The sequence below is a fragment of the Numenius arquata genome, chromosome 9, assembly GCF_964106895.1.
Source record: "Numenius arquata chromosome 9, bNumArq3.hap1.1, whole genome shotgun sequence".
In the NCBI taxonomy this organism is placed as follows: Eukaryota; Metazoa; Chordata; class Aves; order Charadriiformes; family Scolopacidae; genus Numenius; species Numenius arquata.
In genome coordinates, this window is record NC_133584.1 from 6,512,946 (window position 1) to 6,585,034 (window position 72,089).

General features: G+C 38.8%; 1 protein-coding gene across 3 annotated transcripts; it reads left to right on the top strand.

The window, feature by feature from the left end:
- The first annotated feature begins 966 nt into the window (after positions 1-966).
- Positions 967-36,230, top strand: BCHE (butyrylcholinesterase). Of its 3 annotated transcripts, XM_074153617.1 has the most exons (5): positions 967-979; positions 2,893-2,940; positions 5,858-7,379; positions 28,852-29,018; positions 35,920-36,230. In XM_074153617.1, the coding sequence occupies exons 1-5, from the start codon at positions 967-969 to the stop codon at positions 36,045-36,047; spliced, it is 1,878 nt and encodes a 625-aa protein (XP_074009718.1). In that variant the 3' UTR covers positions 36,048-36,230. The 3 variants fall into 3 exon arrangements, with proteins under 3 accessions (XP_074009718.1, XP_074009720.1, XP_074009719.1); XM_074153619.1 differs by lacking the exons at positions 967-979; positions 2,893-2,940 and adding an exon at positions 2,601-2,737; XM_074153618.1 differs by lacking the exon at positions 967-979 and having other exon boundaries at positions 2,879-2,897.
- Positions 36,231-72,089: the final 35,859 nt, after the last annotated feature.

Here is a 72,089-nt window from a genome sequence, read left to right on the forward strand (position 1 = left end):
ACCTTGCCTTAAATAAAAATTTACATAACCTCAAAAAACCCTAGCATTATAGATAGGTAGATAGATGGATAGACATATTTAAAAGTACCAGGATATGTACATACATATATATATACACATATATGTATGTATGTGTAACAGCCTTTATATGTATACACGCACATGTATATATATGGTGTTCTATCTGCTGGTTTGTACCTCCTTTCCTTTCAAGCTCCCGAAGGAAAACTGAGAAAATGACCACTCTACGCAGAATTACTAAAGGCATTAAATGTATTTAATCTCTAATTTTCACTCAGGTATTTTTAGTAAGCTAATAACTAAAATAAGTGTTTCCTCTCACAGCACACAGTTGTGAAACTTTAATTTATATGTTAATTTTTTAATTAAAGGAAAAAATTCTAGCAGAGGGCTTAGTTTTCTTAAAAAGTACAGCATAAGAGTCTAACATTAGACTAAAGTATAATAGTCGAGAAGTATAACAATCTAAACAGTCTGTCCTAATGCTCTCTTTCCCTGAAGACATCCAGGTAACCCCAAGGCTGAACTCAGTGTTTCCTACCGCCCGAGAAACAGCCTGAGACAGTTGATTCACTTATCCCAGGGTCACCTTGTCAGAGTCCATAGCAATGCTCCACATTTTGCATTTAGTAACTGTGCCTGCCTCAGAGCAGGAGGCTGTTCCAGGTGCCTTGGGCACTGTAAAGGGGGGCAGAGAGGGGCGAGGAGTGGGGAAGGGAGAGTGGTGGAGATAGCAGATGTAGGACAACATGGCCAGTGCCAGACAATATATGAATCCAGAAACAGCATTTTTAGTGTTTGAGTCTAGTGCTGTTTCTCTGCTGCTCAAGGCAGCGATGAGGGTTGAGAATACAATGGTTTGTCATAAGCATCAGAAATGCCTTATTAAAAAGTGGCCTCTAACAAGATTTGGGGCTTATGATTCATTCCTCTGATGTCACGAAAATGAAGCAAATGTGTGTCAACTGGACACGTTTCTAAATGGGTTGAAGAGGCGTTAGAAAAAAATCAGTGAATGCACATGTCAGAGAACATTGAAAACTGCCTAAATTTAAAGAGCACGATTTAACGTTTCCTGTAGGAAACAGCACTTGAAAAGTTTTGATCAGCAAGAGTTGCCACTACAGTAGATTCCAAATTAATCCTATTTTGTTATTAAATATTTCTATTAACATTACTGAGATTACAATCTCGGCTAAGAATTCTGAATTCTGAACTAGCAACTTTATTGGACACTTACATGCTGAAAGCTTAGGGATTTATAACCTGGTTTAGGTTTAGACTGGGACATATTCTCTCCAATGGGCATGTCCCTGCAATGTACCTATTGAATGTCTGATCCTAAAGGTAGACTGTAAAATTACTGGGAGAAACTAAATGACCATGCTTTCTTGAGCTTTTCTGTATTAAAACACTATTTCACATGCTAGCTTTTAAAAATCATTTGTAGTCTCCATGTTAAGGTCTATAAACTTCGTACTTAACTTTTTATTTCTGCTTTATTCCTGTTCTATGCATTGCCAAATATTGCTTTTGTGTAATTGAAACAGAACTGTAGTTTGATTATTAAACAGAGGGAAAGTAATTTTCAGCTCTAACGGGGGAAGCAAAGGCTCTTGGTAGAAGAAAAGCTACAATTGTGGGAAAGTTGCTTTTTTCAGAGTGGAGCTGGAGAGCAGATGCTGCTGGGGGCCAGCAGCCCCACCACCTTCTGGTTTCATGTGGTGGCTCAGGGATGTGGGTTTGACAAGACGATTTGTAAAGTGGGTGTATGTAATTTATTTATCTTCTCCAGCCCTTCTGTATTCTGCTTTCATTGGTACCCAAAAATATTTGCAATTTACATATCCCCCTTTTTTGTGGGACATGTCCCCAGCTGTGCTGCAACCCTGACAACTCTGACCTGCGGTTTGGACTGGCTTTGCACCTGTGGTGCTGCATTCTGGTGGAAACAATGATTAAGAGGTTCAGGCAAAAGGAGGGTGTCAGATGTACTAAGCAGCATGGGTGATATCCTATTTGAAGCCTAAGAAGAGAGAGAAAACAGCGTGTGACACCACATGGGTACCATTTTTAACCCGAACATCAGAAGAGGACAACGCAGATTTCTGCCGTAGCCTACAGATGGCCATGAGTCAAGTGACACAACTGATGCTTGCCAGTTGTTGACACGTCTGTGCAGAGGACACTCCTTTTTTATCTGCCACAGTTGCTTAAAACCAAAAATAACTACTTATCTTACAGTGAAAAGAAAAGTTTGAGATACTTTAAAATGGTGCTAATCTTTAGCTGTACAATGGCAAAAAAGCACAGGTGAGATCAGTGCTCTAAGGAAGAGGAAGGGAAGAGAGGCAGGATTTTATTATATTTATAATTCTGTTTATCTTTCTTGATTTGCCCCGTGCTAAGAACAAATCACTGCGTCTTCCCTTTCCCGTGGAAACTCATGCCTGATTTTCTCCAAACCAGGTTTCTCTCTGTAGGATTTCTACAACTATAGCATTAGCCTCTGAACAGATGTCAGAGTAAGGAACGGCTGCCTGCAGATCAAGTTGCTGCTGCCAACTCTCGCGAGCTTTGTGTCAGAAACAGTTGATTATAATGTCAGTACTGTCCAATTTACGGGCTTAAAGCAGCAGCTGCATACTGCATTTTCCCTGAAGTATTCAAAGATCCTGACTCTTAAAAACTTTGTAGTTCTTGTAATAGAAGTGGGGTAAGTGATTCTCTATTTACACGTCTCTGTCTGCCAGGATAATTTACAGTTCAGCTTGATTTGCACGGGGATTGTGATCTTTTAAAATGTTACGCTCTGCCCATTTGTTGCTCTCTTGGGAAAACTCACTCTGCTCTGCAAATGGAACGAGTAAGCAGGCATGTGTATCAGACCTTGGTATTATTCAAGGGATCCTGAGCTAAGTAAATTAAGCTGAGCTAGAAATCACTTATTAATTCAACCATCTTTTCTATTTAAATAGTGATTATATAGTCTTGTGTATAGATTTTATGGCTGAGTGAAGATTTGCAAAGAGAGGAAACAGTCATTGAAATAAATTGTGTTCCCTTGCTGAATAAAAATACAAAAGTATAGTCTGTTTAACTTTTGCTGGAGGAAACTACTAGAGAAGCAGCCTTTTAAAGTATGCAAATACATTATATGATATATCTCTTCTTCGTTAAGGTTGATGAGCTAAAGCAATCTTCTGACCCTTTTACTCTCATAGTAATAATCAAGTAATGTTTGTTTTGCTCAGTGGGCTTTACGTTGTTGGTTTTGGTTTAATGCAGCACTAAAAACCTTATTAAATGTAATATTTGCCATACATCCAAGGTGTGATAATAATCCTCTGTCACTTGCTACTTTTTTAATATTAGCAGAGTAACTTGAGACTAGACAAGTCCTCTCATTCAGTAGTGCAAAACTTCTGTGTTTTTCAGGCTTGATCTATTTCAAACTTTGTCTTTAAAATGCCACCTGTTCTTTTGCAAACCTAATTTAAAAGGTACAGAATTTAATTCTATGTCAGTTTTTTTCTTCTTAAAATTCTTGTCTAAAACTTCTTAGGGTCAAAAGTTATGCCTCTGTGTTTTGCAATGCTACAGTATTTCCCTCCCATCCCATTTCTTTTTAATTAACAGTAAAGTGCAGAGGGGAATTAATTTTAATTACTATTTAGATATTAAAAGCTTTAGGAACTTTAGCATCTCTTGCTTTTCTTAGTGTCACTTTCTTCTCTTCATAATGATGATGTTTGAATTCTCTTATTATTTCCAGCTTGTTGTTGTGGTTCGGTCCTGGGTCATCTGTTAGGAGTGAATATGTGAAAAAAGAGAGTGTCAGTGAAACAACAGACTTCTAGAAATTACTTACTCCCATCTCACAATGCTGTGCATTGAGCACACACCCAACTAGTTCCTTACTGATACCATTTCTCACAGCCACCCCAGTTGTCTTGGTTGACTGTGAGATAGGGTGAAAGAGTTTAGCCCTAAGCTAATCTCTTTTCTCACCCAGCTCTTAAAAGATTTTATTACAGGAATGAATGGAAAAAAAAAAAAAAATTACTGGCATATAGAAAGGTGAACTAAATACCAGTAAATAATGTGAGCCTCCTCTGTGGGTACTGCGGGCTGCTGGAGCGAGCCTCTGCTTACCCAAACTCCTTGGGAGCTGATGGACCACGTGTTGCCCAGATTGACTACTCACATCTCTAAAATTTAGCATACATGGGACTGTTTGCAGGTTTCTATAAGTCAAGCTGAAGGCTAGATGGAGTGTTAGATCAGCTCTGAAGTCTATTGCTCCCATTCACCACCTTATCTTTTTTTCTTTTAATAAAAAGGCAAGAGCCTAAATGTTTATGTTTTTGAAAATTTATCTATCTGTTTAGATGAATGCTAAAAAAATTGTCTGTGAAGATTCTTCCCTGCTCCTTTGATGGTATCTCAAAGTTAGGAACCTCTTTGCGCAAAATCTTCTGTTTTCTTCCCCTGCATTTTCTTAGTTGGTTTCCAAGAATACGCAAACAAGCAGGAGGAGCTCAGATTAGGCCACAGCTGTACTTTCCACAGAAATTAGCCTCATTCCTTTTAAGGACACAAGTGCTTCTCATTAACAAAGAATGGCCTGTTTGAAGTGGCAGGACAGAGTACACTATGTACGACAGGGCAACAAGCAAAAAATAGAATGAAGCTTTGTTGAGCGTTTTCAAATATGTTAGCCATAGAGATGGGTTTATGCAAATAGTCTTTTTCTGACTTTTCACTTTCAAGGGGAAGATACTGGTGTTTTTATAGCATTTGAAAAGGTTGGAGTAAATAGGACTATTAGTATGCTTAAATGTAGTACATAATCAGCATCTATACTCTTAGCTTTAAGATAATATTAATGATCACTTTGAAAAGTTCTCAAGAAGCAAAGACCAGGCCATACTTAAATTATTAGGCACCACCTACATATATTAAAAAATCCTTGGCTTTTTAGCATTTTAATGTTCATTCTAAGTAGTAGAAGTATGACTATTTGTCATGGTTGTAAACTTGGTTAAGTTGCTGTAGAGAAAAAAGGTCTTGAAAGAAATGTTTCATTTAGGTCTTGGCGTACCTCTGTATGCAGTCACCCACAAGGAGCTGAGAACTGACAGTCAGTTCCAGGGCACTTCATGTACTTCACTTGTTAAAACACCTTCAGATCTTATCAGCCAGTGCTTTGAGTTTATAGCAATGCCATCTCAATGGTTTGCTTCAGCCTAGGCATCTGCTGTGACACAATCATATAGTTCAAAACTTACGTGGATCTGGAAATCCTTAGATTAAAACTTGGCTTCAAGCTCCTTTTCGGTGTTCACAGGATGAATGTTTATGTGTGGAAAAATCCATGCCTAGTGATGTTTGTTGTCACTTTTTATTGATTTGAGAACACGAGTTACCAAAGTAACCTCTAACAGAATAATGGCTTGTCGGGCATGGCATTTTCCGTCACAGATCATAAAATGTCCAGCGGAAATACAAGTGGTTAAGTCATCTGATAACTGAAATAGTCAGTCTGCTTACATGACTTTACTTTCTCTGGTCTGGCTTCTTCAGTTCTGTGTTTTTAAGGAACAGAATCTTTTTGAAGAACTTTACCAAATACCAAATGTGAAACACAGTCTGTGCAATGCAACTAACTAACTAACAGGAACTTATGGTTAAAGACTGTGGAGATTTGTGCAGCAGCACTGTCTTATTTTCAGTGCCCTTTGTATGACCTACACCCTTTTTGAATACACTGCTTCGGCTCTGGTACTAATACATTGGAATACCAATTCTGAATTTCTTTTTTCCTGTGTTTCAGGCATCATGATTTGGACAAACGGTACACATCTCTATACCAGATTTTTTATGTGGCTTCTTCTCCTGTATATATTCATCAGGAAGGTAGTGCCTGAAGATAACATCATTACAACCAAGAAAGGCAAAGTCAGAGGGACGAATCTGCAGGTACTGGGGGGAACTGTGACAGCCTTCCTTGGAATACCTTATGGACAGCCACCCATTGGTAGACTGAGATTTCAAAAACCAGAACCTCGTGAGAAGTGGTCAGATGTTTGGGATGCCACAAAACATGCAAACTCTTGTTACCAGCTTTTAGATACAACTTACCCAGGATTTCCTGGATCAGAGATGTGGAATCCAAAAACTAGCCTAAGTGAAGACTGCTTATACCTTAATGTATGGGTTCCTTCTCCCAAACCCAAGAATGCAACTGTCATGGTGTGGATATATGGTGGTGGCTTTGAGACTGGGTCGACTTCCCTACCGGTCTATGATGGCAAGTTTCTGGCCAGGGTAGAAAGAGTCATTGTTGTTTCCATGAACTACAGGACTGGTGCATTAGGATTTTTGGCTTTGCCAGGAAACCAGGAAGCTCCTGGCAATGCAGGTTTGTTTGATCAAAGATTGGCACTTCAGTGGGTCCAGGAGAACATAGCAGCATTTGGAGGCAATCCAAAAAGTGTGACTATATTTGGAGAGAGCGCTGGCTCAGCTTCTGTCAGCTACCATATCCTTTCTCCTAAAAGCCATCCTTTATTCACAAGAGCCATCATGCAAAGTGGATCTGCAAATGCCCCTTGGGCTGCAATAACAGCATCTGAAGCCAGAAACAGAACAGTGGCTTTAGCTAAACAACTCCAGTGTCCCACCAGTAATGAGACAGAGCTAATTCTCTGCCTTCAAGACAAGGACCCACAGGATATACTGGAGAATGAAATTTTTGTTGTAACATATGACTCTCTCTTACAAGTATATTTTTGTCCAACTGTGGATGGTGATTTTCTCTCAGACATGCCAGAAACGTTGATTCAGAATGGCTTTTTCAAACAAACACAGATCTTAGTTGGTGTTAATAAAGACGAAGGATCAGGATTTCTAGCATACGGTGTCCCCGGCTTCAGCAAGGATAGCGATGGCTTGATCAATAAAACAGAATTTGAAACAGCTTTAACTCTGTCTTTCCCAGAAGCAAGCCAACTTGCCATAGAATCGATCATTTTTCAGTACACAGATTGGGAAAATGAGCATAAACCAGAACATTACCGTGATGCCATGGATGATGTTATTGGTGACTACAATATAATATGTCCTGCAATGGAATTCATCAAAAAATTTGCACAACAAGGACTCAACGCTTACTTTTATTTCTTTGAACATCGATCCTCAAAGCTCCCTTGGCCAGAATGGATGGGAGTGATGCACGGTTATGAGATAGAGTTTGTGTTTGGGTTGCCCCTAGAAAGAAGAGTGAATTACACCAAAGCTGAAGAAACCTTAAGCCGGTCCATGTTGAGATACTGGGCAAGTTTTGCGAAAACTGGGTAAGTTTACTGTGGAAATTTGTTTGATTGGGCAGATGCTTGTTGTTTCACAGGTGAAAAAAGCTTAACTGTTTTGGTGGTGATTTGAAGCCTGATGAGAATGATGAGGAAGGATTAATATGTTCAGCTATCCAGAATTCCTATTGTAGTTCTGATAAAAACACCATCTTAGTAAAATAAACTGTTGATGTGTAGGTCATTTATTGAATAAGCTTAAGAAAACAATGTGTATCCATCCATAAAAGCAAATGCAAAACATTTGGGTTTTTGCCATGGCAGCAGTTGTTACAAAGGAAGGTAATGGTTTCAAGTTTTAGAAACAAGTATTTCAAATTCTGGGAAAGACTTCCAACAGTAGAAGTAGGAGCAAAAAGCCCTATTTCCTTTAAGATGTAATTTGCTCAGAACATGCAGGTGTGAAATATGGAGGTATATTACATTCACATGATGAAGTGATTGGAATTGCAGGATGTTCTTTTCAGAAAGCCTATCTTCCCATGTGTACTGTAAGTATAATCCTGGGTTTCACTGAAGCTGACGACAAATCACTTGCTATTTCCATTAGATTCATCTTTAAGTGAAATATATCCTAGCCTGTATAAGAAGCAAATAAGCATATTTCATTTGGATGTTTGAAATGGTTTAAATACAACCCCTCATTCAGTCTATTTAGCTGGAGTCCAAGAGAAGTGAGACAGCCCTTGCTCTGCACGGCAGGGCTGTGGGGCTCTCAATGCAATATTCAGTTTGGAATGAAACCATTTCAGTGTGGTAAGAAAAACAGCCGCTACCACAGTCATGCACGATTAGTTTCAAGGCTGCAAGCCTGATAGGACGGGGAGGTATCTTGTCTTCTCAGTATCTTGGTGTGTCCTCTCTCATGAGAAAATTATATATATAAAAATCTGTCCCTGTGAAAACATCCAATCAAACACTTAATTCACACTTTAAAAATGTTTCATTAACTTAAATTTTAAAATCTCTGGATTAATTTAACTTCCATGGTGGATGTTTCTTTTGGTTTGTGAGGGATATATAGATTTGTAAAGATGGAAATCAACTTTGGAAAAAGAATCTAATTATTTTTCCTAATAGATTAGAAATCAGAGGAGACCACTGTGCTCATTTAGTTCATATAACCTTGTACATAGCACAAAACACAGGTAGGACTTAAACATTTCCAGTGATGAAAAATCGAGAACAAATGTTGATAGGTTGTCCTAAAGCTTAATTCCACTTAAAATGGTTACAGTTATAAAAGAAAGTTTTGTGTCTGGTCGGAATTTGCCTATTCTACTTCTACATTTTCCAGGTGCTATATTTTGTTTGACAATTTGTAAGCTTTATATTATGATTTTTTTTTCCATATAGAGATAATTCTAGGCTTTATTCAAATAACCCTTAATCTTTTTTTTTTGTTGTTGTTAAATAAAACAGGTTATAGTCTTGAGGCTTTCACTATAATGCATTTTTTCAAGTCTTTAAATCATAATTGTGTATCTTCTCTAACACTGTGATTCATCAATACCTTCTTGGAACTTTCCATGTTGGAATTAAACACTGTCATCCCCAAAGAGTCCTACTTACAGCTGTCATCCATCCCCTTTTGTTCAACCTGTTATTCCCCTGTTTACTAAGGAAAGTACCATTTGCCTTGACCGTGGTGTTATGCTACGCACTGCTGTGCGTGGTGACTCTGCCATCCGCCCCGATCCCGTGGTTCCCCCTTCTGCAGTGGTTCTGCTCTTGGTGGCCGGCACTAGCCTGCCGGCAGCCCAGCTGCTTGCCCAAGCCCTGTGTGGTCCCTTCATGTTACACTCCAATGTCAACTAACAGCCTATTTTAATGTGCATCCTTTTTTTGGTTGGATTTTCTTATCAATAGGTGTGATTGATTGTTTGCCTTGATACGTAGGAATATTAGTTACACTAACAAGTTCTATCCCCTTTCTATGTTAGAGCCTGAAATATAATATTTTTTATCACAAATGATAAGCATATTAAAACTCAGAAAATGACTATACAGATAGCTATACTCATCGATGCATAATGTTTTAATACAGGTTTTATTCTCGTAAAATTTAATCTAAAATTTAATCTATGAGCTCTTCTTCTTTACTTGGAGCCTGGTGACACAACTCCATATGAATTTGGTGTGAAAGACCCTAGCTTAGAGAAAAGCATTCAGCAGGGGTGTACATTCTGGAATTGAGCTGTGCAGCTGATTTATCAATGCCAAAAATGCATCTGATGATTGATAGATTCCCAAGATGAAGTCTGCACAATGAGGTCAGGTAAAGCTTGGAAACAATTCCTGCATCATGAAGACATGCAATGACAACGTTGCTTTGAAGCCAGTGTCATTAGGCCCTTAGTGGAGAGCAAACTGAATGAAGGCTCCTTATTATATACTGCAGCTTTCCAACCTGCCCTACAGGAGTTTGCAATCAGCATCTTATATCAGAGATAGCAGATCTTTCCATTAAACAGAACTGTTTCTTAGTAGGAAAAGAGAAATTCAGGTCTGTATTAGATTTTGCAGAACAATATTTACATTTCTGTGAACTATTGGTTTCCACTAGATTATGTATACATTTAAATTTTATGTCTATATGTATATAATTTTTATATATATATTAAAAAAATGTCAATAACCTGCTGTGCAAAATAGAGTACACTGTCCCTGTCACTGTAGCTCGCTAAAATTAGACAACGTAAGGTAGATTCAGGTTTAAGTTTATAGAAGACAGTCCTGTCATCTAGTCTGACTGTCATTTGCACTATAATTAGATTAGCCTACAGATTGAATTTCAAGTGGTTTCCACAGCAAACAGCAAATAATCCCTCTTTCTGCTTCCATCACAAGTAGCAAAACCATCACTATTAGGGTAAACAATACAATCATGCAATTTATGTAACAGTAAAAGATCAGGCCAGTATTAACCCATTACGTGACACTTTCCTTGTCACCCTAAGCCTCTGTAACAAATTACTCATAGTGTACAATGAGTGGGGAAATAATAAAAATTGTTAATAATTCCAAAAGTAATTGGTGAACCTTGTTTTCCTGGCTCCCTTCAGCACACAGTAAACATTTATAAAGAACCGGGGAAGCCCCGTTTGACATAATGTTTATAGCAAACTCTGGCATGATCAAAGGGCAAACATCCGAGGGGAAAATTACTTTACCATTGATGTCTCCAGCAGATGAGGAGAAAAATCAAGCAAAAAGATGAAAATCAGAAATATTGTACAGCACAATTTTTAGTGAGGGCGTTTGACCTAATATTCTAATGCACGGATGTAAAAAAGCACAAGGGAGGGAAGAGCAGCCTGAGCAGCCTGCAGAGGAAAGGAGATAAGGTAGAGTCAACAAAAGCGGAATCGGTTTTCTCCTGGTGCTTTCTGGTTGGGAGGGACCAAGAGGTGGCCCAGCTCAGCACCTGTGGAGCTGTTTCTCACAGGGGATCTCCAAGCCCATACTTTGACCCGAATGATCTCTGTTTTTCATTCTCACATGAGCACTGGGAATAAAAATGGCGATGAAAAGTCAAAGGTATGCCCTGTAGGAACATTTTTTTTTCTTAGAAATACCTAATGTCACGTAAGAACAAAAGAAAAGATGTTAGGGAGAAAAAGAGAAGTGACTCCTTCAAAGGATCCCAAACGCATATGGCAAATTCTTGATTTCTACATTTCTCAGTAAACAAAAGGAGATTGTCAGCCCACCTAAGGGTTTCCCACTCGACCACCACCTGCATTAATAACTGATGCAATTTTCCAAGTCTCTAGCCACATCTTACTTATCATCCTTGCTAAAAATAAATATCAGTGATAACTGACCATTTTTGCTGGAAAATTAACAGGGATAAGATTTTCTATTTTTGAATATGAATGTGGAATGTAGATGATTCAGAGGAGGAGGGAACAGACATTTCACCTGTGAGGTTTGACGTTAGATGCTGGCATTATACACCAATATCTCCCTTCAGTACCCAAGGGAACAGTGTCATTTTTAGGAATTTGACATATATTTATGTGGTCTGTAACATTTGTGAAGACCCTGATGAAATAGTCTTCTCTGACAATGAGCCACTGCTGCTCAATCATGAGATTCCCTGCAGATTCATTATCCAGAACAGGATTCAGCAGCTTGGGAACCCATGGGAACTATGGATGCCATAACTACCTCTGTTACTGCACGTAGGGACAGGCTGCTCATCACTGTCTGCAGTATTTACCCATATAAATAATGTTACTTCGTATCACATAGTCTGAGAAGAATGGGGAAAAAAAAAAAAACAAAACTGCAAATTACCTTGTGGGTCTGACTCTTCAAGGAGTTATCATGGAGCGTCATGAAGAAAGGACAGACTGAGAGGCCCGTAAGATTCCTGGTAGTGATGTTTAGGATCAACCCTTTGGATTATTTCTAGCTAATGCTAACCCTGACCACAGGACACAGGCAAGCACCAACCACGGAGCTGTGGCTAAGCAGACTGGCAATGTGGGTATCTTACCTTCTAGTTATACATTCACAGCATCTCTTCCCCACAGAAATACGCTTACTATTTATTTGAAGAGCAGATCTAAGTAATCACTGGTACAAATTATCCAGTAGACTCTTGCAAGGATGTGCTACAGGTGGACAAATATACCATGCTCTGATCCAAAGTGCTTAGAAGAGCATCAATCCAATGATCATTCTTTTCTTCTGTGAGACATGCAACCAGTTCCTGCCCTTCCTGGCATGGCTGAAGTGCCTCTGCTTTCCAGTCCTGGACATTCCCAGTATCCCCAGCATGCTGGTGTCTGAAGTCTACTGGCAGCCAAACACTTGTATCTTCCAATGACTTTTTCACTTTAAAATTGGATCCAGTGTACTGAGGGAGAACATGCATAGGTAGGATCGTCCTGACTGAACAGTGTGAAGTCGATCTTGAGGTGGACACTGATGCCTGTTAAGGTGCAGAGAAAGGTAACTATTGCTAAACTACCAATAAATGCCTGGGACTGGAAGACAAAAGTTTCCAGGTGTGGTAATTCATTTTCCATCACTGGAACACTTCTGCTGTTTCATTATCACTACAATTTTTAATGACTAACTTTTGGTATCAAGTTAGGTTGACCAAGCATCCCAGCTGGTCCTATTAGCATAATTTCATAAAATACTTATTTTTTAAAGTGTATTTGAGCCTTGAAAGACCAACATTGTCATAATACCCTCAAAAATCTGTGTTCTACCAGTGAGCAAAGAAAGAGGGTTATTACTGGTGCTATCTGAATAAATCAGGTATAATAAAATATTTGGGTTATAGGAAAGAACAGATTCCAAAATTGATGTTCTTGATTTACACTTTGATTTAAAATGCCTCCATTTACCTTGAGCTAGGGTCTCCTTAGCTAATTCTTGTATTTAAGAACATTGGCAGCTGAGTATAAACTGGTAGCCTTAAAATCATTTGATAAAATTCCAGACATCATCAGACAGGCAAAGACATGTGATAAAATTGTATTCAGCAGGAAACCATAGTGTAATATCATATGGAAAGGGCTGGATCAGGCTCAGTATGATTATGTTTGTGTATAAGTAAAGTTCATTTTAACAACATTAAGTTAGTGTTCAGTGGTTTTCTCCTGAATGTTTTCCAGCAGACTTTATTTAAGTGATGTCCATGGTGAAAGAATTTAAATTTATCTTTTTAAACACTTTTAAAATTCATTTCTCTTCCACACTTTGGTTATTCTTCAGAAAGCTTTTGAAAGTAAGCAAGGGACACTAACAGGTACTATCAATCATTGGCACCAGAATGCTCTGCTAACTCTAGTAAGAGGAAGTTTTATTTATCATGAAAAAATATATGGCATCCCAAATCAGTGGTTGCTAGGTTATGTCTTTTGCATTACTTTATTCATTAGATTTGGTAACTGCACTTTTTAGACATGAGTGAAGTAAAGTGACAAGGAGATAGACAAATCAGATGAGATGAAAACTCAAATAAGAATGCAGTGGAACATGCAAAGATAATATTTTTAAGGCTTTGTGAAAAATATTTTGGATAAAAAGAAACTGGCAAAACTTGTCTCACTGCCAGTTTTACAACTGCTGAAACAAATCTTTGCAGCTTTTTCTATAAAGTGAAGCCTTTGAAATATTTCCTCCTATGTTTTAGGGGAATTTGTGAGGCTTTGATTGTCCCACTAAAGCTCTGAAGCACTTTGCCTGGTTATTATTGCCTTTCCCTGATGTTCCACTGGTAGACATATAATAAATTTCAGTGCTTTTCTTACCAACTTATCACAACATGTTTATAGAGAGTAGTTTCAGAACAGTGAGAACAAAAACAACAGCCTCATATAGAGTCCAGACAGCAGATTGAACTGGGGACCTATATACTCTATGTATGGAATGGAACGAATATACTAGGGAAAAATAGAAAATAAAAAACTCCAACCACTTTTAATTTTCTAATACTTCAGAAACTAGGAAGTTTTACGTACCATTCGGCCATTTCATGATAAGAAATTTACTGTGAGTTATATTTCTTTCTGAGGTTAGCCCACGTTCCCAGAGACAGAGGCAGGTTCGATCTCCTCAGCTGAGACCTGGTGGTGGTCCTCACAGGGTCTTCAAACACACTGGAGCTGTAGCTCAGCGGGACCAAGGGGAGGCTTTCCCTGAGGCTGCTGCTTCTGGCATCTCACGTTTGTCTAGAATAAGTCATTTGTCATCTTAACTGGTGATTTGACGAGATCAGGTCAAGAATCCAGAACAGAAGATTTCTGGGTGTGAGATAAAAACCGAAGGAGTACAAATGAGGCACAAGGGAGGTTTCTAAAAATACAAAAAGATATATGGAAAGGAACATCTTCCCTTCCCATGTTAGGGAAAAGTAAAGCTTTCATTTTGACCCAAAAGCCAAAAGGGCACATACATTCTCACACTCACTCTTTCACTGGAATCACCTCTAAGCCATGAAAAAAAAAAAAAAAAAAAGTGGAAATCATAGTGATGAACAACAACAACAAAAAAGTCAAATTTTAGGAAATATAAACCTATTTCTCCACCTTCACTTTCAGGTTTGGGGTTCTTCAAAGTGACTCATCATCTTCCCAGGGTCCATACATATTGTGATATTCAGAAGCAGTAATGGAAACATTTTTTTAGCAATCTATTTGGAAATAGTGTATCATGGAAAAAATCAGTAACTAGAGACTCACATTTGGCAGTCATCTCTCTCTTTCTGGCTTGCAAGCTGACAAGCTGCCATTGAATTTCAAAACTGAAACCAGGAGTATTTGATTCCATCATCTTTTGAAAATAGGTCTGGAATACAAATTGTTTAGATTGTCTTAATAGTATTACAAATATTGCAGAATTACAAGAAGATGTCTTGTTACTTTCCATGTGTAGCAAATGCAATTCCGTCTGTATGGATTTTGTTCGCTACAACACGAGTCAGACTATTATTTTCAAACATGAGATGAGAACATCTATTAAGGAAATGTCCAAATATTGTAGGAGCAATTGAATGAGACATAAAATTAAAAGCCAAATCTATAATGCAAAGGTTTGCCTTGAAAATAAGGCTGACAGGGCTCTATAGAAAAGGGTAAGCTCTAATACGACTGCTAAAGGCTGTGGGATCAAAACTTGCAGTGATAATGCACAGCCCTGGGACCGGGCAAGGTGAACTCCCTGTGTCTGCAGTCGGAGGCAGAGACACACAAACATGCACGCACAGGCACAAGAAAAGGAATCATAAAGTGGATTTCTTTGAGGAGGGTTTTTGTAGAGCTATGCTGCCTTTGGCTGACCTTGTAGGAGAAGAGAGGAAAATGTCTTGAATGCGGCTTTTCCTGTTCTCACAAGAGAGATAGGTAGAAGAGCCTGTATTGCTGTACCCAGGACCTGGCAGAGAGCCTACACGGGTATGTTTTGGGGACAGGAATGCAGAGATAGAACTGTTTCAAGATTTGAAATAAAATAATGGTATGATTGCTACCTCAAATTTGGGAGTGGGAATAAGAAGCCTGGATGGAACTAATGTAGTGTTTGATGGAAAGTTCACAATCAAGGAAGATGGGAAAACAAGAGAGGGAAAAGCTAACTGATGCAAGAGGCTAGATGAACAAGAAAAATGAAAAAGATAGAATAAAAATAAATGGAAAGATAAGAGAAGAAAGTGTTCAAGAGGCTTGCTAACCATTTTTTGGGGGTGTGTGAAAGGATTTGTGAACAGTGAAATAAAGGAAATCTATGCATGAACTTATTATGTGTAAGGCAAGTTCACTTATAACAGCAATACACTTCAGAGATAATCTAGGATTAGGGATTACTTTCCCTATATCATAACTTTTGCAGGCATGTAAAAACATGTTTGCAAAAGTCACTGTGAAATTCTAATTAGTGTTGACCCACAGTTAATCCTCTTTTTAGGGGCACTCCTCTTCCATGCTGCTTTTCTGCAGCTTAGTCCTTGTTTCATCATCAAAAGACAGAAATTGAAGTTTAAAAGGTCTGCAAACCCCATTTTTCCAGGTGGTTCTGGAACACTAATCTGAAGTTTTACAGAGAAATTTCACATGAAGAATGGAAACCTTTCAGTACACATTTTAATTTACTCCCTAACGCAAGAGATTGGCTTGTTTCAGGGAAGTGGCAAAGGGGAGAAAAGAGGAAATGAGGAGCAGCAGAGGTTACCTAACACCATATTTTTGAAGGTAGCTCAATATGGTGTTTAATTTTTTTTCAATCAGCTGCAAGAGAAGCCAGTTGTGGGTAAATGTAGTCACAGGATTGGTGAGATTCTGTCCCCACAAATCTAGAAGTTGCATGAGTAGAAATCAGGGATTTCATGCTTACAGTTAGTGATGTTACACAATTACATGCTGGTGCAGATATAAAATTAAAAGCTGCCATCCTCTGCTTTCCCAGACATCTCTGGCCACCATCTACATTCTCTACCTTTCCTTGAGGGAATATAAGGCAACTTCCTAATTTCATATAGTACAAACTCTAAAGACTGATGCCTCAAATTTACACCGGAGAGATCCTTTTTCTACTGAGGCTGCTGTTCAAATACTGTGATTTTTGTTTTAACTAATGAAGTTCTAAATACCTGCCTCTCATGAGTGTTATTCACCATGGTGTTCTCAAGGAGTAGACTCCAAGTGAATTTTCTATATCTGGAAATGCTTAGAGGTTTAAACAGTTGTTTTCCCCTAGTTGTTAAGTAGTCTGCATAACATAATTTCCACAAAAGTCCACTCAATTTTGAAAGAGGACTTTGAATAAGCTCAGATATTCTCCCCTCTTTAGCTATTATTTCTTCTTGAGAGCATACCTTTCATGATTCTCAGTTGAAATGATTATATTTGGAGATCTCCCTCTTGGTGGCAGGATGTAGTTCAAATCAAATTCAAAGGATGTTATAACACTGGGACATAATTTGAATCTGTTTATCGTAGAAAGATACGTGATCACTGCTTGTAGGTATCAAACCTACAATGAATTTATAACAGAGATAAAATAACTTAATCGTATATTTTTAAGTACCTTATTTGGGAGTTTATGAACACTGTAGCTTCCCATTTACATTTTCTGTCATGAAGTATCATTGGTTGTCTTTCAGATGAAGCAATAACACATACACATGCTACTGAAAGCTACCTAATGGTTTCATCTATAGGACTGCTCATTTTGGCCTAGATTGCAGGGTAGTTGAAGTTTGTGACTCATGCTCTTCCTACCATTCACAGAAATAAAACCATGGCAGTAGTGGAAAATATCAAGAAAATGCTACTGTGATGAAGCCCATCAGGACACAATGGATCTAGATGATTTTATTTGGTGCAGGTTTATATGGAGCATCTGTCTTGAAAAGAAGGCATGATTAGGGCAATTACAATTGAAAACAAATCTCAAATACTATATCCTAGTATACTATCTACTACACAGTCTGTGTTGAAAGTTTGGTCTCTAGAGATAAGGAATGCATTGAATCCATTTATCTAACAATTTCTGAGTGTCTGGGAAGAACTCTATTAATGGGAGAGAAGGCAAGAGATGGAAAGAGCAATCATATACATATGAGTACAGTATTTACTCTTTCTCACAACCAACTAGGCTGACAAATTTTACCAAAGCCACTGGGAATTTAAAACACAGTATTAATAGTTCTATGGCAATAAAAACATTTTTCTCTCCATTTACACTCTCTCTTTAGGCTTGTCCCACAGAGCAATTCTGGTTAAGATACTACGTAAATTTATGTTTTTCCAGGTTATGAGAAAAGGGGGGTTGTAGAGGAGATAAGCTAGGTTCAGAGGATGAGTAAAAGAGGAAATGCCTTGCGCTGTCCTGACTATGTATTCTTTTACTCTACATCCTACGGAAGTTAATTCCTCCTCAAGGTCTCAGTAGGGTTCAGCACCTTCTTCCATTTCCAAATAACCCTCTCAACCTCTACAAGTAAGACTTAAAACTTCAGTTTCATCTGATTTCTTGCTGCATTCAAGAGTGTAAAAAAATAACAGCTTTGAAAAGTGGTCCCTGAAAGCTAAAATTGGTACCGTATGAAAGGACATAAGGATCTTACAAAATACTTTATAGGAACATTAAAAAAAAAAAAAAAGGCAAAGAAATTCCTTTAGAATAAAAAAGGACTAAGCCATAGTATTGCCTGTCTCATGGCTATTCAAAAGTGACTTAAATATGAACTGTGAATATTCACACCAGAACCTGGACTCCTGGAGAAGGTGTGAAATCATAATTGTGATTTCTGCCTAGGAAGAAAGAAGCTTCTTTTGTAAACAGCTACAGGTATTTCTCCACCTGGGATCTGATCCAAAGCTTTTTTGAAGTCAACCAATCTTTTCCATTTGTTTGAATTTGGATCAGCCCCCTAACTAGTAAGTTGATTCACCTCAAAGAGTGCTGGACTGGTCTTTAAACACCATGCAAAGTAACACGTCAGCTGCGAGGCATGTTAAGGAGAAGGAATAAAATAAGCTTGAAAATTCTTTACCGCTTTATCCAAATAAATAATCTAAATGTGTAAATGACTACAACTCCATGTTGTAGGTATGCTAGAATCATAGAATGGTTAGAGTTGGAAGGCATCTTAAAGATCATCAAGTTCCAACCCCCCTGCCATGGACAGGGACATCTCCCACTAGAGCAGGTTACTCAAAGCCCCATCCAGCCTGGCCTTAAACACTTCCAGGGATGGGGCAGCCACAACTTCCCTGGGCAACCTGTTCCAGTGCCTCACCACCCTCACAGGAAAGAATTTCCTCTTAATATCTAGTCTAAATCTCCCCTCTTACAATGTAAAACCATTACCCCTTGTCCTGTCACTACACTTCCTGACAAAGAGTCCCTCTCCAGCTCTTCTGTGGGCTCCCTTCAGATATTGGAAGGCTGCTATAAGGTCTCCCTGGAGCCCTCTCTTCTCCAGGCTGAACAACCCCAGCTCCCTCAGCCTGTCTTCATAGGGGAGGTGCTCCATCCCTCTGATCATCTTTGTGGCCCTCCGCTGGACCCATTCCAACAGGTCCATGTCCTTTCTATGTCGAGGACTCCAGAGCTGGACACAGTATTCCAGGTGAGGTCTCACAAGCGCAGAGTAGAGGGGTAGAATCACCTCCCGCGACCTGCTGGTCACACTTCTTTTGATGCAGCCCAGGATGCAGTTGGCTTTCTGGGCTGCCAGTGCGCACTGCCGGCTCATGTTGAGCTTCTCATCCATGAGCACTCCCACCCAGGTCCTTCTCCTCAGGGCTGCTCTCCAGCCATTCTCTGCCCAACCTGTATTTGTGCCTGGGATTGCCACGTCCCAGGTGCAGGACTCTGCACTTGGCTTGGTTGAACTTCATGCGATTTGCACGAGCCCACCTCTCAAGCCTGTCCAGGTCCCTCTGGATGGCATCCCTTCCCTCCAGCGAGTCGACTGTGCCACCGAGCTTGGTGTCGTCGGCAAACTTGCTGAGGGTGCACTCTATCCCACTGTCCATGTCTCTGACAGAGATGTTAAATAGCACTGGTCCTAGTACCGACCCCTGAGGAGCACCACTCGTCACCGGCTGCCACTTGGACATTGAGCTGTTGACCACAACCCTTTGAGTGCGGCCATCCAGCCGTTTCCTTATTCACCGAGTGGTCCATCCGCCAAATCCATGAGTTTCCAATTTTGAGGCCAGAATGTCATGTGTCAAATGCTTTGCATAAGTCCAGGTAGATAATGTCTGTTGCTCTGCCTCTGTCCACCAAGTCTGTGGCAGTATCATAAAAGACCACCTAATTTGTCAGGCACGATTTGCCCTTGGTGACGCCATGTTGGCTGTCTCCAATCACCTCTTTATTTTCCATGTGCCTTAGCAGAGATTCCAGGAGGATCTGCTCCATGATCTTGCCAGGCACAGAGGTGAGACTGACTGGCCTATAGTTACATTAGACACTTCTCACATTCAGCTTTGTGAGACTGTGAGCATCAAAATGAGTGATAAGTATTTCTTAAAACAAGACAAGATAAAACATATTTTTGGTAGTTTAAAATTATCTCCACACAAATGCCAAAATTTCACCCATCTCCCTGAACTCAATTTAACTTCAAATCTTTCATCTTCTTGAAGTCATACCGTTAGGTTGAAGATCATTTGCTGGTTCTGGGTTAGATTGTTAGGGTTTTTTTGGTTGGTTGGTTGGGGTTTTGTTTGGTTTTTTTGTTGGTTTTTTTTTCCTTTCCTCTTGCCAATCACTCTTTTTTTACCATGGCAGCCTCCAGCATCACAGGGTCTTTCAATTTTCACAGCTTGCTTTCTTTTCTTTGAAAAATATATCTTTGAAAAACTGCTCCATGATGAGAAAGCTGTGAGATTCAGCATGGTCTCACTCTCTTCTTTATACTCTCTTCAAAACTGTGCAGAACATGCATGTATTTGGGATGTTCCATATAAGACACCGAGGGATCTGCGAGTGTCAGGGTTTTAGGACTGTAGTATAGACTTGCTGAGAGGACAGGAGATGCAGGACTGATAGTCCTCACTCAGAGGGACCCTGAGGATATTGGGACAACATTGTTCTCATTTAAATCAATGTAGATCTTCATTACTGATTAGAGCTAAATTTGAAAAAGGTCTGGTAATGTTCAACTTTACAAGTTGCTTGGAAAAGGACATTTAACTTGCTTTCAAGTTTTTAGTGCTACTGACTCTTAGACAGAACAGTGGGACTACTGTTCCATCCTTGTATGATAATCACATCTCATTATATGCCACAAAGATAGTGGAGTTTGGGGCAAGGGTTGCTGAAATAGCACTAAGATTTGCTGCAACATTTTCGCTGTGGAGGAGACCTACGTGCAGGAGTGCCAGCGTAGGCCCAGGAGATTGGAGATACACAGGCACGGTCTGAAGGGCTCATTAGCTTTGGCTCGGCTGACCTGGCTCGTTATTACTCCTGATACCAGAGCAGACTCCAATCCAGGAGCCAGGGATTTGAGGCACTGAGCTCCTAAATGCATTGGAGGCATACCCAAAGAGCTAAGGCAGAACATCCTGGATCTAAATTTCTCAAATACTATATTATTTATAGCCAATACCTTAAGACCTACCTTATCAATTCTTTATAAATAGCAAGAATTCACAAATAAACACCACGACATGCACATGCAAGAATAACTTCAGCTTGATGGGTGCTTCATGAGGCTGCTTTGAGCAGAACACAATAAGTCCAAAAAAGAAGCTACAGCTTGTTGCTTCATTTCCTGAAACTGATATTGGTTGCAAGAGTGCATACCATGATAATTTATAGTTTAAGAGATTTAAACACACAACTGCTGTCACCAAGCTGGAATCTGGAAGGAATATCCTGAGCTTTATTTAGGCTGTGAAGGTGTAAGAAAGCCTAGCTGCAAAGGTCCTTCTCTGGTTTCTGTCAGTTAAAAAGTATGCCAGTTGGATCCTATGGGTTTCTTCAAGGATCAGCAGAAGAAATAATATTTACCTACGATATAACTTGCAAAGCAGCTTCCTTTTGCTGTGGCTCAGGGGCATTTTGTAGTCACTAGGTTATGAACTCATGCATGTCATCTGTGAGTGAGAACTGAGCACAACAGAATATAATGAACTTTCCATAAATAGCTGCTTAAGAAAAGTAATTTGAAGGATTCATATCTGCAACCTCTCTCAGACTTGTAGTACTCAGTCATTACAATGGGCGTTTGAATAAGGCTTAAACATTGCAGAATCAGGACCAACAATTTTTGCATCTTATTAAGGAACAAGTAAATGACAAAGGTTTAATTACTACAATTTTTCAGAAACTTGTTATTATTTTCTCACAAGAATTAAATTCTAATAAATAAAACAATTTCTTTTAAAATGACCAATATTAATTTTTTATTCTAAGTTCCCCAGTTGTTCATAGTACCACAGGAGCACAGGCCTGGTACCCTTGAGAACGCTGATGCCACGAGGCTGCAAGGAAGCATGGTGTATGAAGCAGATAATCATGGATGCTTTCCAGTATTCCCAGTATTGCACAGGCTGAAAATACCCTTGTCTGAATTGTCACCTTTCAGCATGATAGTTTTTAGAGCTTCTTTATTATAAATGGCACCACTCACCCTATTCAGCTAATAGATTAGATAGCTGCTGTCTTTCCCATTAGTCTAAGAGGATAAAGCCTTAAGAGAATATTTTAAAATAAAATATTGTGTGGCAGTGCATTTGTAGAGAGGGTCCATCAGTTCAATAGATAGGATGACTAGTGATTAGCTGATATAAAGGAATATTCTGAAGAGCTGTCTCAAATAAAAACTAGCAAGGTAACTTGTTCTGCAGTATCATGTAAAAAGACCACTAACAGTAGCAAGTCACATCAAAAGTAACATATATATTTGTGAAGTAATAGCACACCAGCTTTCCAATTCACTTACTTAGGGGTAGCACTTCCCCTTGCTTGTTATTCCAAATTGGACAATTCATAAACTTTGATAAGGGACAGAAAAATGCCCCTATCATCTTATCTTTGCATTTGCAGTTTCTAATAACAAAAAGTCTCAAAGTACACAATTTAATGTAAAATATTTTGGCATTATGTAAAGATTTTATCCAGGGAGTCCATCAAATCATTTTAGTAGGGTATAAACAATTAGCTGACTTGGGAAAATGTTCTGGATAGCTGTCCGAATTAAAAAATAATCTAAGAATAAATTTATTATACTGAATCATACATAGGTGGACTCAATTGCATCAGATACAATCTATATATTCACACAGTGAGAGCCTTTCAGATTTATGCAGGCCTCAGTCTCTGAATGGAAAGCTTATACAGTAATTAGAGATTCTGAGGATGTTTTTAGACTTAAATTTTTTTTTATTTATTTATTTTTTTAATAGGTGTTCCAGATATTCCTTAATCCTTTCTCTTGTTAAGTTTTCTAAGGAAAGTTTCCAGAACAGGTTCATTTTCTTTGTTCCAATAGCTAGAACTGCTCCTCAGGTGAAGGACTTTGAGTCTTCAACCTCACAGCCCTCTCCAGTGCCTACTTACCAGTGAGTCATCTGAAACTAATAGCCTGGTATGAAGATACCGGCATTAAGCCAAATTGTTTGAGGGTCTGAGAAGATTCAGCCAGTAGTTAACAATAAAATCTGCTCTTCTTTTTTAATAGGACTGGGCTGGAAATTATCTGTTAAACTCCCAGTTGTACCATCTAACCAAAGCCTTACACAAACATGTGCTGTCGCTACACCACCATCCCCCTGAGGACTGTGCCACTGCCCAAAATTAATAGTAACCTGGCAGTTGTTGTGTTGTGCTGAGAAAATGAACATAGGTATAAATATCATACATCGTGGCCTTTAGAAGTTATGTGAGACATCTGGATACTTTTGCCTGACTAATGCCACAAACTCTTCCCACCCCTCTGCAGTGAGCCGCGCTCCAGAGAGTTGGAGCACCACAGGCCTGCCTGGTGCCCCTCATCAGCTCTCTCGCTAATTAGGAGCGCCCTTCTGTCCAAGTGGAAAAGAGGGAAAACAACAAAGTGTTTTCTTCCAGACTGGGGGAGAAAAAGAAAAAAAAAAAAAAGGTTTCATCCATTTGGATTAGATAAATAAATATATTTTGGTAATGTTATTTAGTGCTAGTATGATTAACGGTGTTCTACATGACACAACCACTAATAAAGCAATTTTTAAAAAAATTGTCTCCATTTTACAAGATACAAACCTTGTGGTCTTTCCTCAAAGTGTAGGATATCCCCATTGTGATTCCTCTGAAGTCAAAGGAATCACTCATTGGTTGAGGCATCAGCAGGAGGGTCTCAGGCTCTGGCCATACTGCAGAAAGCATCACAAAAGGCTGACAGAGCCCATCCCTTGGAGGAGCAAAGGGTTGGAGGTCAGAGCTTTGACGGGGACTCATCACATGATGATATTCTCCAGGAGCCCTTACCATCCGATAATTTTTTTTTTAAATCTACCTGTAGCTTCATTAAAGCAAGCAGGCATATGTACTTGTGGTGCAGTGACCACTTAGTCTGTGGTATCGGTTGTGAGTTTGGCATCTTTGTAAACAACATAACTCTGCTTCCAACCCCTGACTCACCAAGATCAACCGCTGATCCTATAGCCCCATTGATGTCTTCTCATCCAAGGTTCAGAAAAAATGGAAAAAAGGATTTCTCTGCCCTGTGCTGTCTTACTTCCTCTCACCTGGCAGAGAAAACGTACATAGGAGACAACACAACCAAAATTTACAGTGCCACAGAAAAAGCAGTTCATTATGTATTTCTACAAGCACAAAGACATTATTAATTGCATTCATTCCTATCAGGTTTTATACCCATGCTGGGTTGTACCAGCTGTGCTGCTGGTAGCCTTCACATGGCTGCTCTGAAGCCACCTGGGGTACAACCACACCAGCTTCAGCATCTCCCTTCGTTTGCAGTATAGACATGTGCAGAACCATCCCTCACCCCCAGAGCTACCCATGGGGTGAAACATCTAACAGTATGCCTCTTATTTGATGCTGAGCAGACTATTTACATAATTCTTGAAGGCTTTGTAACGCACCTGTAGAAAATGTGTAAGAGACATGGTTATTGTTGCTGTTGCATTTGCTCTAAGGCCGTTCCTCCTGCCTGCTCTCTTGTGCCCATGGCAACACACTGTAAAACGCCATCCCATGAAAAACAGCTGATTGCCGGTACTGCCCGATAGCTCCAAGGAATCATGAAAGCTAATAAAAAATGATTCACATTCACTTTCTCCTCCCTTTAAACCAGCTGTTTAAAAGAAAAGGGGGCCAAATTGAAAATGAGCATCAGCGGTTACAACCCGGGTGAAGTCAGTAAAGTCGCACCAGGGAGGAACAGGTCTTTGTCTGATTTCAATTCATGCTGCTGGGGGGGAAGCAGAGGGTGCAGCGGCATTATCATAACTTTTCATTAATCTCAGTGGGCAACCCATTCCGCTAACGAGACCCATGCCAGCAGAATGCCAGCCTGGTGTTAACCTGCAGAAGGCACTGAGGAGGAAATTAGCTTACCAAGTGTCTGGTGGGGTTGCTGTTACCCTGGTGAGAGCAGGAGGGAGGCAGGCTGGGCACAGAGAGGCCACCTTCCCGCGGCTACACACAACGGGGAGAACAGGAAATCCTCTACGGGGTGAGCTGTAGGCAAAGGATCTTGCTGGGTTATCCACAGAGCTGGTCGGAGGGAAGCCAGCGGCAACCGAAAAGACAATTAAGAGCAATAACACACTGCTCAGGTGAAATTAGTGCATGCTTCCTCTCAGGGAGCAATATCTCTGTGAACAGCTTCAGCCAGGTAGAACAAATATTTGTCTGTCTAGAGGAAGGGGTTACCGGGGACTGGAGGTAAAATTGCATTTCAGCCTGTGAATCTCTTAGTGAGTTTGGGCTGGTATAATTCATCTGAGTTAGACAGCTAAAATGATGTGGGTTTTGTTTTTCTTTTCCTCTAGAGAAACACACAACGTGTTAACCTGATCCATTTACAAATAGAGCAGCTAAATAGGAACACAGTGAAAGCTTGGGACAATCTAAGCCAGCATGTGGTACAGTTAGTGTTTACAACACTCATTAGGAAGGTAAATGATGCCTAAAACTGTTTTTGAGAGACTTAGAGAAAATTTTTCTTCGTGGATTATATCAAAATATAACTTAACATTACAAAAGAACTTCTCTGTTAAATGGTGATACCACAGCAGAATGAAAACTATTTGCAGTTCACTCACAAAAATGAAGTGAATATTTTACAGGTACTTTATATCATGAATGATTAAAAAAGTTAGATGATGAATTACACTTTTTTGGTGCAGGTGTATGATAAACCATCTGTAGAAGTAATGCTATGTGAATATTAATAAGTACACAGTGAACTAGTATTTTATTTCAGGCTATATTGATCATATTAATGAGAATGGTAATGTATGTATGTTTATTATGATTAACAGAACTGTGTTCAGGTTCTTGCATTTTCCATCTGAACCAAATTAACTTTTCCTTTCTAAAGTTGTTAAAGATGAACATTAAATATACAGAAATGATCAGTGAATAAGCTCCTCTAATACCCTCTTCACTCCTATGTCAAACCTAGTATACTTACTATAAATGTAACAGCAAGTTACAGGCAACTTCCACTGAGCCCAGGATTAAAAAAAAAAAAGACTCATGAACTTCAATGAGAGCACATATGTATAAAGGTAGAACAAGAGTGACTTTACTAGACGTTGAGCTGACAAAGATACTCTGTTTTTTGAGTTAATGAGAAAATAAATCTGGCTGCCTTAAAGACATATCTTAACAAAATAATTAACTATAAATGAGCTTCTGTACCACTAACAGAGTAGAGAGAGTCCAGCCTATAACTTCAGGGCATATGCAAGGGAAAAAAAATAGCTAAAATAATAAAACAAATTCTATTTACATAAAAATTTAAACACAGGTGGTTTGGTGTTTTGGGATTTTTTCTCTCTTGCTTTTCTTCTCTAGGAGCAATTCAAATAATTGTATTCCTTAATTGCCGTAAGACTTGCTCCTGCAAGCATTAAAAACTGTGTAGAGAAGTAGCTAGCTTCTTTCTAAAATATTCAGTGAAGAAGCTCACGTTCTCTCCAAACAATGAAGAAGGTCTTCCCTGACTAGATCGTATAGATAAGGACAAAGGTCTAAGAAAAGTGATTAGTCTTTGACAAGGTAGATGCATAAGACAGAGGTCCATTCTGAAGATGCGTGGCCCAATCCCTTTCAGGACATACCTTCAGGCTCCATTGACAGCACTGAGGTGGGCAAACCTGGAACCTACTGAAGAAGATGAAAGGGCAGAGGTTTGAGGAATTGATAAAGATGATAGGATGGAAGTTCCCAAATTTTGAGCTTTGTTGTGCAGTGTATTGGATTCCTTTCTGCTCAGTAAGGATATTCTCACAATGCTTTCAATTTTCCACATGAATATTATTAAACTTTGAGTTTAGTGCAAAGAATAGGGAATTTTACAGCTTATCCTGGGCACTGCAATTCTCATCATGAAGTTATTAGCAAGAAGGAATGAATAGTAATTGTGATAGAACAAGGAGGTTATAAGAACATAACTTGTTCTTACCAGATCAAAATTATACTCCTGTGATCTCTCTGTTTTGCTGTAACTGGGAGCTACTTTTTGACTTGGGAAATTTTCAATAATGGAGCTAAGAAGGAAATTGCTGGACATTTCTTTGAACAGTAAGCTTCCTAGAAATGCAGAGAGAATGCCATAATCAGCAGGTTAACTTATTTCAAAATGCTGTGTTCATCTGACAGTTCTTTCAATCTTTTTTTAGTAAAATACATCTGTAGCCATTGTGTAATCCCCCCACCTGTAAATTATAATGTGAAATGTCATGATTTATTTCATAGCATAAAAGCTGTTAAATGAATACTGACAGCACCATTAGCGTTCTGATCTTGAACTGAAGTACAAGTCAGCTCTGCTTAAGTCATCATTCTCATGAGCCACAAATAAATGTGCAGTTAAAAGGGGTGCCATAGGTTAATCAGAGCTGAATTAGTAAAGAAAAATTAGTAAAGAAGTGAGCAATTCAGGAAATGACATGCTGAATCTCTAACATCCTTTCTGTAAGCAGCCAAGGCCAAAGACTCTAGAATACCAACACATGGGGCAAAAAACTTGATTCATTCTGAATGAACTAAGAGATACTGATATTATTTCAGCAGCTGAATCTTATGCTCTGACTGCTCCCGCCTACACCCGGTACCTTGATCCCACTCTTGGCAAGCAGAACTCAAGTGGGCTCCACACGCCCTGGACTCCTCTCTGGCCGCTGCCTTCTGGGACGAGTCCTGGTGAAAAGTAAAGTAGAGATAACCAAATTAACTTAGCTAATAATGTTCTTAATTTACCCCACCAAAAATCATCAAATACTGTTGTTCTGCCCTAAACCCAAGATTCCTTGATATCAACTTCTAGAAAAGGAGTCCTTCTGCTTGCACTGCAACAAAATGTTTAATTTTTATTTTAACTTCTTCTGAGCTAACATAGATTCACACTTAAAACGGTCACAAATCATCTGTTTTTCCTGAAGATCATATTCCATCTCATTTATTCCCTATGCAATGCTCCCCATTTTGTTCTTTTTCTACACATTTAAACCAATTATTTTTTCTCTAGTCATATAGATACTACCTATTGTCCTTTTTGAAGGGGAAAACTGGGTGTCTGTCCCTAGAACCTTATGAATTCTGTTGTATTACAAATATTTACCGCAACTATTTTAACACTAACAGCTGTGATCCTTTAACATGCAGAGCCTGTTTTATAAAGGGCCAAGCACTCTGTACCTCTTCCCAGTTTCCAAAAAGATTTGAGATTGCTTATGTTTGGCATGCCACTGATGGGACTTAGCATACTTCAAGAAGGAACTCTTCCTTCTTAATGAGGAATGATTGTTTTCTCTCCCAGTATAGCTCTCATCCAAAGTTAAGACATTATTTGTACCTTTACTTGCATTGTTATCTGAGCTATTTAGTCCAGTCTATTTGTCTGTCTGAAGGGATCAGCAACATTCAAAATAAAACATTAACTAAACCTCCCAAGCTGGTTGGTTTGTTCTTAAATCATTCATAATAATTTACAGCTTCTGTGAGAGTCTCCAAATTCAACAAGTATAGTTTCTCTATGGTCTTTTATTAATTTTTTCCCTTAGGTGAACCCAGAACACCCCAAAAAAGGAATATAAATACTTCAATTTTTTTAAAATAAAGTTAAATCAAGTTTACCTTCTTTTTCTCCCCCACTGTGTTACTTACAGAAGTATACTTCAGTAGTTTCAAACTAACATACTTAAGCTGATGTAACTGTTAAATAAAAAAAGAAATAATACTCTACCGATGTACTGAGGTAATTCCTCATTCCAAATGAAGTGTTTCTTTTCTCATTTAGAACTCCAAATGGGACGCTGATTAATGGAACAAGATGGCCAGTCTTCACCAGTACTGAACAAAAATATTTGACATTAAATACTGACACTTCAGAGATACTGACAAAATTACGTGCTCAGCAATGTCGATTCTGGAATATATTTTTTCCCAAAGTCCTGGAAATGACAGGTAAAAATGCATTTATAGATGCCTTTATTTAAACATTAATTTAGGATCATTTACTTGATGTTAACATGAGACTTGATTTTAAATCTTTACATTCCAATTTGTAACTGAATTTCCACGAGATGTTCAGGTGTTGGACAACAGCATCCATGCTGTGGTGAGGGTGTACCTTGAAACATACCCTGTGCTTCTAACCATGGGCTCACCATCTTGTAACACCCTCTTATGCGCTAGGACAAAGCCTGGAGACAGGCCAAAGCTCAGGACTTGCGCACCATAAAACTTCTCTGCCCCAAAGTGGAGAGGCAGCCACAAGGTGAGATATTTGCAAATCTCTTGTTCTCAAGCTACCCCCGTGTGAGGGTCAACACTGTCTGGGTCTGGGTTCCTTGGGGTACTGGCGAGAGCAGGGAAGACATTACTGAAATGGAAGCTTGCACTGGGATTTCTGGAAGCTTTAGAAGTTCTGTATAAATTTCACGTACCTAAAGTACATTGTAGGGTGTTATATTGGGATTATATTATCTGTTATTTATGGGATTGTATTGCTACACAGCTAATCCACAGAGGATATGAAATGTATTACTAGTGCTGCAAGGGGATTCTGTTCTACATCTCACATGAGAGAGCCTTGTGTTTTATTTCTAGAGTGTCAGCCATTGACAACAACCAAGAGACTTCAAGACTTGCCTATGCAAAATAGAACTGGTTTGTGCCTGACTGTGTATACAATGAGTTTATGAAATCTCACTACCCAGAAAAATGTAACAGGCTCTTTGAAACTTTAAACTCAGTTGAACACAAAGGACTCAGATTTTCTTTAGAAGCCCCATGCCACTTTTTTTGCAAAGCCCACCAAACAGACCAAGCCTCTGTGCTTCTGGACTTCGAAAGGAATTGATTTTATAAATTGATTTTGCAGTTTTGGAACTGCATTCTGAAGTTTGACTGGAGAGAAAAAAAAAAAAAAAAAAAAGAAAAAAGTCTCATTTCAAAAATAGGATACACTTTTAAAATGTTAATTAGTAATTTACAGGCTTTCTGTAGATTCATTTTGAATGTTAGTCTTAAAAATATGTAAACTTTCATGGGGCACAGATGATTCTTTCTGAAATAATTTATTCCTTCCTCATTTGCACCTATAACTATTATGGCTCAACTTTTATCCCCTCTCAATTCAATAGATGTTTTTCAATTAAATCAAGAGAAGCAAAATCAGTAGGTAAAATGAATAATTTATAAAGCATACTCTGTGATTTAAAAAAAAAAAATAAAAATCACAGTATACCAAATTATGGATGGATTTAAAGGAGGTTTCTCAAATTCTGATGAGCCCTTTATGCTGAGCCAGGAGAACTGAACTGGTTTACGTATTTTTTTAACCTGTCTGTGAACCCCTGTTGAGTAATGTGCATCTTACAAATGGACTGTGCGTAACCAAATGTTCTGTGGTGGAGCAGAAGAGAGCACATCACCAGATATAGTTCAACACATCTTGGCAGGGCAGAGGAGTTGCTTTGCATGGTCCTGTGGTGTGAGGGATGACGAAGCAATGCTTTTGATCTGCCAGGAGACATAAATACATCACTTTGCCATATTCTGTAATTTACAACATAAATTTACATAATTTAATTAAAAGAAATTCCTGAGCATATTCTTAGTAAAAAGGAAAGAATCATCGCGCCTGGATCCTAACATAGGAACGAGACAAGAATATTGTCAAGAAGAACTGCTGCTTTGTCATGTATCTACATCTAGCAGTCCTTGAAATATTGTAACAGAAATATGATGCTTTTGTATTTAAGTTCCATATACAATCTTATACAATTACGAAGAAACCTTTAAGAGTCTGCTTACAAACATGATATAATACCTTATATTATAATTCTTTTCACTGAAATTATATTTTGCATTTTCTATCTCCTTTTATGCCCAAAGGACAGTGCATGCCATAAATACGTGTATTTCCTCATTTTGTGAGGGTCTATCTTTTCTATTACTTCTTCAGTTGAAATATTCTTAGAAAAAGAAGGTTACTTTAACATGATATAAGATGACAAAGAACAAGTAAGGAAATTTTATGTTATCATTATTGTAAGTTATAGTTCAAGTAGGGTTCAGATAGACAAAGTGGAATTGTATCAGGTAGAGCCTGAAGAGAACAATCAAAGCAACTTATGTTGCAGAAATTGCAAGGGGATTTCTCATTGTGCCAAGAGGTCAGAATTTGACATGGATGTGCTTGGTAACGAACCACTTGTTTAGTTACTGATCCACTCCCAGCATGAGCCTTGCTACCCCCTTGAGGACTTCTCGGCAGGTAATGGCCAGCTCCAGATGTGTTCAGCATCTGAGCAAGCCTGTTCCCCTGGCAGGCTGGGTAAGACAAGTTTCTTGAGGCAGTTAAATATACGAGAGAGGAAAATATTTAGTCCCTGACATCTTTAAGGTTAGCTATTTCCCATTCTCCTCAAGCAGCCAAATCAGGTATGTTCCAGAAAAATTGTCATGGATATGGATTGAGAAAACTGATAAGAGAAAAATAAGCCTCACACACCAACACAACAGTAACAGCCACATATAAGATACTGGCCTTTATGCCTCTAGAGTACTTCCTATGATTTTGGAACATTTCTCAATGTCTTCTCCTTCAATTTCAATATCTAAAAGTATAATCAAAGACATGAGTCAAAATGTGTAGTTTTGTGTCCAGCTTGATAATAATCACTAGTCAGGCAAACTGGACCTAGACATGCCTTACATGGGCCCTTAATTCCAACTAGACACAATTTCTACCCAGATTTCAGCCCTATTGCAAATGCACTGAGAATACCCTCCATTCCCACTCACCCCAAGACAATGCTGGGAGCATTCAGCATTTAATGTTTCATTCGAGTGTGTGACCACTGGGACAATCACCGCATTTTCTTCTGATGACCGTTTCTAAAAGAAACCCACTGGAGGGATAGTAAACAGTAAGTGACTCTTAAGTGGTTTTTAGAGCAATCATATGTTAATTATAAAAGCATATATGTTAGACTCTACCTCCTTAACACAAATGTTTATGCATCTAGAGCTCAAACTATTTATATAAGCCTGTTTCTTTTTGATTATAGAAACCTCCAGGCAGCCAAGCTTTCCATTTATTGCTCCATTACTATTTTGGTATGCCTAATACATATAATGCATATTTTTCTATTTTATTTGATGTTACTGCATTTTATATCATCTATAGAGAAATCCAACATCAAAGTAGGTAATGTAAATACATTATATTTTAAAACAACCCTAAAAAGATTTTGAATGTGGAGGCAGAGAAAAGTTCAACTTCTTGACCAGTGAATAACAAAAATAATTGTATTTGCTATGATCCTCCAAACAGCATCTGGATTCTACAGAGCTAAATACTCAGGGTTGTAATAATATTAAAATTGTGATTAATTAGAAAATTCACCATCAGAATTAGTTTTCAATTTCCACAGAGCTAGATGCTGCACTCATTATGCGTGCAGAAAAGTGAACTAGTCAAAAGTAACCTCAGAAGTACTATTGCAGCTACCAACAAAGTAAGATTTTACTCATTGCACCTATGGGCAATACGTTATATACCTTAACAATCTGATTTCTCTCTAACTCTAGTACCTTGTATCCCAGGTCAGAGGAGAGATAACAGCCTTTACAATATTTCATCTCCCAGAGAGCTCTATTGACTTTTGGAAGAAGAAAATAAAAAAATAAAATTAAAAAATTGTGAGGTTTTTAAAAATACATATTTAACACTGTTTTGGTTAAATAAGCATTGATATTCACAGTGTGTGGTTAAAAAACATTGAATAAAGATACCGAAGTATAGTTACTATTTGTTTCCTCCTTTCTGAATATTTGTGTAGAAACTATCACCGTGAGAATCTACAGCATAGATAAGCTTGTAGCATTTATAATACTAATGAATCAAGAAGTTGCAAGTATCCACATTTATGAGCTATCGAGAACAGAAAAATTAATTCTAACTTGTCATCCTTTATTAATTATAGTGTATCATAACAGTTATATGGCCTTTGTCCCAATCTTAATGTTAATGCACAAAAATACATTTAAGATTAGCACTTTATTGGCACATCTATCAGTTCAACAAATAATGATATGGAGATACTTTAATGGCATTATAGCAAAGTTAAATTTAAGGGCTGTATGCCTGTGTGGAAAGAAAAGAAATGCCAGCTGTCTGCGCTGACACTGCCAAAAATTAAAAAAAAAAAAAAAAACAACACACACCACCTTTCATTTTTTTGGTCTGTTAAACTGGGACCTTTCTGAGCACTGAAGTATGATTCATTGCCTACTGAAACCTCCCCTTTTCTCCTTCTAAACTTCACTGGGCTTTGCATTAGGCTAATTGGTATTACTATAAAGTTTGGGATTGCCTAAATGACTGCTTGTAGCAAAACAACTTCACTGTATTATTAGCTGACTTCCGTAGTGCTGCAGCACATTGTAGTATCCCAGTGCTCTGAGCTGTAATTATCGGTCAAGTTGAATTCTCAAATCTTTTTTTTTTTTTGCCTTCTAGCTGTCAGCTCATCTAAGTCATGGGTGGTTGCTTCAAAGAGATTGATGATGTTGGTGATAATGGGATGCATTGACTTGTGACTTCAATTTGGATCTTATCACTGCAAAAAGCAAACAAATGGGAATCCAAGTTCTTATTTCAGTGTTTTCCTTCCCCCTTTTGTCTTTTAGATTCATAACAGTCGCTACTTTGAATTTCTCGTTGTCCGCTTTCTCTAGCAGACCCACTTCTTCACCGTGATCCTTAAGAAGCACTGAAATGCCTCATTAATTTATACTCTAGAACAACGACTTTTAATTGAAAATGTGTGTGGTAGAAGTATTCCAGTTTCTAAAGTCTTTGGGCAGACTTCAAACACATCTAAACCTGAATGATTAAAGAAGGAACAGGATTTTTTTTTTAATTAATAAGTGAAGGCTTTGCCTGGATAAATAAAACTGGATACCTACAATCAAGAATAAGACAAGAAATATGATTGAGGCATTTTTCTTCAAATAATACTAGTACTAGTTCATACACTAAATTATCAATCCATTTGATATATGTGGAAAATTTGGCTTTACCCATGACCCTGGCTACATCTTTGAATTAAGAAATATATAAAGATGGGTTCTTAGAGTAAGGAAAGTAAAATGCTGTACATGTCCTCTCCCTGTAGTTCCGAGAGTCACATCTGCATAGCTCAGTAATCAAAAGGTGGTTTTATTGTTACCAACATTTACAAATCCTCTTTGACTTAATGACAATTGCTGCCTGCAGAAAAAACGTAAGAATGATCTGAACTTTTCTTTGATCTCCAATGTAACCAAGCTTATTTACATCTTTGAACTGAGGGAAAGGAGTGTGGTTAATTTTTTAATACTTTTTCCTGCATTTCTTCTTCATGATTTCCCTTTTGACTACAAGCAGAAGTACAGAACCTCCCCAAGAAAAAGTATCTTGTTTTTATTTCTGGTCTAACTGAAACCAAGTAATGTAAACCTCATTTCAAAGTCTCATTAAATTGCCATCTGGATTTCCACACCAAAAAGGTTTGGAAATGTTGAGCTAAACTGCAGATAAGCAACCAAATTACTGAATGCTTCTCCAAACTAAATCTCTGAATCTGTTAGCTCTCTTTCCAGAATATTTGCTCTACTGATGTGTAAAACACAAAAGTATTTCATTTTCACATAACCAGTTAAACTTGCAGTGCTGGCAGATCATAAAAAAGGGGGAAAGGGTGTATTTATGGAGGGAAAGGGCCTATGCTTTACTGCAGCAGAAGAACATAAAGTCAAAAGAGCATAAAGAAACCATGGAACCGTTATCTCATGAACACAATTACCAAATTTTTTTGGAAGCAAGCTATGTCAATATGGACACTGAGATAATTAGGTCCAGAATGAATAAAGGCATTCATAGATCGTAAATGGTTTCTAAACTTTAAAAAAAAGTCTACAACTGATCCAAAATAAAAAGCCACAGTACAGCCTACATACGTTATCTATCCTTTACTTGTTGTATGAGTTGTTCCTGCAAGGTCACTGCATTTCTCCCTAGTGCTAATTACCTTTTGGGACTGGAGGAAGTGATCCCTGTCTGTAAAATACTTTGGGAACCTTGTAAAATGATATATTTTTATTACTCTTCTCATCCTTGCCCTCAGCTCTGATGCCTATAACAAATTTGGCAATAAATATTGCCTTGGGACACAGGATTAGTTGGCAAATGCTTTATAGGCTAGAACAAAAAAGAAAAGGCAAGATGGTTTCATGTTGACTTAATACACATTTTACAGTACCCTTCTCCAAACTCGTGCCCCTTACACTTTGAACTTCCAGATTTATTCCACAGTGGGTAAAATCCTGTCCATCCATTGAAATCCATTAAAACTAATGGCAATACTGTTGTTGCCTTGAACAAAGCTGTGATTTCACTGTATCTTTACAAGCATCTATCTCAATTTGCATATCGTAGTCTTCGAGCTAAGTAGGTTTCGCTGTAAAGTATACTGAGCAAAAGTAGTATTTTGAGGATTTAAAAAAAAAAAAAAAAGGCTTTAAAATTACTCATTTGATGGACAGAAGTATTATCCAAAAGCAACAAGCCCATGCATAAGTATATTTATTACCCTGCAATATGCCAGAATGATATATTTGCAGTCCTTCTTTCCTGATGTAAAGATAAAGTGTTAATCACTGAATTTTCAGTCATTCCAGGTTTAAGAAAAGAAGCAAAAGACCATCCTATAATGTATTTGGAGCAAATGACATTGATAATCAAAATTATTTTTCAATTAGCATATAAAGAGATTCAAATTTAGATTAATGTAACCCATTTCATGTTTTACAGGAAATATTGATGAAGCGGAACGAGAGTGGAAAGCAGGATTCCATCGCTGGAACAATTACATGTCAGACTGGAAAAATCAATTTAACGATTACACTAGCAAGAAGGAGAGATGTGCAGGCTCTAATTAATATGTTTACCCTTTCCAGTATGTCCGTATTACTGTTCATCAGGCAAATACACAGGTAGCTTTCTAACACGTCTAGCATTAAATATGTTATGCAGATTAAAAATTTTATGGATATAATTTTGATTCCCCAGATCTTTCATTTATATTTTACCTCATATCTCAATAAACAATATAAGGCATCCGTATCCTTTGAAGCTTCACTGTGTTAAATAAGACTATAGAGATTAAAGTCTGAAGATTAATGATGTACATATTATAAACACTAGCTGCTTAAAAATCACACTTCAAAGAAACAATGTAATCTGTTATAGAAAAATGGATTTTTTTTTTAATAGAAATAGCAGTGTTTTACAGTATTGCCATGCAAAACACAATCAGTTTTGATCTCTAACTGCAATGCCACCACACTTAAACCTTGCTTCAGACATAATTTAATTGACATAAACATAAAGAGATAATAACTTTTCTGGACACACCAAATGATATTTGCTTGTTAGATCAAAAAGTTTTAAGACTGCCATTAAAGCCTGAATCATTGCTTCTTTATGGCCAAATCTGTAGGACAAAGCCATAGTAGGCGAGTATTCAAGTAAGTATTGAAGGCCTAAATCATCAGCACTCTCTGTGCAAGTCCAATGGTGAAACAAGCCAGAAAAACTGATGTCTCTGCTTCTGCTATTCTCATTTTTCAAGGAGTAAAGACCCACAGATTCACGAATTAATGAACTCACAACTTTCCCTGCTCAGGCACCCACTGTCTTTAACTGGTAAAAGTCTCTTCTACAGACACAAGCTCCAATTATGATTATTTTTTTTTGTCCACTAAGTTGCCTTCTAATCAAGGCACAGCCCCACATTTAGGGGGCCGTGACTGACAAACCTGCAGAAGAGCATCGATCTGTGCATCAGCAGGTTCACCAGAAATCAGCTGTGAAAGCCCTGCTCAGCCAGCCAGCTCTCAGCAGGAGAGTGGGACCTGGCCACAAAGCCCTTGCTCCTCTTGGAGAAGGATAGCACTGCAGAGGGACATTGGGGCATTGGTGGAAAGGACTCAGCTCTTTGACATAGTAAAGCGAACTGTAGTTGCCATGCAAGGAGGGATCTCCTGGACCCCTTTCTACCTGCTTGAGCTGAATCTTTTTGAAGTTTCTAAAAAAAACCTTGGATAATTCTTCCTCCCACTTCTTTGCTTCTGGATGGGGTTGGAAGTTGTATGCCTGAAAAACACCTTAATTGTCTGCTTTTCACTGGCCCAACTGGGAAGAATAAATGCCAAAAATTTGATAAACATAAGGAGTATGTAAAAGCAACAACCCGTCTCATAAATAAATTATCCAGAAGCTTTCTGTAAATGCAATAGCATTTCAGTGCATCTATTTTCTGTTCTAGTGATTGCGATCTCTTGCAAAATTCCTTCTCAAATTGAGTAGACTGAAGAGATCTAGATCATGAACAGTGTTCTCTTTCAGGCAATCATTTTGACCACACCGGATCCCTCCACTGAAAGGATTTATTTTTGCAGAAAGGCCAAATTCTGCCAGAGATGATGGCTTATCATCTTTTCAGGTATTTCTAAGAGACTACAATTATTTCCCAATTAAGTTATGGAAAACCACCTTTTAACACAGTATGTCCAAAGACTCCAATCAAACCTGCACAATCAAAAAACCTGGTCATTTTTGAGCAAGCTGATTAAGTTATCTTCAAGTTATCTGGGATTAAAACGCCCTCTTTATGCAGCACTTTATGCTTATACCACAGGTAATTAACTCATTACATACATTAGCATAGTTACTGCTACTAATAGTTGCATGGAGAGCTGTGTCAGACTACAGTGTATTTGGTATTTATCGGATATTCATCAGATATTCCTCATGCCAACAATAAGGAAAAAAAGCCCAAACACACACACGGAAGAATGAACTTTCTGCCCACGGCACACCCAATTTCATTTATGTGCTGTGCTTCATAGACATGTTGGGTGCTGATCTGCCACAATGAACCTTGACAGCACCAGCAACACCTAAGCACATTTAAAAGCAGCATTTGTCTCTTTTGATATCCTCCTCTTAGCTATATTTCAAAATCTGTATCATCAGCCTAATCAATGGGAAAAAAAAATCTAAGCTAATTGAAATACACAAGTAACCTTTGGGAAGGGCAGGTTGCAAAGCAGTTTATGAAATACTTTGCTGGAAAGGTGTCCTTTGTCTGTATGTGCTGTGAGCCCAGCTGGCTAAGGTCTATTTGAAGACTAATATCCTTTCCACAGTATGCATACCATGCCTGTGACGTTCCTAAGAAGGAATAATGATGGAGGGAAGAGGAAAGAAAAGCAGAATAAAATAAAGGTTAAACCACTTTTTGAAGTGTGGTTTTACTGATTATCTTGGTGCAAATAAATTGATAGCTTTGTATTTTTTCATATGCTGGGAAACAATATCTCCATTTATCATTCATATGAAATCAATATATCATGTAGCCATAATTCATATCCCACACGTATGCAAAATAGGAAAGCCTTAAGTACTTGGATGTAAGTGGCTAAGGTAATGAAGAGAGAAAAAATGATTAGTCCCCATTGTGGGTAGTTTCAAACTAAAAGGCAAAGAAACTTGTGCTGGAAATTGTTTGAGGATACCATGTCATTGCTTAAAATGATGATTACATATTAGAGGGCTATCTCACCCAGACCTCACTGAAGATGTAATGTTGTTAATTAATGTTTTCTCTTGGCTCAAAAGAGGCAAGAAACCAAGGTTTCTCTGTGAAACCAGAGAAAATGTGTTGATTCTTTCTTGCCATTCTTGATATCCGAAGCAAGAATTCTGAATTTAGTCCCAGACTTGCTAAAAGAGTATAATAAAATGAACTGCAGTGCCAACAAAAATGTTGGCTTTAAACCAGTCATCATTAGGTTTATAAGCTAACAGCATGCTGATTAAATTACAGATATTTCACACATATTTTAGAGATAGTCATAAGAGGACTGAAGTCAGAAATTTCTCAGGAAAACTCTGTTTAATTAAAATCACCAGTTTTTGCATTTTAAATGTTTTGTAGAAAAGAATTTTGGTTAGATAAGTTTTCAGTAAAGTTAAGGATTATTTGAGTGAAATCCCATCTGTGCTCCTGCTGGAGTATCAAAAACTGAAGGAGTTGGGATGTTCAAGGCACTTGGTGTTGGCACCCTGCTCTAGGTCTAGGGCTGGTCTGCATAGCTGGACCAACCAAGGTTGAAGCTTTCTGGCTTTGAACAGGGGCCCTCAGACCCCAAAAGTGATCTCTAGCGGAACTAAGACACCCACCCAAGGTTTCCAGGCTTCCTCCTAGTTGCAGGTTTTACACTCATAGCTTGGATTTTTGGGACGGGTGCCCAGGCCTTGCTGTCCTAAGCCCTGGCCATTGCTCTAGGTTTATATGATAAAGCCAAATTTCTGTTTAAGTGGGACCCTGGGTTATTGGCCCTCTTTGGTCACTAGAGGCTCAGGCTATTTATGGAGCAGAGATTACTGCTCTGTAATCACACAAATATATGCACAGGATTTAGGTCTTCATGAATAAACAACTTGTATGTGTCTCTTCATAGCAAGGAGCAGAGGGAAATCTTTGTCAGCTTATAGTTGGAAAGGTATCTTTGCATATAAGTCCTCTTTTTTATTAGGATTTTAAGTAGAGTGTTGGAGAGAAATTTATTTCAGATTATGAAACACTGATGGAACTGTCAGAAAAATGTATATATATTTCATGATGTACAAGCTTAATGTGACCTCTTGTAGGCCTCTCTAATGTTCCTGTTCATCAGCAAGCGATTTGGCCCATTGTCATATGCAGATATCACATAGATTAATCCGAACGTAACAATAACAGTGGAGAGATGTATATTAGCCTCTGTCAACATCGTAATGTTGTCTTCTCAGGCTTGATTACGGTTCATGCATTTCTACTGGCTCAGCACCAGTTCTGCAACATCAGCAGCAGCTATTTAGAGGGACATAATAAACGTCACTGTACTCCAGTTACACCTGCAGTATGTCCAGCTAGTAAAGAGCAGCCTGTGCTGCCACTGCCAAGTGCCAGCCTGTCCACAGAGGGCTCTTGCCCTTCCTTCCCCCCTTGTTGGGGGAGGAAAAAAAAAGGAAAAAAGAAAAAAAAAGAAAAAAAATAACAAACAGACCCCCCTCCCCCCCACCCTGCAAACCACCTGGGGAGAACAAAAAAACCCCAAACATCAACCCAAAAAACAAGCAAAGGGGGGGAGGGGGGAAACCCCTAAGAAAAAAAAAAAACCATCAACCATAAAAACCCCACACAAGCACTTTTGCCCCAGAATGATGAACAAATGAAGGGCTTAATACTGTACACGGAGGTACTAAGTATCCCGGTGTCTCTGTTCCAGCAACTCCAGCCAAAAAATCCTCCCACTGAATTGCAAAATAAGTTTAGGAATTTGACAGTGATTCAGAATACGGGGTGAGGAATGAGACTGGCAGGTTTGGCTCTGGCTCGGGGGCTGCTATGGAAAACGCTAGTGCCAGCTGACTACTTTCTCGCTGGCTTTTCTCTTCCAATCCGTGGAACTACAGGCCTTTGCCAAAAGCTCTGACTGCTCTTGGCTAGCCAGCCAGTCAAAAACCCAAGCACCTGTGTAACAGATATGTGCAGCTGTTTATGTTTACCACGGCTGATCCATCTGTAGTACATGCCACATGCCTGTTGATTTACTCTGGGTGGATTTGGAACAAGAATCCATTGGGGGGGAAAAAAAAAAAAAGTTCCTGGCTGAATTACAAGTATTTATCTCTTTCTCATTGCTCTGTTTTCATTTGTCCTCATCTGTCTAAGGTTCTACGTGGGTTTTCTACTGCTAGGTGATTGCTGCTATAAGAGGGTGAAGAAACCTCTTTTTAAAAAAAAAAAAAAAAAAATCTCTAGCAAAATAGAATATTTTAGACTATTTTAATACTGTATCTTTGGGATCTACAAAAGGTATTTGGAAACTGTGTGCACACGGTTAATATTTAGCAACCTTGACTTGGTTCTGTGAGCCGAGACAACCACTGCTTTAAAATCATATGTCTCAGAGAATATGCACCCATGCACACATAGAAATATAGGTTCATCAGCAATTGCCTCTCGGCAGTACGTTTCCAATCTTTGGAAGCAACATGGAGATGGAGGCTCATATGTTACTGGGTTTGTATTTTCAAAGTGTATCTTTCTGATCTTTACTAAAGAAAAAAAATGATCACAGGACTTTTTGATATAAAACAACACCTCAGCCAAATTAGTCATTCACAGTTAAAAGTTCAAAAGCTTTTACTCTGATTTCAATTGTTTTAGGACCAAATTTTATGAACAAACATAATTAGCCATTTTGAAATGCTTCATAAGACAAGATAATTCCTTCCTGACCCCTGCTGAAATCTTGAAGCATGAATACTGATTATCTTGTTTTAGCACGTAAACCTTCCAGCATTTTGTTGATAAACTAGATTAGTTGCACTCATAAAAACGTTAACTCATAGACTTAATGACTACAAAGCAGTGATGTGCATCTACAATTAGCGCAGGTGTGAATTTTTGAGAGGCTTTTAATTGGATTGCAGGTGAGATTAAATAAGGCTTCTAGGCATATTGCAAGCAGAAGTACTGGGGGGTAAGGGGCGGGTTTAGTCGCGTAATGATTTCAGTTAGTTTGAGGAGAATTAGGAGGAAAAATGAAGCTTTATTCCAGCACAGGGTCTGTTACACAATAGTGAATGATGAAAAAGTTTCCTTCCTGATGGCGTCACAGCCGCTTGAGGACACTTACAGAGACTGGGGGGGAGTTTGCCTTTGGGATTTACCAAATCTGGTTGTTACATATGTTACTATCTTTTTAAAACTACTGTCATTCTGGTCAGGGATCTGGAGATTGCTAGGAAATTATTGTTGTTTTAAAACTGAAAAGTTTCTAGTCCCTCCAAATTCACGCATTTGCCTGGAAAAGAGTACCAGCTTCTGGTCTTTTCAATTCTGCTCCATTTTAATATATGCCATGGTTGCAGGAGCTAATGTTTTAGCCACTATTAATAGAACAATGGACAAATGGTGTAGGTGGCTCCTGCAGTTTGGGAGTGCTGTGGTTAATTTCTTTAATTTATATAGTATTTATAAGTCCTCAGTTATACTGAGTAGTGGTAAAAGTGCGTAGGCAGAAAGCAGTTATCTCCACACCTCTCAATCTTCCAAATTAAATTCACTCTTGCAGCATGTCTAATCACTTCAGGGTACCTCATCATCCTCTCCCTATTACAGGCTACGCAGTACTACTTCTTACAAAACAGATACATTTCAACTGAGCTTTTTTGATTGATCTTATTTTATTATCTCATATGTGAGACAATTAGGGTATTAACCCAGAAAAAGCAGCAAGAGATGTGACTGATCATTTATCAAGAATTGTTTAGAAAGTAATTCATGTGGACCTTATTTAGGACTGTGAGAAGTTGCTGGAATTACACATCCAAAGTGATACTTCTGAAATATTAAACTTTTTCCACTAATTACAGAGCTACAAATTTTATAGGTACCACTAGCTGCAGTTACATCAGTCATGAAATAACATTAACCACGCCTCATTTTTCCTGACTTAAAGCAAATATATTTAACTTTTTTTTTTTTTAATTGGGAGTTAGAATTGCAGAAAAATATTGCTTTGTTATCTTCCAGCATATTTTTTTTACCTAGACATTCATCCCATTTCACATTTTGTTTTCATTGCTACAGTGATTTGGATAGTTACAGCCTTCTCCATCTCTGCTTTCTAAAAGAGCTTGATCTTGTGGCTCAATGCAGGCGTTATTCTGGTTCCAGGAATGATTATTACAAACCAAAAGTGCACGTATTATGTACTGGTTTGGGCTGGGCTGGCCACTAAAACGAATGACAGATGCTCTCTTTACACGGTCGCCTCCATTCAAATAGACTTTTATGTTTCATCTCTCTTTGGGAATGATCTCGGCACTCCCAGTATTAGACCACTGGGTGGCTTTCAGTTAATTAAAGTTTTGTCATTGCCTTCAGCAGAAGCACAAGAGCTCCTTTGACTGACATTTTCAATCTTCTCTATCACTTAGTAATCTGGGAAGTGTTTACTATTTAAGAAAAAAATCCACACCACTCTTTTCACAGATTTCTCTTAAATGATGAGCGAAATGGGAGATAAAGCTGTGAACAAACTGTATTTATGTACTCCTCTTTGCAGAGGAAAATCCATTACATCCTCACTAAAAATGCCACCAACTCATTTACTTTGCGTTTTAAGCATTTCTATTATTTTGTTAATGAATGGACTCTGAAAAACGGAAGCAGAAACCAAAATTATCCTCTGCCAATACCTGGCAAAACTGGCAGTGTGCCTTCAGCTCACCTGAGCGTCCTTTGCTCCTTCATCAAAGCTCTCAATGGATTAGTTTGATCGTACCATAAATCTGGTCCACTGTAGCAGTTCCTATCCTTATCCACATTCAGATATTATTAAAAATATTAAGATCAGTATATTCAAGAACTCCTTTCTAGAGAGGGGTGTTGACACCAACTGCTGCTGGAGCTCCCAAGCCTGTGACTGTCCCTTGTGGGTCCAGAATGGCCAAGAGGGATCTTAGCCAAAACTCAGCCTACAGGTCTCTTACTCCAAGAAACAGTTGGATTGGGTCCGAGCAATGCAATTTGACAACGCTTCGGAGCAAGAAAAGCAATAAAGAAAACCTCATTGAATTTTCTTCCTTATCCCTGGGCCAGGATAAAAAAGATATGGATAAAAATGGAGGGTTAACAGCTTTAGCTACCCCAAATAGTGGTAAGATAACAATGGTATGAGGTTTCTTACACTTTATGCTGAAGTCAGTAAGTATAGAGTACAAACAGGGTCTTACCTGCTAGTTAACCTCTGGCTATCCACGTCCCATGGTGTCAGCCGTAGAGGACCCAATGCCTGTAGCCTAGTGGGCTGATGAAAACAAGACTGAAATCTCCACTTTGGCAGAGGTCTCTCTCTTTTGGCAAGACAGTACTTCAGGGGGCAATTGGAAACCCCTGGATCCCCATTAGCTTCTCACTCACTCAATCTAGCCTCGTTACTGGTGAGGCAGGTGTGCTGTAGCATGAAAATAGATGGTCTTCTGTTGGCAGACTTTTGAACCCTTTTGAGTAATGGAGGGAATAAAACTCAGTCAGAGCAATAGAGAGGATTCACAGAGGCTTTAGCCCAGGATGTCACCCACTCCAGAATAAACTATGCAATTTATGTTGGTATAAGAACAAGCCTTATGCCAAATCTCTGAAAATCACACTCTATGTTATTTCTATATTGAAAGGAAGCTCCATTGACCATGTAACCAGCCACTGCAGCCTGAATTCCTCCTATTTTCCTTTGATATTACAGTTACAAACTCCTAAAAACTAGATTACTGCACTAGTGCATTGTGGCTCTGCAATGAATTCATGGCATTTGACATTCATAATTCCATATTTATAAAAGTAGACTAGACTATTAAAACTCTTGTTAATAATGGTTCTAGCAAAGCATACATTGCCTAAAGCAATACAATTATTGGTCAATAACTCCTCTTTAGCTGTCTGTATCACTACCACTTTATTTCAACACTTAGCTTCTTACCCTTTGATCTGCTAATTATCTTTTTACCCTCTGATCCTCTTTGCAATTCCTTGGCAATTTGATCTGTTAATTACAGTACCCATATTCCCTATTTTCTGTAGAATGTGCATTTTTTCTGACCCTCTTCACCTTTTTTCATACAAATACTTGCCATCTTTCTGTAGGGTATATCTACTTCTGTGAATATATATTGATAGAAAATGCTGTAATTAAAAGTATCTTTATACTTTCCTTACAATCCTTCGGACTTCACGAAAATGTCTTAGTAGTTTGTCATTAACTTAAATTTTGATGGAAATGGGCACTCATCTCTGGTAAATTCTTTGGCACTCCATCTTTAATTACTATAAATTCTTAGATCTTTTTCAAATGTTAATAGAAGTTGGTTACATTTCCATTCTGGAGACTATATTAAAAACACAGTTTCTGCTATGTTTTGGATATATAATACAAACCCCCCATATTTTCTGATATAAGGCTTTCCTCACTTTATGAGCACATGATGCATGAATTACTGAATTTTCTGCATTGCCAATTTCCTAGTCCCTTCTAAGACAGATGTAGACTTTCAGTGCAACCTAATTATGTTTTAGAGTGGTAGAATTTTAGCAAGATAAACTCAGGCTGGTGAATTGTACAGTGCAGAAATGATGGTGCTGTGGGAGGGTGGCATTTCTGAGTCTGGGAAACAAAGCTGGAACACAGCCTTGATGTTTGAAAGCCAGATTTATTTACTGTGGTCAGGGTATCCTATAAGAATTAACTCCAGTCACATTTTCTGCCAGGCATTCTCTGACACTTCACTAAAGGCAGCTATACAGCTATATAGAATCATAGAATCATAGAATGGTTTGGGTTGGAAGGGGCCTTAAAGATCAGCTAGTTCCAACCCCCCTGCCATGGGCAGGGACACCTCCCACCAGACCAGGTTGCTCAAAGCCCCATCCAACCTGGCCTTGAACACCTCCAGGGATGGGGCAGCCACAGCTTCTCTGGGCATCCTGTGCTAGGATCTTACCACATTGTCAGTGAAGTTGTTACTCCTCCCTGTACCCAGCTTTAAATTATCATTTTGCAAACCTTGCAGTCAAAAGCATGCAAGCTCAGAACGGACAGCAGTGGTTCTTCTTGCCTGCTTCATACAGGAAAGCAGACAAGCACAAGCTGGGTCTCTTCAAGCTTCATGCAAAAGAAAGACACACTCATGTAAACCTCCCGTGTCTCAGTTTGCCTGTCAGTGTTGTGAGAATTAATCTGTTAATATTTACCTACCTTTTTAAGCTAGAGTGAGCAGATTTAGTTCAGTACTGAAGGCTTGGGAAATCTTAATCAATAAAGCACAGTGAAACAAACATTCTAGGGTTCTAAGTTTTATTAAGTTTTTATGCAGCATTTAGTTGCAAATGCTCACTTAGTCCTTTGGCCAAAGTTACCAGCCATTTAAAGTAATGGTTTTATGGTGTGTCCACTCAAATGAACTCAACAACTTCTCATTCCAGAGAAATCTCTGCAGAATTGACAAATAGCTATCATTAATCCTACATTTTCCTTTTTGGCCTCGTTTCTGCTTTAAAAATGATTGATTGAACACCTCTTTTATTGTGTAAATAATCTTTGCAATTTTTAATATAGAGGATTCATTTTAGCTTCTCCAGTGTAAAAAAATTCTCACTTCTGTGCATCCAATTCTTTTCAATCAGATTAGTCTTACAAACCATGGAGACTGCAAGGGCAAAATATATGTTACAGATTAGAGGTGTCTTCCTCTACAATTCAAAAGAAAATTTCCTAAGAAATAATATTCTTCTCTCACAATTTCAAAACAAAAGTGTGCTTATTGAATAGAGTCATGTCTAATCATATTGAATTATTCTTCCTTTTTTCCCTTTTAGACATACCTGATAGTGTATAAGTTGCCATTTTTCACATTAGTTCTTAAATAGCTCGCACTTCCTTGCATCACAAGGCACTTAACAGTTTTTCAGTAATCTGATTGTTCAATTGTCTGAATATTTCTTGACATAGAAAAGTGAACTACAAGATCAGCTTGAAATATCTTGAAATACAGTAGGCCATTTCACTGTAACTGAAGCAAGTAATGGAGAATTTGTAAAATAAAATATAAAGAAATGAGTTGTGGTTTGCAATAAATACATGTACTGCTCCAAGGGTATTTCTGTTTGAATTATAGAACTTCTCATTCATTGTTTGGGAATCAGGACTTATTTGCTTGGCTTCACTTTATAGTCCCCTAGCCAGGTATCTTAGCTGCTTCTGAGACACGCTATAATTCACTACTATATGGGGAAGCTCAGTTCATTGATTGATAGTGGATCTCAGATTTGCCAAACATAACCAGAAAGGTGGTCAGAACTGCTGACAATGGAGTTTTTCTTCACTACCACCTGCAATACGAAGGAAAACTTTTTTGCTGCTTCCTTCTGTGGATCATAGTCTCATCAAGTATTCCAACCCGAGAAGCAACATTGCCAACAACCATATTAAGTAGCTACTTAACTTCAGATCTGGGTTTGTGACTAACCCAAAATGTACAATAGTAAAATAAGAAACTCATTAATCAAGAAAATCTTCAGAGGAGTGCTATTTCCTCTAGACAAATAGCCTCTCTTTTTTTTTTTTGTGTGTGTGTGTAATACTTATCTCAGTCAATATTTGAATTGTTAAAATCCAGCAAGCTACATAATGTGAACACATAGATTTTTTTCTAGCCCATAATCTGGAGTTCACCTGCTTGTGATACTTTTTAATTTCCAGTTTCAGTCCAGATTCACGTAACCAAAACACTTAGGTCATTTTCCTTTGTCATTAATTAATATCTCTCACTAATAACTAAGTAATGTCTCTATTGTCCCTTTGTATCCCTCTAACAAATTGCATGTGGAAGTTTTCAATTACCCAGGTGTTTTCTCCCCTTTCCTTTGTATTTCTCGCTTTTCCTCTCTGTCTTGCCCCGACTGTTATTCAGTATTATGAAACCTGAAGAAATTTGCAGGATTCCTCTGGACTGTTCTGCTTTATCATAAATAAAGGAGACAAGGTGATTTTCCATAATGTTTGCCAGCCAGGGTGTTCCCATATGCAGAATTCAGTTGCAGTTCATTTCTTAATATCTTTTTTGCCTTTCCTACCACTCCAGGTTGTTTATAACTATTAAAGCTTCAGGCTAACAGATCTTACCCCAGCTTTTGTGTTTGCACTTTTAGCTCTGAGCAGCAATTAAAAACCAAGATTTCGAGAAAACTTTATGATTCTATTTTCGATCATCTTTTGATTTCGTTCTTGAAGATTATTTTTTTGTTGCAAATAGGTTCAATATTTTTCACTCGAAACTTCATCTAAAGGTGATTGAAGTCAATGAAAGTCTTTCAGTTGAAGTTTGTAGGCTTTAAAGTTAACCTTGATTAAGCAGCTGAGCCAGCCCCCACTCTTTTAACAGAAGTCAATAAGTCTTTCAACTGAAGTCAATATACAGGTTGTGCTTCCACACATACACACAAAACCTCCAAAACAATTAAGCAAGTATTTATAATTAAAATGAATGTATGAGTAATAGCATGTCTCACATACCCAAGAATTGCAGTGCTTTGTTGACTGTAACCTTCACCACAGGGAGATTTAGAAAAGAGTGAGATGCCAACTTCCCTTGTGAAGCATATAGAATCACCTCTCCTATTGCTGCTGGGAGGGGCACAGACATTGAATATTGTTTATCACTGAAAAGTTTAGATATCTTTCCTCTCCTCTTGTCTTCCTGTGCTATTTAAGCAAGAAGGTATATTTGATCAATGGCTCTTTAGCCTCATCACAGTGGGGTTTTTTTTTCTCATTTCAACCTTCTTATTCATTCATATAAAATCCAGTGATCTTGCCACCCCTGCCTTGAGATTAGCTGACATTTTTCCTTTTGTTGAATACAGCCAGGGAGGAAGCATTCTCCAAACAGAGCTGGGACTGTTCAGCCTAGAGAAGAGAATGCTGAACTGGGATCTTATTAATGTATATAAATTCCCAAAGAGAGGGTACAAAGAGGACAGACCCAGGCTTTTTTCAGTGTTGATCAGTGACAGGACAAGAGGCAATGGGCAAAAACTGAAACACAGGAACATCAGGAAACACTTTTTTACTGTGAGGGTGATGAAGCACTGGAACCATTTGCCCAGGGAGGTCATGGAGTCTTCATCCTTGGACATATTCCAAAGCCATCTGGACACTGTTCTCAGCAACCCGATCTAGGTGGCCCTGATTGAGCAGGGGTCTTGGACCAGATGATCTCCTGGAGGGTCTCTCCAAGTTCAGGGCCTCAACATCAAGCAGATCAGACCTGAAACATGAGGATGCTGAGTGCCTTTGAAGCCACACTAGAATGAATATGTGTTGCCAAGAACCCTCAAAAAAAAAAGGCATAAGTAATATTAGATTAGGTTCCTCATACCCAAAGGGGTTCCCAAACTGTGTAGCACCCCAAATAACCTAAGATTTTGATCAATTTTGTAAATGTTTTTGCTCTCCTATTTCTATAATAAGAAATAAATGTACCTTTGCCTGGCCAATTTCTTTGAACTGAAAAATAAACCTGTAACTTGGGGCATACTTGCAAATGTTTACAGATGCTCAGTAACCCCGTGAAGACTCTCATGTCCCTTTGAATTTAATGGAAGTTGACACTGAATTCAATGAAGTGCGAATTTCCCTCTCAATTTCACTAGCACTTTCTCTGGATTTATTATGCCTGTGATTTCACACAGTGTCTGTAAATAGTGCTATGATACAGCCACCAACTCAGCCATAGTATTTCAATTGAGAAGTTAGAGACCAAAGTCTTTTGCCATTATCTGCCTCCAGTTCACATCTGCGATGGATAATCTGGATTCAACACTCTTGAGATCTGTCATTTATTACTAATTGGTTTCATTTATTTTCTAGCAGCTTCTCATAATTAGAAAGGGTGAATCCCCCTCCTTTAGGGAAATATCAATAATATACTATAAGACAAGATTAACTACTGCACAAGGGCCTTATAAAGCAGAAAGATTTCAGCAGCTTCAGCTTGCTCCTGCAGGGCCTGTGTTACCAAACCTCATCATGGAATGATACATCCCCTCCTCCATCCTACTTCCCTTCTCACCAACAGTGACATGTGGCACTGTGAAGTCTAGTGTGTTGGCCGGAGATCCTACAGAGGTTACCTGTTTTGCAGTGACTTCAACACTGTGATGAATACTAAGGTGGTAAATCATAGTTGTGTAACAGTAGGCTTAGGAATATGGAATTTATTTTTTTTATTTTTTTTTACTCTTTATTTTTTATTATTTATTAATTTTTAACGTTTAAAAAATATTTTTCTTTCTCCTTTTTATCTTTGTGTGTAAGTAAATTGCTGTCAACAGGATTACTGCCATCCTGGGTCATATGTAGTAGAGACTTTTTGGAATTTAAGTCCCCCTAGTTCCTTCACAACCTTGATTCTTGCAGATCTGGCGGGGTAAGGTTTTAGCTTGTTATCCTCCTAATCCTATCGCAGTGCTTGCTGCCCTTGATAGTTTTCAGTCAAGCAGGTGCCTGGAAGGAAATGGAGTCAGGTATCTGATTACCGTCCTGCCATGCTCTGAGGAGTGACGAGAAGAGTTATGGGATAGATGCAAGAGTCTGGGATAGATGCAAGTGGGAAATGGAAGGGAATAGCAGAAATGCCATGGCCCTGTGTCACATACCAGAGTGAAGCTGCTCTGGTAGAAGCATCTCCTCCCCAGCCTGGCACAGTGACAGACCTGTCCCTTGGCCAGCAAATGAGCCAAGGGTTCGGAGAAAGGCAAAGGTGAGAGAGGGAAGCTAGTGAAAGAGCTAATATCTCCTAGCCTCTGCCAGGAAAACTGGATGGTCCTTGCTAAACTGTTTTTCTGGTTTTAGTTTCAACATGCTGCATCTATGCAGCAAACCCCTATTAAAATCAACTGACTTATGTTTGTGCTTAAAGCTACCCACAAAAATAAGTGCTTTGCTGAAAAAGGATGGACTTAAGCTGAAGCACTTTGCTGCATAAAGTTCTGAGTCAATATTTTAACTGGGCTGTGTAATTTCCCATCGTTTAATGTGAGGCACCTCCTTGCGCCTTCAGTTCAGAACAGTCTTATACATATCATGGGGAAGACTGCTCATCCCATGCCTCACTACATCTTATTATGAAATTATAATGCCAGTCTATAACCTTGCTGGAGGGAGAGTTTCAAGCTAATGCAAGAAAGCTGGCCTCCCATACTGATGAACAAATATTTTAATGTAGGTGTTCCTGAATATCCACCCAGTACGTCAGTGCAGCCAGCCTCGGTGGATTGCTGTTGTTTATCTTAAGAGAGCTGGAGTTTATATGTTTAACTGTTACCCCCCAGTCCCAAAGTCTGCTCAGAATTTTAGAAACCTAGTTCTTGCAGTTTTATCTTATATGGCAATTGTCATGTTGCCCAATCAAGCTGTTTACATATTTCAAACCTGAAAGTATACAAGATTATGGACTGCAGAGCAATCTTTGGGAAATATTTTGCATGTTTGCTTGTTTCTGATAAAAATTTGCAAAAAGTTCAGACCCGGTCATAGTCAAAAAGCATTAAAATATAAAATTAAAGAGTCAGTGCTTTTTAAAAGCCTGATCTGGTCTGAGCTCTTCAAAGCAGGAGAACTTCAACAGTGCAATAAACAGTCAGACATTCCCTCTGAGCCTGATAAAACCTACTGACGTCTGCAGGGAACTATGCTACTGTAGGAATATTGTACCTCCTCCATCACTGCTAGCATTGCATATACAGTCCTGGAGCCAGCTTGAAAATGTTCAGGCAAGATATTACCGGTCTCTTTGACAATAACCACTTGTCTCATGTAAAATATCTATGTGGACTGCACTGTGTGCTCATAATAGATACAGGCACAGCAGTTTCTTTTCCTACGCTGTGGTACTCAGGATGTCTTATTGTCTGAGTGACTATCAAATATGTGCAAGTATAGGGAGAAGGAAAATCTATGGAAAGTTGTAAAAACATTATGTGCAGTCTCTGAAGTAACGGAAATAAGTCTGTGAAAATTATTCTACCTTTCTCCATGCAATCCCAACCTTTGTATTTCAGTACCAACAAAAGTATATTTGGAAAGCAGACTGGCATAATTACAGTACAGAGAAATCTGTAAGAAATGGCGAAATGACACTAAAAAGATAGCCACCGGGAATAACACAAGCAAAGGTAAAAAAAGAAAATAATGTTATTTGTACAAAGAAGTGTTTGTGTGTAACAAATGCAGAAAGGAGAACTCTGCTAATTAAATTCACAGCAGTATTGTTCTGCTGACCTGGGCTGTATATTAGGAGTTTAGCTGGGGCACACAATGTGATCCATATTATTTACTCTGTACCAGCTCTCTGGGTATGTAGAATTTATTAAAGACTTTAGATTTTGCTTAGAACTTTGCTAAAAAATCTGTAATATTTTAAAGCATGACTGTGATGACAATGTTAGGTTTTGCCTTTGCAGAGGTGGTTTGAAGGGTTCTCTCCAGAGCAAGTGAGGATAAGCAAACGGGCTCGTAAAATGCAGAAACATCCTTGGAGTTTGTATAGCTCTGACTCTCATTCCGTGCGTTCTCTTACTTAAGCATTTTGAAACACCAAAGAGGAGGAGGAGAAACATTTTCTGAGAAAAGACCCCGATGTTGATAATGTGTGTACCTGGGTAACGTTCCATCATGTTTTCCAGAGTGCTTGCCTTGTGTGGTCACGGAGCTGAGGGGCTGCTCTCCTCCCTGTCACCCCCTGGTCCCAGTAACTTGAGAAGTTGCAAGTTCTTTTAAAGTCCTTTCAAGTGGAGATCAGTTATCTCCACATCTCATTTCTGGAGTGGTTTCTGCTTCCTCCACGTGCTGGTGGAAAGCAGCTGCAGCGTTCCTGCTCAGGTCCATCTCTCTCGGGGACTCCTTTGGTGCCCTCCCTCCGTCCCAGCATGTTTTACAAGGGACACCGAGACACAGGAATGGCACGTCTCAAATGCAGGAGGAAATCCAGGGATCCCAAGGTTCCTGTCTGAACTGTCACACCATCCCCTCTGACACTACCCCTACCTTGGAGAGGAGCGGACGAAATAAAAATACTATTTAGCATGCCTGCAGGGAGAAGTACTGTATGCACAGCCTGAATCCAGCAGGATCAGGCCAGCCCAAGCCTCCTGAATATTAAAATCATAGAGAACAGAAAGTTGAACTAGTGCTTTATTTAAGATATTGTAAGTTGGGGTTTTCTGTTCATTTTCCCTTGCCCTCACTCAAGCCCCAGCTTACTTGACCTGTGTTACTCTGCACATTTTCTGATAGAAACACCACGGATAAGCCTCTCTCCGGCAGTGGCCTTGATTATCTGGGACTGTTTGGGAACAGAAATGTACTATGGGTATCAGAAAAAAAGGTCTGCTTAACTTCAGAGAGTATGCCAAATTATGTCATGAGGAAAGGAGAAAATATCTCTTTTTCTTTTTTGAATAAGCTAAAGCAGGAGAGATAAAAAGCTGTTTATCAAAGACAAATTTTGAAATAAGATTTTGCTAGCCATGAAGAGAAGATGCATCACTGTTTAGAACAGGTAGATTGTTCTCAGAACTTTTAATTTAGTTCTTTTTTCTGTGATCAATGGTTATCACCAGCCCCACATTCCTCCTGTTGCCTCCAATGGGGCCATAAACCGTTTGGGACCAAGAGCCAGAGCCTCTCTTTTTGACTTTGGGCTATGTGCAAGGTTGTTTTAAGAGGGTAAATATTTACCAAGCTGCAGAGAGAGGATAACAGGAGAGAGGAGGGGTTGGCCTCTCAGACAATTCATCACATCGAACTTTTCATAAAATTTTCCAGATGGGCAGAATCTTCGTCATTCACAAATTATCTGTGTGTGTTCTGGACGCAATTCCCCTGATGAATTCCTGTTTCTATGCATCCTGATAGATTTATTTCTGTCTATCTTTCACACATTTCATTTTCTGCAACATTTTTACATTATATATAAGATATCTATAGTCTGCAAAGGGATAGCTAGATCAAGAAAAGAATGAGATTATTCTCTTTGCTCGTCAAAACAAACAGAAAGAGCATTTCTCTTTTTTTTTGCTTGTGGACCGACAATGTGTGATAGAAACAGAAATGCAGCAAGTATATTCATTTTTCTGTCTCTTAAAGCTAGATATGGTTCCTATGAAAAGTTTTCTGTGCCTTCTAGCTGGTGGAACTGTTTGATCTAAAATATATTACAGACACTTGTAACTATTAAAGGGAAAAAAAGAAAAAGAAATGACAGCAGTAAAAATGCTGACAATAATATAGTGTCTTAGTCTGCTGAGATTTGGTGATAATCAATACATGATGCCCTCTCTAAAAATACTTTGGGTTTTGGCAGGTTTAAAAATTATACTTCTCATAGGTGAGGATTGTCTGAGGATTAGGCAAGCTGAAAAACTCAGAGAAACTTTGAGAAATTACTGAAAGAACAATAAATATTTAAATCTCAGAAATTCACAGAACACCTCCAGCTGGGCAGGAGTAGACAATATTCCAGATCTGCAATGGCATAGAAAATCAATAGGATGGAGGCCATGGTTATTCCTGCTGAAAACATAATTCTGGTTGCTCTGTCTTTAGGCAGGAAGTAAAGTTTATTGCAAACTCTATGGACTTTCCCTTTTCACAGTGGTATGAATAAGAACTGTCTCCACCGAGACCTTGAAAATTATCTCAGTAAGTGGAAAATCAACTCTGTTTTTGCAGAAATGAGGTGTCTAGAATGCATGTGTTAAACTTCAGTAACTCTATTGAATCACAGCATTGCAACATCTTTTTTTCCTTCATGTTTGGTACAAAAGGTCAGACAGCATCACCATAGATGTCTAATGTTCTCTATTAAGAAAAACTAACTAGCAGAAGAAATCAAACAGTACTGGTTTAAATTTCTTTCTATAATTTAACCATTGCTTATAAACCAGGGATGTTTGAAACAGCCTAATTTATCAATTCTGATACAAGCACTTCTCTTCATCCTTTTGAGCCTCAACGTAATCTTCCCTTTTGGAGAACCAAAATCCTTTTCCTCAGGAAATACATAAAAGTAGAGTTTACTGCATGGATCACAAGTTGAAAGATGGTTTCTGGTCTTCTTGTGTGTTAGTGCCAAATATCATGTCCATGTAAATGATGATGATAATGAAAATTTATCTGAAAAATGCAGAGTAGGAAACTTACATGAATATTTCTTAGTGTGAAGAAGATTCTAAAAAGAGGAATATACAAAAAAGGACATGAACATTTGATCCTATAAAATATGTCATTCTTTTTCATACTTAGATGAAACAGCAAAAGTTTTTAATATTCAGCAATTCACTTGATGGCTGTAGAGCATTCACAACAAATCAAAAGTTCTTAAATGAAGCATTTGTGTACAGTTCTTTAGCACATAGTTAGTCACAAAGATACAAAATATGACAGGAAAATAGAGTATGTTAGCAATAACTGCAATATATTTGATGTAAATGGCTCAATTTTGTGCCAGGCTACCAGTACTTTTGCTTCAGATCATGTTTTACATTTATAGCAAGTATTTGTTTTCATTAGATAAAAGTAAATAACATAATCATGAGGCAATGAGGGCAGTAGATTGGTACTTTCCATATTTTTTTAATGCAGCTATTTTTTACCCTTTTTTGCTGTCTAAGAGAATCCACTTGGGAATTCTGACTGTGAAGGATTTTTTTTTTTCCTGACTAATGGTACTAGTGGTTAATAGTAAAGATCTGAAAAGCTTTTAATAATAAAATATATTTTATTGCCTAGCTTTTATTCATTTTTTACGTACACATAAAAGAGAGCAAAAAGGAAAAAAGCCACCAAAATGTACATGCACACAGAAATGACCTGTGAAGTCTGAAAAAAAAAAGATTGTTGAGGTAATAGAGATAACATTTTTAGATTGTAAGGATGGAAGGTGAAGAAACATAGAGCCTTTGGGAAAGAAAAGTTCCCTCTAAACCTTTTCCCACCGCTTCCTGTACCACAATGATCTTCTTTTGGTTGTAACATTATTTAGCTGTAACATAACTTATTCTGGCAGTAACGCCAGCTCAGTTATCTCAAGGGCCATATACTTCCTAAGATCCTGCATACAATAAATACTTTGGTCCAGCTATAGGTTGTACCAAGCACAGAAGAGCTACCATATGTATACCCTGCAATCACCTCTAGCTGGCAGAAGTCTAAGAAAATAGGTCCTTGTTCATACCTTGATATGCCACCTATTTCTAAAGTTGACCTGACAATAATGCAAAACCTGGAGCATTAGACTCTGTACGTTAAAAGCAATATAGTTGAGCTTCCCTTTCAAACACATGAGGGCTTTGCAAGAGTTCATCCTCATGGCTCAATCCCAGTTTATTTAGAAGAAATTCTGGATTATATCCTCATATATGCAGGCCACCACTTCTAGACAGCTTATGAGATTTAAAGTTATCGTGGGCATCTAAAATGGCTGCAGCTCATTTGGGGAAGAAAATGAGAAGGGGAAGCAAAGAAGTATTACACAGTTGGGGATTGTGTGTACTTGTACAAGTAAATTCATTGAACAGAAAATTAATTGGCATGCAGTTATGCAAAACAAAATGAATAATAACAGGGTTTATGAGTCCAAAAAACACCAAGTGGCAACTACTACGTATTGATATTTTCTAAAAACTTCTAAAATCAGGTGTTTTATTGCAAGATAAAGTGCAGGAGATACCATAATTGCTACTTTTAGAAGAGATATGGGAAGCACTTTGCTGCCAATTTGTCAGAAATGTGAGCTATATAACTATATAGCTACAGTTACCATGGTTGCCATCTTTACAGTGGATGCTCTTGTGCTGTGGCAAGCAGAAGAGGGACAAGCTGCCCGTGGTAATTAAATTCCCTCCTCATCAGGAAACCGAATGAGATGCTGCCTGTCTGCAAGCACCCATGATGGAGCAGGCACATCTTCATCTGTGGGGGTGCATGTGGTGGGAAAAGGGCCAAAGGGACAGCGCCGGTGGGTCACAGTGCCTGTAGCCATTTGGGTAGCTGCAGTGTGGGGACTGCGTATGGACTGATGGGCTGGGCGTCTCATGCAGGTCCCATAGAGGGCAATCGACTCTACTGTTTCCACAATCTGGATAGTCTCCATCCATGTCTCTTTTGATGTTTTCACTTATAAACTCAGTGAGTTTTTTAGATATCATTGGATTCTACTCAGTGTTTTGAATATTTCTTGCATTTATCTTTATTATATCGTTTGTGGATATCCTAGGCGAAAAATGACCCCTGCCCTTGGGGTGCTATAAAGTGTACTTCTTGTCCACTTGCCAGCATTGTTTGGCTTCTCCTGTTCCTGAATTTTTCTGTACGTGTGCACCCAGTCCACTGGTGCACACAGTCCATGGATCTGGTCCAGTATGCAACACATTTTAGAAAACATAATATTTATCACAAGGGACTGCCATAAATATACCCCTTTCATCCCACCTCCTTTTGAAAAAGTGATTAGAGTGAGAAGAGTGGGGAAAAAATGCTCTGCAACCAACCTGGAGCAAGAGGAAACAAGTTAGGGCATAATCTCATCCTAAATTTGAATATTCAACAAGAGGAACTAGTACAATACGTAGAAAAGAACTAGAAGGAGTAGAAGTAGGTCTGATTTAAAAGTACAGTGCAATCAAAAATACCTCCCAAGTTTCATGTCAGGCTTGTAGTTTTCCTCTAAAAACAGAAATCAAGCGAGCAATAGTTATTTCATAACAAAGAGTGACCTATTTTGGAAATAAAATTAATATGAAAGTGTTCTTCTGAGAATAGGAACCATTTTCATGAACATTTCCCCACCATTTCATGGACCGATTCTATGACAAGTGTTTAATAATTCCTATTTTGACTCTCTCTGCATATCTCACAGAATCCAATCTGAATTTCTGGTGTTTGGGTTTCTTCTAGGGTTGAAACCTGCTCGATTATGTGATAAATATTAAATTCCTATTAAAAATATTTTGGTTTCCATCTTACATGTATTATTTTTAGAGAAAATTTCCACACACTCTTCCCTTTAAACAAGATGTAGTCACGGAACTTCAGAAATGTTTGGATTAGATAAAACATGGTGGAACTCCAGTGGAGTTCATGAGTTAAACCTAGGAGACATCCTGATTTAGCATGCTCAGATCTTAAATGGTGACATTGGAGAAACTCTTCAGTGAAAAACAGTAAAAAAATGTATAATGACTGACTTCTATAAAAGAATGGTCTTATGAAATCTGCTAACAGATTAATAAGACTGATTGTCATATATTTATCTGTTATACCACACTATTTGTAAACTTGCAGAAGATATGCTAGCACCAAATGTTATTTGACCAAATGTTATTCTAATACATCACTGGAGATAGGCTATTTTCCAAAATAGAATTACAGTTAATCATTATTAGCATGAAGAAGCTGCTGATATTGTACATTAACAATATGATGTTAATGTTAATAAAACAATCACTGTAATGTTGATCTATCGAATGCCATGTGGTGAATATATTGTGTGTTGCATAAGCAATGAACGCGATTTACCAAGTCATGCATACAGCACTGGGGATAAAACTAACATGATTAGAGAATGGAAAATGTTTTCCTGAGATGCGATTTTCAACATTGTTCTTCACCTTCTTTCAAAAAACAAGAGAGGGGCTCTGTGTACAAGGAAAAGACAAAGATTCAGCTTTGGTAGACATATTAGTGAATGATTAGCAATAAGAAATAGTGTCTTTGCTGTACTATAATTCAATATTTCTCATAATAACTTTAAAAATTTACCTAAGACTGTTTATGATGAAGATTCTGAATAAGCTAACTAGTTGAGTTTGTTTACCTTTATCTCTGCCTTTCTCTAGGAGTTACATCCTTCTCCCTGATTAGCCTGAGTATACAAATACTTCTAGTCGCTGGACAATTGCTCTTTTTATCTACAAACAGGTTTCCTGAACACCAATAATTCCAAAATTATTTCCATGGACGTTTGTCTTAGTAAAACGTTGCTCAAACACCAATAGCCCCGGTCCTAAAAAATGAGTGCCGAGGCATAAGCAATGCCAACACTTAGCAGAACATTTGCCATTCATTTAACACTGTTCTCAAGGGTCTTGGTTCCATGACACTGCCGTGACTCATCATTATTACCTGTGTGATTTAATGATATTAAATGATGTTGAAGCTTTAGTTTAAGCATGGGCCCTTAATCAAATCCACAGGTTCAAGAAGAGCCACAGATGGGGGTGAGGGATAGAAGAAGGAAGGGGCCTAAGGTAGAAATAGCAGAGACACTGAACTTTATACTCAGCCAGTTCTAAGGGACTGGGTTTTTTTACTGAACAGTTTCTTTAAACCTCATATTTAAAATTGCTCCTTTTCTTTTTTCTCCCCAGTCATGTTTATGATTTATGATTTATTTTCAGATAAATATAGATATACTGCATATTCTAAAAACTCAGGGCAATAGTGGGAAAAAAAAAAATGGTGGGTTTTGTTTTAGCAGTTTATCTTTTGGTAATAAGGTTGAGAAATAGGAATTATCAGATAAGCTCATATTTGGTTATTGTTGTAGGCTCATATTTGATTGCTGGGTTGCACGTGACATAGAAAGATTTGACAGTTTTTCAGTAATCAGGTTTGTCAGAATTTTGTGGAAGGATTTGCAGCCTCCGGCCGCTATACTGATGAGTGCTATAGATGCCAAAGGGCTCTGGCTTTGCATCTATTACACACAGAGACAATGTTTGGTTTTGAAATAATTTCTGTGCTTCATGCATAATCTCATGACATGGAGAGGATTGGAAGTTCAAAAGCCTGTATTCTTTTTCATCGCTTTTATTACAGGCCAGAAATTTTGTTTAGCCAAAAGATTCCTTAAAGCATAGTAGAATCCGTGGATAAAAACACCATGACAAATTCATCAATATTCTCCAAAGTTTTGTAACATACTTCTAAAAAAAAGAAAAAAAAAGAAAATTAATTAGCTGATGGGCAAGATTAGGAATACCACATAAATATGTCTGTTTTTATCACAGTACTTGGACAACAGTGTTTTCTGCTGCAAAATACAATAATATGTCATTCAGTGACATTTTGAAAAGTGCTGGATGGAAAGCAGTCTCTGTGCTTTTGCCAGATTTTATTTTATGTAGGCCTATTTCTGATTTTGCTGACTATATATTAAGCAGTGTTGACAGATAAATACTGATGTTTTATTTTCGTGGAGATTATAGAGTGGCATGCTCTAAAGTCTGGTGAAGTAGATTACCTAAACCACTATTACTTCTAGTGGATTTTTATTATTATTAGGATTTTCCAGAATCATCATCTTGCATCTGCTGTCCCTTCCCTTCTGTCATCTCTGGCAAAAACTTATAGCCAGGTGACTTGGCTGAATAAGATAAGTTTTCTTACTTCCTAGGCTACCATTTCACTCCAACTTCATGCTTATGAAAAACAGAGGAGTTTGGGTCATGCCTCAGGGCCATTGACACTGTTCTGCAACCACTGCACAGTGACTAATGGCAAGATTATTTCTTGTTCTATTTTCATGAACTGAATGAAATTGCAACATGGCTTGACTCCCACTCCCTATCAAGTCAACCTGGATATAAATAAAATAATTAGTCGTTACAAATTAATGTTACTTGCGCTTTTAGAGGCAGGTCAGGTATGATAATCCATTTATCCACAGACATTTTTTGAAAACCTGCATACCTAGGCAGAGACAGACTCCCTTTGAGAAAGCTAGTTTTGCAAGTAGCATCATTATTGCCTTTTGCTTGTGTTTGTCCTTTCTGATTCCACCTGAGAAGAGAAACAATCATGCCAAAATACTATGATAACACTTTTTCCTATCTTCTCTTTGGCAGAAATGTTAGCGTTCTGATTAAATCCTCCAGCTAAGGAAATAGTTTTCAACCAAATGGATAAACGTTTGAAACATTGTTATCTGGTTAAGGAAGCTTTGACATAAATTTCAATAAGGAAAAGATAAAGCTCTAAATCTGTGCTTGTGTCTTTGTTGTCATCACAAAAACAATTTCCCTTCCAAGTCCCTGGTAGCCAAGATTGGACAGCCACCTTCTCTGCCTGTAACAGGCCCATGATCTCACGGGTGGTGTGGTGGTATTTTGTTATTTTAATGGCGCTTTTTCTGAGCTCAGATAAATTGATGGCTTATCACCGTATTGTCCCTTCCATCAAAGTCTTGGTATTCAAGGACTACGCTGAAGGACTTGCCTCCAAACCAGAGAGTTATATAGAGCCAAAAAAATGGTAAATACAATAGCAGATGGTTTATATCAGCTTGACAGCATTGTTTTTGGCCAGCACCCAAAATGACAAACTTCTGAGTTGGAAGTTTGAGCTGTTGTTGTTTGAAGTAAGGAGCCGAGGCTTGGGAAGCTGTAATGCTCTGTAGCTGATCCATGTGTAGTGGCAGGGACATCTAACATGAGGTTAGAGCAGCGGTCCAGGCAGGTCAGTGTCAAAATAAGGTGAAGGATGATCTAAGAAAGCAGTGTGGATTCATCTAAGGAGATGGGAATTATATTTTAAATGAAATACCAGTATGTATAATAAAAGGAGTGGTCTGATCATGTAGAAATGCCCAGAGAAACTTCGTTTACATAGGTAATTTGAAGAAAGACTGGTTAGAGACTTCAGCTATAATCATACTTTTACAGAAATTATTTTCCCTAGTAAGGGATTACAATATTTTAAGCACACAGTGTGCATGAGTTCTTTGGGTTAGAAGTTTTTATAAGCATACCCATGAGCATCTTAGATCATTATAATTTATTGATGACCTGCCTGATGGAGACTTTCTGGAAGTTGAGTTCACCATAAATAAAAAAACTAAACACAGCAGGTTCAAAAAGATCACATGAAAAAAGAAAAGCAATCCCCTTTTCCAGATATCTATAAGAGCAAGTCTTGTAAAAGCATTAAAAAATTCTGAATCAGGCCAAAGTCAGCAATTAAAAATTAGAGTTTGCAAATTTACCAGTAATTATTACTGTACCAACAACAAACACATCTTTATTCTACTATCTTTCAGCATTTGACATGCACAGACTGAAAAATGTCCCTGAAATTTGTCAGCGGACATAGAAGCGCCACCATCTATACCCTCCCTTCAGAAGGACGAGGCTATTGGAAACTAATAGGCTCCTCCAGGAACTGGAGATTTCCCCCCATCTCAGATGTGTTCCTTCATCCCCCCAAAGCAGTGGTTTTTTTCTGTTCTGCAAATATGTAATGTCCTTGAAAAAGTCATTTTACTGTATAGCTGAAGCAAACTACCTCAAGGAAAAATGAAGAAAGAAAAAGTGGCTTAGTTTTCTTTTCCTTGTGCATGCCCATCATGTAGTTGGAGTTGTAGCTGGATGGTCCAGCAGAGATCCTGGAAAATGAAGACCGGTCAAGCTCCCCACACAGGAAGAACTGTGAAGGTACTGTTTAAATTTATTTTTGTGAATTCCACATTGCAGCCATGGGCTGAATGGGATCTTTGCTTGATCTGAAAATATATGGGATTGAGTCCCATGGGCACTGTGGTCAAAAAACAAAGAGATGTGATGCTACCCACATAATTTCCTAATATGCTTTTGATTTATAAACTGATGACCTTTAATCATAGGGGCTTGGAGTACTGCTTGTCTCAAGGTGGACCTTTGGCCTTTTTTGATTGTTACATGAAACAAATACTGAGTCTTGAATAAAGGCATTCTCCAAGGATACTTTAGCATCATACTGCCCAAAGGAGGATTCAGTTTCAAGATCCTTGTGTGGGATACAGCTAGCCACAACCTCTGAAGAGAAGGGAATTTCCTCCTCTGCCAGATTTGATCTTTATCCTCAGCAAGTGCTTGGTACCAGAAAGGCAGAATATCTTTCGCTTAAGTGATCCACCAGAACCATGTTACCCGGCTAAATAATAAAACCAGGAGACAAGAAACCCAGGTTCAAGTGAAATATATTCAGGAAGGGAATGGGCAGTCTCAAATTTATGAGAGAAGCTGCTTTTTCAGTGGAAAGTTAGGACTTTGTCTTCAATTCTGAGGCCCTCTGTTGCTGAGTTTTCTCATACACACCTTATCACCAACATTGTACGAAAATTGAGGTCTACACTGAAGCCTCTCTGAAAATGGAGAGACCAACAAATGCTTGAATTGTAATTCTGAAGAAGTCTCTGCATCCTTAAATCGCAGTGATTAGATTGTGTTTAGAACATCAGTTTTCTATATTTTTTGGAAAATCTCAAATTTCCACATGTGCAAATCTATTTTTCCAAAAATCTTTTCCGTTACTGTTTGTATTTCACCTGCTTTTAAATTCGTCAATGTCTTACGGTATAAGTAAGTAATAAGCTACATGGGATTTTAAAATTTTCCTATCTTCCATTTCAGTTATTGCCTTTTTGCTCCCATAGGGATACTCTATCCTCCCTGCAGCGTTTGAGGACATTTGTACAGAAGACGGCCTAATACAATTCTCTTCTTTTTCCTTTTTTTTTTTTTTTTTTTTCTTTTAAGAGACCAGGATGTCAGGGAAGTTTCTGACATACAACTTCTTGAATTTATCACATATGCATTTAACCATGAATTGAGCAGAGCTGCATCCTCCCAGGTTTGGAGTGGCCTGTGCTCCACGCTGCAGTGAAATCAATTGCTTTCTCGGGGAAGCAAAGTGGTATTAAAATTTCTAACTGGGCACAATATCACCTTTCAGCAAGATAATCTTCAGCCTTTCTCTGAAGTCCATTCTATAATATGATTTGTACTTTACTCCTCTCTTGTGAACTGTGCTCCAAGCTAATACTAATTGGATCTGGCTTTTATTTTCTAGTTCTGCCACTGAGCCGGTGACATCACCCCTTTGCCCATTTCCCCTTCTGTTCTTTCTCTACTTTGCCTGCTTTGACTACTGGCTCTTCAATGCATCTGCACAATTCACAGCATAACAGGACCGTGGTCTCAAATGTAATTATGAGGCATGGCCATCAGGATAGCAAAGAATTAAAAATGAATTGAGCTTTTCCAAGCAATAAATTTTTCTTGGATGAAGCAAAAGAAGTTAAACTTGTCTTTCACTGCTCAATAAGAGACGCCTTAAAACTCAAAGAGACAAACTGGTAAAGCTAACATTTACAGTTCCACAGCATAAATGTAACATTATTTTTTTCAATTGCATAAGTAAATAAAGAAGAAATTACCACTTACTGTTTGAAATAGGAATATGCCTGGTACTGTTGCCATTACCACAGTTTATTGTCCTCTACTCTGGAGTTGGAGTGGGAAATGACAGTTTGTTAGGGCTGTTAGAATATGTACTACACTTCTGGATTTGTGAATTCATAGTGTTACAATTAATTCCATCTCTTTTCTTGTTTGCTTTATTCTTTTCTTTTTTTATATATATAGTTAGCCAGCAATTATTTTTTTAATCAAGATTCAGATACACTGTCATTACTGGTTAAGGTCTAATAATGAGCATTATATGACTATCAGGGAAAGTGGGTGTTTGCTTGCCTTTTTGTTCTTTCCCATTCATATTTGCCAGGTTAATATTGTATATGCAAATTTTCATTTGGACTGTATTAGTGTACAATCTTAGAGTTAAAAAGCCAGAATATTTTGAATTCCAGTAATCCTCAGCTGTACCAAATACAATAGGCTTTCTCTTTATACATTAACTAATTATCTCCATGCAGCACTCTAGGTGAATTTCAACACAAGCACTCTAATAATGTAATTAAAAATGTATAAAGGAATTAAAAATGTATTAAAAGGAGATCATACAAAAACTTTCAAATTTGGACTAAATTAAATGTCTAGATTTAAGCCCCTCAGTTTTAAAGGACCTGCAGTCAGTAGATTAAGAATGTTGGGATGCCACTAAAATCTTATGCAAAATAACATAAGCTTCAAATCAAGAAAAAAAAATAAATCTCCAAATCTCCTGGGGTCTCATTCCCTTAAAGGCCCACCTTTACCTTGAAAACAGAAAGACTGATTTTGTCACCAATATTGATCATCCTTATTTAACAGGCATTTGAAGATGGTAAGAGAGAAGCTGAGTTGAGTATCTTGAAACTGAGATTGAGTCCTGGGGCAGGCGGGGACTTAGCTGTTGATTTGCCCCAGTTCTGGGTCACTTTGGGTGTCCATACTCACCGAGGACCTGTTGACTCTGGCTCTTGCTCATGCAACCAGGCTGATGCAGAGTTCCATGAAGGACAGCACCCAGCAAAGTTGGCCCGCTCCATCCCTCCCACCCTTTCCAACTCTCCTCCAAAAAAGCTTCAGCCCAGCCATGCCCCAATCTTGCACAAAAGCATGAAGTCCTGCCATGAACTTCCATGCAGTTTTCAGCAGCACATGGAGTAGGGGCAGCCTTGGCATGTCTCACATCCTGGGGACAGCAATGGGGAGAGTGGGGAGAGCATCCCAAACTTGCCCCTCCTTGTCTGCACATCCTGGGCAGCCGGCATGGATGGAGGCACAGAGGTCACTTCGACTTGGAGGTACATTTAGTGCCAGGGGAGGCCATCAGGAGAGCGATAGCTGCCTGCCTTGACACTGATTGCTAAGGACGCCTGGCTGCATAGGAAAGGCTCTGGAAAGTAACATAATTAAATTAGGACAGGTCAACTAAACTAAAGTATCTATTTTTACAGTCACAGCATTATCAAATGTATTCCTCAAGTAAACACAGCAACCAGCTTCCATTAAGGCTCCCTTTGTAATCTGCAATAGGTCAGACACGTCTATGTTGGGAAAAAAAACCCTAACAAGCTATTTTTCAGTTCTGCCAGACTTCTGTCTCAGGGCTATATACTCCCCTTCAGTGCTGTGTGTGACTGTTTTCTGAATCGAGGACAGTAAATGACCTAAGCCAGCAACATCACATAAAGACCAAAATTCCACAGACGGTAGAATTTACTGAAAAACTGGCAATAATAACAAACAAACATCTGTAATAAAACATCAAAAATCAAAATGCACTCTAAGTGATGTGTGCAGGGAGAACAACAAGGATAATATAGAATATTATTTATCACACTGGACATCATCTTTTTTCTATTACTGCTCCCTCCCTTCAGGTATCTCTATGGATCCAGCTGGTTATTTTGTTTATTTTTTTTGTTTGTTTTCAGGCTGGTTTTTTTGGAGCAAGATAATAAGGTGTTTACTCCTCCCTTTGAGAATTTTAATACATGAAATATCTCTCTGTAAAAATCATATTCCTGAAGGTCTGGCAGAAGAAATAACCCAGTCATCATCCAAACAGGAGGGACTTAAAATATCCTGAGTCTAGAAATGCCTTCTGAAGCCACTCAGGTTGTTATTTAAAAATGATGATAGAAATTGTATTGCTGTATGCAATCATATATGCATATAAGTTCAAAGTCTTTCTTTAAACTAGTTCTCCCAGTTTGGTTATTTTAGTTTATAAATTAGTGGTTATGAGAGTTTATGAGGTTTTCATACGTTTCAGCTCAGGATGATATCCACCAAGGGTTTTCCTCATTAAAGGCACTGCAAGGAAAAAGCCTTCTCCAGGTTCCCGTGAGGCTGGGGCCAATCCCTGTCACCTCTGACAAGACGGAAGGCAGAGCTGTGAGCAGAAACCTTGGTAAATTCAGGGCAAGTTCTGTCAAAATCAAGGACTGTTTTGCCACCAACTTCTTGTTTTTCTCCTGTACGTTTTATTTAATGCAGAGCTCCCAGTACAAAGTGAATGCTAATATTTTCAAAAGGGAAAAGAAAGCATTAAGAAAACATGCTCAAAACATGCTTTGGGTAAAAAATTTAAAAGGCTTTAAATGCTTAGAGCCAACAGCAACTAATGGAGCTGTACAGGGCGATTAGTTACTCTGGATTGTGTCTGGATCGCAGAGATATTGGGACCCAGATGGAATCAGACCCTGTGCTCTCCTTTTGTTTCTCCTCTCACCTCTAACATACCTGGTGTGTATAGGCTGAAAGAGTCTCACTCTAGAGTCTTCCTTTGGTTTTGGTGTCAGGATGAACCTAGTTGGATTGGGAACATTGCGATACAATTAATTAGTAACCTCCTTTGAAGAAAGAGGATTAAGATAAATAATAGACACCAGCTCCAAAATACTTATTGCAAATCAATACCTATTTCTATACCTCTAGCAGATCTCTTTCTGTGGAATGACCACACTGCAGACCCATCACCCGCTCTCCCTCAGCAGTGTTTCTGGCCTGGACCTTTGTAACCAACCCTTCATGAACAGCTTTTCCTGCTTGTATTTCCATCGTAGACTCCATATCTTATTCTATACTTTATTTGGACAAATTACAAATCATTTAATAGACAGCAGATAGGCTCCTAACCTCAGAGGATCTATCCCAGTTGCCCAAGCCAATCCATTTCTTATGGAATATTTCTATATTCCACCCCGAGGAGAAAAGTCGCACAAGTACTCCCAGACTGCTCCCTAACCTGATAAAATGATTCTGTCTCAGACTTGATTTTGCATCTTAGCTAGTAAAGAGTGCTCCAGATGGGAAAGCATCACTAAATTGGCTTACTTAGAATAATGATAGTGATAATGAGACCTTGCCTCACCTGGAGGAGAATGCTGCACTGCAAAGATGTCAGAGAAACAAGCAGTGAGATCTTGGAGAAATTTTATGTTACATACACACACACGATGACCTTTAAAGACTTTGCCCACCAGGGAGAAGTTATGTAGCTAAGCAAGCAGGGAAAACGTATGAACCTGAAGAATTATTTCCTCTGGAAATAGCTAATATATTACTGGCAAAATAGACCCACCACGTTTCAGAACATTATCCTGACCATGTTCACAGTTCCTAGCTAAGTTAAAAATCAGCCTGCCATACATTAAAAAAAAATGTGAGAGAGTTCTCCATCAGGAAAAGTGTGTGTTATTGTGCAGGCAAAATTGAATCTGCTTGGAAGAAGATAAAATTGACTGAAGCACACACTGAGGGGTTTGACAAGCCTTACATACCCCTCTGTCCAAGTGTCAGGCCCAGGATAAAACCTGAAAGAAGAGAAAGGGGTTATGCACAGAGGGTTTTTTCTGCAAAGTCTATGGGGTATCCCACTACACTTGCAATCTCTCTTCATATTTGGGTGCAGAAATAGCAATCTTTTTCTGTCTGGATAAAGAATTCTACCATAAAGCCAAGGACAAATGCTTATTAGCACAAATTCATTGGATGAGCTGAAAAGAGGCAAAAGCTTGTAAAGGTGGAATCCCACTGAGTAATGCTCTGTCTCACCCAACTTTACACCTTGACAGTGCAGACATCTGCATTTGAACTAATCACTGAAATTAATGACTAGTAAGCCGTGTCACTCTTAAAGCTGTTTGAACTATTTTAAAGGCCTGGTTTAACATGACTGGATTGACCCTGGAAAATACGTTCCTTTCTGTCAACTCCAAAGGTTCTTATCACATGCCGTAATACAGCACATGCCAAAGCTTTGCAGTCGTGTTGCACTGCTTACCAGTCATTGACAGTTCAAGGTCTTCAGGACTTTCCCAGACTGTCTGTAGGTTTCTTTTGTTGGTTTGGTTTGAATGTACGTGTTCTTCACTAATATACATTTACATCCTGCATCTGGGATGCTACAGTTTGCTTTTCTGCCATAAAAATCTAATCTGCCCAAACACTGTTGTGTATGTTAAATAGGAAAACAAGTTATTATGAAGCTGTGCAGAATATTTCTACATCTAAAAAATAATTCGATCTGCAAAAGAATGTAAAATGGTGTAAGAATTATCAGTAAAATGTTAAAGTAATGAAAACATTGTTTGGATGTTCTGGAGAAGATGTTTGGATGAGGAAAGGATAGGTTCTTGCATTACCAGAAAACAAAATAATTCCAAGCATGAAATAAACAGAGACACACGTAGATATCAGACTGTGCAGGCTTGAAAAACTGATGTAGATAGAGACTTGAGAGTGATCAGAAGCAGAAATGTAAGTGAGATCTCTGTTATTAGCTGTGATCAAATCAGGGCAATACATTTGAGCAAAGGAGCAACAGACAAGGAGCAAAATCTGCAGGAGCTGCCTCAGCCAAACAAAGAGGAAGGGAAAAGAAAAAAAAAAAAAACAACCAGAGATGGAAGAAATCACACTAAAGTAGAATTCCTAAGCAAAAATCTTTTGAACAGTTGCAAATATTTGTAACTTTTTTTTTTTATATATGCATTTTGAATCTGAGGGTATGGCTGCTGGATGACTTTACAGGCTGAACACTCTGCCCTTTCCGTGGCGGGACTCTCTGTCTCCCTCCGATGCTAGGTTCTATATACGCATGAGTTTGCGACGGGCGTGCTCCCAGCATGGAGTTCTTCCTTTCTCTCACAAAATGGCATTTCATGGTTTCACGTCTGCGTTCTCTGTTTGCAGATATCTCAGCTAGATGAGTCACGATTATGCAAAGATATTGAACCTGCTGCTTACAACTTTTATTTGTACACCAGGCATCATTTCAACTTTATTGCTCCCATTTGTTTTCTATCTCTAATAACAGGCCTGCCTACAAAACCCACAGAATCCTTTAAAACACACAGTTCATTAGTTCTGTTTTGAGAAGCATTGTAAACACTGAAAATACATCTCAGACATAGATGTCTGGAATTGATAATGAAATTATACTTCCTTCTAGGGCAGGGGGAATCATAAACCAGATATTAATGTGGAACTTGGGTCCTTGGATCCTGCAATATTAAGAAAACTCTTGGATAAAGTTCCATTAATTAGGTGTGGTTTCCGTTTTACTTTCTCTGTAGAAGCCTCTTAGAAGCAATATTGTTTATCTCAGTATTAGTATGCTTTTTTCTCTTTTCAGCTTTAAAAGCAATGCAGTTTGTATTGGATTACAACCTCAGAAGAGTGGTAGCACTTCAGTGTAACATAAGGAATTAATTTCTACTGCTTGCTGCATAGTTTTTGTCCCGGTTTGAAGTAAAACCGAACCAATTTTCTGTTCTGTAACTTTACATCCTAGCTAGGCCTCCTCTAACTCTCTGAAATTAATGGCATATTGTGGAGAAAACTGCTCGTTCTCAGAGTGATAAGACCAATGTTTGTGCTCCATGCCAAGGAACGGTATGCAGGGAGGCCCTTGCTTATACTTATTGCTATAACAACCAAGGTCAGCCAATTTTGTTATTTGCCCCCTTAGAGGGTCGGAAACGGAAAAAACGTAGAGGGGTCACATCGGTGGGGAGGAGCGGACAGGACAGGTGACCCAAACCTGACCAACTAGGGTATTCCATCCCATCTGCCCCATGCTCAGTATAAAGGCTGAGGGATCAAAGGGTCAGCCCCTTCCTGCGATGGCCGACGTCCAGAGAGGACTCTGTCTGTTCATCTGCCTTTGATCCCGATCCGTGTGTTCCTGACTCCAGAGCTGGAATCCAGTTCCCATTCGTCACTGAGTCCAGTCTGGGACCTCCCCAGTGCCTGCCGGTGATGTGACTGTCATCCTGGGAGCTTGATACGGTTTTGTATATATTGTATCTATTTCATTATTTTCTTCTTTATTTTTATTTTAATATTAATTTTTCATTAAAGTAGTTTAGTTCATTCTAAACTTCTGAATCTCCTTATCTCTTTCTCCTCCTCTCTCCTCTTTTAGGGGGGGGGAAGGGGGGGGGAAGGGCCATCTGCCGGTCCGGTTTTGGTAAATTCAGCCAAAACCACGACAGATTTAATGGCGCCCAACGTGGGGCTCGACGACTGTGGTTTGATAAGATTGCCTGAATAGTTTGAATTCCAGTTTGCTCAGGGAGAACCGATAGCTTTCACCATGTTGTACCTACAGGATATGGTATATGATATTTTTAGAGAGCTTTGTATGAAGTTCATTGACACAGTGGTGTTAAACTGGCCGAATATATTGAAAGGTTTATTTGTTTTTTGTGTTTGGATGCGGTGGGTCAAGCGTGCTGTATTCGTGTGGATGTGCCTCCAGATGTATAATGTGGTCAGTTGGATTGCTATGGTACCTGCATATCTTGGGCATCATGTGATGGATTCTGTTGCTAATCACACTTTCGATTTTCGCTGGGGAAAGTTTACCTTGCCTCTTAGTGATTATCCCAAAGTGATACCAATTGAACTAGGGGATGAAAAACCTACGGGCTGGACAGAGAAAGATTGTTATGATTGTCTCTGTCACGTGGGCCTGATTTTGATACTTATGACACTGAATGTGGTGCAGGCGTTAGATCTTATTAGACTTGAGGAGTATCAGAATGAGCATCGTGTGATAGGCAACCTCGCTACTCAAACAACAGAGACGCAAACAGTTGCTTCCCCAGCCCCAGTGACAATCGTAGCAGGAACACAAACAGTTGCCCCTCCAGCCCCGGTGACAGCCACAGCAGGGACGCAAACAGTTGCTCCCCCAGCCCCGGTGACAGCCACAGCAGGGACACAAACAGTTGCCCCTCCAGCCCCAGCGAGAGTCACAGCAGGGACGCAAACAGTTACTTCCCCAGCCCCGGTGACAGTCACAGCAGGAACACAAACAGTTGCCCCCCCAGCCCCAGCGACAGTCACAGCAGGGACGCAGACAGTTGCTGCCCCAGCGAGAGTCTCAGTGCAGACACAAACAGAACCGGCCCCGGCCCCGGCCCAAGCCAAGCCAGCGGCACCGGCCAAGGCCACGCCGACACCGGCGCCAACGGCATCGGCTGCTCCCCCACAGCCACCGGCACAAGCCAAGGCTCCGGCCCCGGCGAAAGCCACGCCCCAGCCCGTCCCGGCCCCGGTCACTCCGCAGCCGGCGGTAAAAGTGACTCCGCCGCCCGCACCCCCCGCATCTCCGTCGCCAGCCCCTCCCACGCCCGCAGCTGCACCAGCTGCTCCGGCCCCGACAGCCAGCGCTGTCACTGCTCCAGCTCCCAAACCGAGCACTGCCGCTCCCCCAGCGCCAGCAGAACCGGCACAAGTTGCTCCGGTGACCAGGAAGCAGAAAAAGAGGTTGGCTCCGTCCCCTGCCCCTTACGACAAGGACATGCCCAAGCTAGAGAGCTCGGGAGAGGGTTCTTCTGATGAAGATGCAGGACAGGGTCCGTCTGGTGCAGATAAAGGAAAGCACCCTCTTACAACACAGTCAACAGCCCCTTCTCAGGTAGATAGGGGAGAGGGTCCTTCTCAACCAGCCTCAATACAGGATGATGCCTCAGATGTAGATGTAATTATTAACTCTTTGTCCTTAAAGGATTTGCGAAATCTGAGG

Bases quoted from the DNA above. Each gene is read 5' to 3' on its own strand.
- BCHE (XM_074153617.1), top strand. The intron at 2,941-5,857 runs GTAAATTAAGCT...CCTGTGTTTCAG, and splicing joins TTCAAGGGATCCTGAGCTAA to GCATCATGATTTGGACAAAC. The intron at 7,380-28,851 runs GTAAGTTTACTG...TTTCTCATTTAG, and splicing joins GCAAGTTTTGCGAAAACTGG to AACTCCAAATGGGACGCTGA.